At 37.5% G+C, this 72,089-nt stretch overlaps 1 protein-coding gene across 1 annotated transcript; it reads right to left on the minus strand.

Annotated features, from left to right (window-relative positions):
• Nucleotides 1-3,530: 3,530 nt before the first annotated feature.
• On the minus strand, nucleotides 3,531-52,219 carry GRB14 (growth factor receptor bound protein 14; the record flags this gene model as incomplete). Its single annotated transcript, XM_080621739.1, has 13 exons — nucleotides 52,154-52,219; nucleotides 31,706-31,862; nucleotides 25,292-25,413; nucleotides 23,301-23,375; nucleotides 16,212-16,349; nucleotides 15,071-15,181; nucleotides 14,785-14,880; nucleotides 14,123-14,203; nucleotides 11,864-11,980; nucleotides 11,701-11,758; nucleotides 11,521-11,608; nucleotides 7,698-7,791; nucleotides 3,531-3,677 (listed from the first exon to the last, which is right to left on the minus strand). The coding sequence occupies exons 1-13, from the start codon at nucleotides 52,214-52,216 to the stop codon at nucleotides 3,531-3,533; spliced, it is 1,347 nt and encodes a 448-aa protein (XP_080477865.1). The 5' UTR covers nucleotides 52,217-52,219.
• Between the last annotated feature and the right edge of the window lie 19,870 nt (nucleotides 52,220-72,089).

The raw sequence follows: 72,089 nt of genomic DNA on the forward strand, positions 1-72,089 counted from the left end.
AGCTGAGGTTCAGAGCAATCCCTGAACTGGCACACATCTTCAGAGCTTACTCCTGCAGGGCTAATTACCCCAGATAGAAAGCTGGGCTTGTACTGCTTCTGGCACCTCTGCATGGCAAGCTCAGTTCTCACTTCCTGGCACTACACTACACTACACAGATACACTCAAAGTATGAAATTTAAAACCTGAAGAAAGTATGTTGTGTTTTTAACATATCATGCTTCAAACCTAGGTGCTTTGACACTTCATTTTTCATCAAGAAGTTTAAGACTGTAGATTCTAACCTCCCCAAAGTAAAGATAAAAACAGATTACCTCCCTATGCATTAAAAAAACCTCTACAAACACGACCAAATGAAATTGTGGTTGTTTGGCTGGTTTTTTTTGGTTGTTTGGTCGTTTGTTTTTTTGATGGTTTTTTGTGGGTTTTTTTTGTTTTTTATTGTTGGGTTGGGGTTTTTTTTCTGGGTTTTTTTCTTTTTTTAAATCATTAAATTCTCTATGAGGTAAATATAAAATTTACCACAATTTTTAGAGAAGCAAACCATTGGAGATACAGAGACTGGCTTGCTCAAAATAGTTCTGCTTTCTCCTTGAGCTGTTAACAACTCCTGATTAGCCAATTATTTTTGTAACGGTGGGCACTTAAGTGTAGTATTCCTCATCAGAAGCCTCAGTTAACACACAGAAATTCTGTTTCAAACAGTATTGCCTACACCCTCAAAGAACTTTACACTCAGACATATCCTGGGTGGTATCATAAAAAATCTTGCCATTTTTCTGACAAGAAAACATTGGTTGCTAGCAAGGATCTTGCAAGTCATACATCAACCACCTGTACCATTTAGCCTGTTTTAAAGTAGTGTGGGATATCAAAGGGGTTTTTTTGTTTGTTTGTGTGTGTTTGTTTGTTGGTGGGTTTTTTTGTTTGTTTTTACACATTAAGACTACCTCCCTTCATGGTTCTTCCTTCAGTAATATTTAAACAAGGAGGTAGCCTGTTAAGGCATTTAAACACCAAACTAGATTTAGTCACTTTTATTGGTTTGGTGTTCATGAAGTAGTCACAACCAACCATACAGCTCAGGAAAACTATGCATATTTGTAAAAGATTTTGTACTCTCACCAAAATTTCAGTTTAGATTTCAATTGAGAGCTGTCAAAATGCAGGAGACAACCCTTTACAGAGTAAGAATGCTTTGAGTGCTTGCCAGTTTAAAACTTTAAAACATCTAAACTCCATGTTCATTAAGGAGTACTATGTTTTACTTGAGGTTTCCTTTTTGTGTTTTTTGTGAGGTTTTGTGTGTGTGTGTTGTTTTGTTTTTGTTGTTTGTTTGGGTTTTTTTGTGGGGTTTTTTGTTTGGGGTTTTGGGGTTTTTTTTGTTTGTTTTTTTAAAAAAGCTTAAAATAAGCAGGCAAAGAGTTTTGATGTCTCTCCACCACATAATCCCCACATTCTCTTTTCTTTTCTGATAGGTACAAAGGCCCTCACTCACTAAGCAGTTAAGCTTCTCTACCAAGCATGCTAACAAACACGTAAATAGAAATAAAAATTATGGCAAAGCTTTCACATGTCCAAGTAGAAATGCACTACTGTAGACAATTCATTTTATTTGTCAGATGATCAAAAAAACAGGGATGCAGAGAAGAATGTTTCTTCTTTTTCTATACCTGTCTCTGAAATAATACTAGGCCTGGGAAGTAATCACATTATTAAACTAAATCTGAAGAGGTTTTAATTAAAAGTATATTTTTGTAATTCAAATTGTAATTACATTCAAGGTTTAAGTGTTAAATTTATTAGACTGTGAAGAGGTTTACAAGGCATTCCTAATGTAATGAGCTTAGGCACCGCATATGCTGCATCTTTGGTACACTTTATGAAGAGTTGCTTTTTTAATGAGCTTTAAAAAACACATTTGCATACCAGAAGAAAAGGTCAGTGATGTGTGGATCAAGTCAGTAAATTAAGTATCACAGTATTATGTTATTATGATTGCCTTCCACAGACACACAATAACAAAACCATAGTTACCATACTATTCTAATGCTTCCATATACATAACCTTGTCAGCTAACGCACACTGTTACTCTGCACCTCTGGTCCATCTTACTTCGTCCCTCGCAGAGGCCTCCTTCACCTTCTCTCCTCATGAGCTCCAACAGCAGAACAGCTGGGTTGTCTGACAGTCAGAGAATCAAATCAAGCACAGGTAGGAGGGGCTGCATTCAGTGTGATGGTCCGTCTCCAAGCACTACTTTGCACTCCAGCCTTTACTGCAAGTAAAGATACCCAGGGCTAGGTCCTGAAGCCTCATAACAAGATCAAACCTATTGGGCAGCAAAGCATCATGACAAGGACGCCTCTTTCAATCCAAGCCCCGCTCCACTCAAGTCTTTGTTCAAGGATGCAGCAGCATCATCTCTCTTTCAAAACACAGATGCCCAAGGTATTTCTAACACTATGATCCAAAATTCAACTTACTCTACCAAAACAGTTCCCTTTAGTTCAGATGTTACATGTTTAGTAATCTCTAAAGACTGGTTGACTCGTAGCTATACTGAAATTATTACTCTGTGATAAATAATAAAACAAGCTAGAAACTGACTACAAATACACTCTCACCAGTTTTCAGCAAAGAGTAAAGGTCACTGGATTTACCTTTATTTGTAAGTATTGTAAGTATTGTAAATTCATAAATATTTGAACAGTACCTTTATTTTTTAAGGGCAATTAAGTTGATCCCCTCCCCAACTCTGCAACAATCTACAGAACAGATCTCTCTCCATGTTAGAGACTGTAGGTATATACTAAACCATGTTATGCACTACATGATACTTTCTGTATGTTTATATGTATCACAGCCAAGCAAGTGACACTTCAGCTCTGTATAACGATGTAGATTTCGTCATTAGATTACAGAAAAAAAAGTCCTTTACAATATTACAATAGTAATAGCACAACTCAATACAACTGATCAGCTAGAAGTGGTTTTAATGATTTTTCACTTTTTGGATATGATAATCCTCAAAGTAGCCTTCAAAAATATAATGCAAAATATTCATTTTATTTACAAATAAAATGTGCAGTTCAGCTTCTTATCCTCACCACAGTAAATACAATTTTTTATGTGATGTATAGAAACTGAGAGGCATTCAGAAACAAAAAGTTATTTTAAACCTAAAACCAAAGATCTTCCCTTCAGTTATATTTTTGTAGAAGTTACACAATATCATTTTTAATTGTTTTCAGTTGAAAAAGAAAACCCAAAAGAAATCCAAGACAACACCAAAGAATTACATAGGAAAGAAGGTTGGGGTTTTTTTAAACCATAAAGTTAAGTTTGTTGTGACAATCACAAAGCAAAGTTCTTACCTATATAGAATATAAATCCTTTTTTTGCAGCTTAAACATAGAATCTTTACAATGTAGTATTTTTTTCCCTTCTTACCATACAAATTGCCTCTAAGGGAAAAAAAAAATTCCAGTATCTTCCTTTCCCTTTGATGAAACAACAGGTGCTTTGGTTAAAAAGCAATTCGTGCACAATAGTGTTTTAACTTGCAAGGCAGTACTCCTTTATTAAGTTGGTAGAATTCCACGAGCTGGATGAGATCAGTAAATCTGGTATGACCATCATCAAGGGTATAGAATAGCTTCCCATCATCTTCCAACTGTAAAAATGGAAAAAAATAAAAATAGAGTAAAATTGTCCTTTGCTATGGTATTTCTTCATGCTTGACATACTTGAGAAGCCTTCTTTGTAGACCAAGATATTTTAATCTCATGACTACTGAGAGAAGGAAAAATACAGCGATCATTCACAGCAAGATCAAAAATGCACAACAGAAAGATAAAGCATTCTTCAACTTCCCCTTTAAGTTAGGTACATGCCTAAGATGAAAAAACAGTTAAATAAATATAATATAAATAATATTCTTTCTGCATTAACAATACTTCTTTATGCTTTTGCTTTGGAATGATAACTAGAGTTGCTATGAACACTGAGTTTTTACAGAATGACAAGAAACAGCCAAGTTTAACTAACTACTACATTTTATATAATTTATTTTATAAGGTGCACACTACTTCACTTGTGTACAAGATGACATGTGTTAGCAAAGAAACTGCCCATTGCAAAAGTCACATGCTTGATGTAGTAACATATTCTTTGTTGTAGGAGAAAGAACAGATGCAGCTCCAAATGCATGTATTAGCATAGACACAGGAAAGAAAGAAGAAACTGAGAAACATAGCTTGAAATGTTACCTTTGACTTTCAGATGCTTAAAAATTTACAATCAGTATTTCCCTATTCTAGGTTACTGAACATTAGCTCTTGGCCAGTTTGTATTGCACTGCTGACTTATTTCCTCTACTGCTGATACATCTAGTATCAAGAAGCTTCAGTCGAACAGTGACTAACTAGTAAATAGAGGATAAAAATCTCTACTTAAACTGTTTTAAAAAAGAAATGTGAAAAAGAGACTTTACAAGATTTAGACAGTAGTGAACTGAAGATCCTGAAGTAGGGCTAGTGTAGAGCAGCAGATGGTATGCAAGGGAAAGATGCAACTATCCTACTGGAGTACAGGGGAAAGGAGAAGATATAATTAGCTCTCTTACCTGTAATTAAGATTTCTCATCTGAAGCAGCTGTTGAACTGCTTACAACTTATGGCTATTCTACCCTTTTCTACCATGTCTGGAACTAGTTTGCAATTTCTCTATTCTCAGACTTGGTCAGTTGAGGTCAAACACTGCTAGTTAAGGAATTACCAATGTGTGCATGTGCAATTTCCTGTGCTCCAGCTAAGAACCTGAAAATGGATTATAATCCATTGGACTTTCTTATGCATCCAATTTTCCTGCCAACACACTGAAGACAAGGAAGAGTTGACAATTCAGATGTCTGTCGAACACAATTTAATTTTCAGCTTGTTTATCCCCTCTTCAAATTAATCTCAAACCTTGAACTGAATACCAGATTGCTAATTCTAAAGCAATCAGTATTTTGCAAAGGAAAAAATCGTATCAAAGTTATGCTTCTCAGGAACCTAACATTTTCTGCAAGCTAAGGCTGTTATGAAAAAACATTTAGTGGAAAAAGACAATCCCAGAAATGTATATCCATTCTTCTTTCACATGGACTACAGAACAAGTAATTTCTACACTGAAATTAACTTGTATCAGCTCAGAGTAGAAAGGCTGAAAAATACATTTAAGATATCAAGTTCTCCAATTTTCACAGTATGGGATCCTAAACGTATCCCAAAGGATTTCTTTTCAATTTTTTACAATCAATTCCCTGCTTCCCACCTGCAAAACCTGTTGCACATGTTACCAATGTTAACATGATGCCCTCGTTAATGTGCAGGAAGCTTGAATTAGTAGGCTTCATGCCCTATCTGAAAGGAGACATTTTTAAATGCAGTATTTTTAAATGAAGCAACCTAAAATGTAAGAGAAAAATAATTCATTTAGAGACTGAATTATTTTCAACTAGTAAAAAGACCTTCCAAATGTCATTTATTTGTTTACATTTAGTAGGAAAATTATTTTCTCTTCCCAATGACTGGAAAAAGGCAAGAGTTTAGAATAACAGCACAATTTGAAGTTCAAAAAGACAACCTTGATCTTCAACTAATAAGCTACCAACTTATTGCAGTAACACAAAATATCTTGTTTCTTAGAAAAACAATAACTTCATTTAGAAGATCAACAGCAGCCTTCCCCTCACCCCGCCCCTCAAAAAATGCTTTTCTGAACTCCTTAAAGAGTATTGATCTAGCAAAAGAGAACATGCGATAAGTCTGGGTATTGAGAATGGCATGAGGGTACTGAATGCAAAGGCAAATTAGATGACAGAAAGGAACTGAAATATGTCTGTGTTTGGTGAACTATCAGGATCCATTTACATTCTCTCTCCAGATTAAGTTGTTCTCATTACAGATATTTATTTTTCCCCCTGGTAAATAGCATAGGAGAATTCACTTTACTTTAAAGATAATAATAAAAAAAAAAAAAAGTCCTTCAAGTAAGACAGGCTTTGCACTGAAGTGGAACAGGTCATCTAGACTATCAGCATGGAAAATTTGACCCAAGTCTGTATGCCAAAACAAGGAATTCCTGGCTTCTCCAAAGACCCTGCAACAGGAGAGCAAGGTTTTAGCATGCATGTATATAATTAATTCCTCAAATGCACTGCTTACATCTGAAGAACATAAGAATTGACTGGGTAATTTTTCTGAAGAGAAGAGGAGAATTATCCAGCTCAGGGAAAACTGAAGATAACTGCAGCTTCTGGCTACCTCTGCTCTCACAGAAGAGAGGCTCTCTTTCCTGATAGGAAAAGAAAAAGTGGTCTGTTAAAATTGAGAGTTAAATGACATCCCAATGCAGTAGAATCATACAGTGTTTGTATGGAGTTCAGAAGGTTTTCTAAGCAACACAATACTTATCCCAAAGTAAATAATAGAAGCGACCACAGTCAGTAGCACACAGATCTTACACTTGGGATTCTAATCACAGAGCATACACTGATGCTCACAAGGAATCCAGGACATAGCTATCACTTTTGGATGAAGGTATCCTCCATTGTTTATCCCTAAACACAACAAAAATCCTGGGCAATTCTTGTAACTAACATTGTAACATTTCACTCCTTTCCTCCCCTGAAATACTGCTTCAGTTTTATTCTACAGGAACTTTTTTAGGGGAAAATATCAGCTACAAGCCCTAGGTATGGCATACAGAAATTTGGTGAGTGATTATAGTGGTTCACCAGATCAGAAACAAAACAAAAGCCACTACACTCATTTCTACTGAGAAACAGCAAAGTATCAGAGAAACTTCAGGAGGAAGAAATGTGGAGGCTAGAATATTATGTGATCTGGAAGAAAGTTTTTTGTGAAGAGAGAAGAAAAAGGTATAGGTCTGCTTAGTTATGTGGCTAAAACACGTAACATTGAAGTGTTTTTCATCTCAACAGAAGCATCCTGTACAAAAACCAGCATAAACCACCTCAGAAAAGAGTGGAAGAGATGGGGAAAGCTGGCCATACCAGTAGGATAACTGGATTACATCTTCAGTGAAAACTGATGGAAATACGTTTCAATTTAGGAAATTTTAGCTTACCTCTGAGTAGCTGGGCTAAATAAGGATATCAACTTTTGCTAAAATTGTCCCTCTGAAGAAGACTTGGGCATGAATATACCACAATAACACGAATGAAGAAGAGAGGTCAGAAAAAAATGTTTGAAAAATATTGATAGAAACTATCTTGAACAGATGAGTCAGATACACAAACACACACACGTCATAGGCAAGCCACCTAAACAGATGACTAAAACCAAATTGTGCACGTATCTAAAATTGAACAGGTAATATGACCTTTATTAATACAAGATTTTCTGCCATCAGAGTTGCTTCTGTTACAGTTCAAACGGATTTGTCTATTTCTTTAAAACACATTTTAGGATTTCACAATACTAGTCAAGCTTTGTAAACAGATCAAACATAAAAGCTCACAGATGTTCAGCTCTACTCAAGAATACTAATTATTTTTAATTACAGAGGTATTATGCTTACATCTTCCGTATAACAGCAAATGAAAAAAAAATCCATCAATATTCTATTACCATTATTCAATTGTTTTGTTTTACAACTGGATATATAAACTGAAATATTTACTTACAGGTACAATCTGAAAATGCTTTATTTTTAATCCATGACTCAATGACAATACAAATGTTTTGGGGTTACTTTGGCTATCACGTACCAGGAATACCCTAAAAGAGATTGAAAACATTCACAGTAAGGGCACTCTGGAAATCCTTTTGGAAACATCCAGTTAGAACTGTTGTAATTCATTATAGTAAGTATTAGTGAAAAGCAAAAATAACATTAATTAGGTACATCATGCTTTTAATCAGTGTTTCTTTGCAAATGTGTCACTGGAAATACTTTTTCTTAAATTCTTCTTCACCTTGTCTTATTATCTGAAAAATATGCATTCTCAGAATGAATGACACTGTAGGCGTTAGTTTTTACACTGCACAGAATTACAATGCATCTCTTCAGACAGAAAAGCACCCTCAAAGTTTGTGCTTTGAACAAAATTTTTATTTAGACTCTGACCCAAATATTGTGTGACTGTGTTACCGAAATCACAAATGTTATAAGGAAAATTCAAAAGGTGGCTTAACAGGAAGTTTACAGAAAGGGTAATGCAAGACTTGCAGAATGACTTTCACGTTTGGCCAATATTCATAAATGCACACTCACTTCTGCAAATCAGCGCAATTCCCACTGAAATATAGGTACACTCTGCTCACTTTATGGCATCATTATTCAAATCACAACACTCTCAATGGTTAACAGTTGTCCCTGAAAATAGTTCACTGAAAATGTATTCCAGCCAGGTTATAGACAGACATAATTTTGCCATAATTCTGGTAAAGGTTAAGGATGATTACCAATAAGATACAGCTTTCACTGAATCACTGGGTTTGGAATATTGGCTGAGAACAGTTTGGAGGACAGAAGGAAGTACCTGATTCACAGCTGTGTAGTGGACAGAGTGCAAACTGTATTGTGCAGATCTGGAACACATATGGCTAACGAATGTACCAAAGAAGGGAAATGGAGGGACTGTCATTGGAAAGCTTGTTGCTCTTTCAGGTCAGAAAAGAAACAAGTAAGATGGATTTGCAAGTATCAACCAGGTAAGCACTAGTGGCCACTTCCTTTTGTCCAACCACGTACCAGGAATGAGAGCATAACTGCTATATGAAAAGAAAGGATTTCAGGTGAAGAAAGCAGAAAAGGCTTACAGTGGATTTTCACTAACAGCATGGATGCAAACTACTAATTTCATCCTCAAAATTTTTAAGAGTTCTATTTTTACAAGGTAAGAAAATAATTGGAATTAAGAATTTTTGAGTCCATAATCATTATAACTTCCGTCAAAATCCCCATCCATTCTAATTCGGAGCTCTGATATTAATTTAGTTATTAAAGAGGGATAACTGCCAGCTCAGCATGCAGTAAGAGCACACAGCAAATATAAGGACAGACAAGACTTGTCAAGAGACTCAGGCTCTCTTAACAAGCTCTCTCTCACCACCTAGTGGCCTTCCACCCTCTCCAAGACATAAATAAAAATGTTCAGAGCACAGTCACACAGATCTTTCGCATAAACTTGACTCTTTTGCGTGTTTGTCATTAAGGACCAGCATTTTCTTTTTCTTCAGAAAAATGACACTGTAAGAATGTGCACTTCGCAGATATCCAAAACGGAGTTGCCAAATGTCAGTACTGGGATCCACATTAAACAGTACACAAAGTAATCACATTGGGTAGGAAAGAAAATTCAGGTTGATTAGGATTTATGTTCCCATTCATCAGTTCTTTTAAAGTTAATTTTCTTACTTTTTTAACAGCAAAGACAAGCAACATTTGTTCCCCTTCACATAAAAAGATCTTTACTCTTTTCTAACCTTATCACAATAGACCTACTTTAGCTGTCAATGTACCTTTAATAACTTTATTATGAAGAAAGGGTTGTAGTTCACAGAATCGTAGAAATGTTAGTTGGAAAGAAGCTTTTCAGACATGCTGGATGACTCAAAAAAACTACTCCTTCATAAACTTATAAGGAATTCTCTGAATCATCAGTTGCATTTTGTCATGGGCCTTTTGGTAATGCTATTATCCCATTCATCAATAAGATGCCAATCAGTTTGCAATCCTGTCGACCATTTATCACTGAAATGTCTTCAAATGCCCTTTAGGGGGTGAAGTATGAAATCTATAAAACTGTTACATAAACTTTGTGAAGAAATTTTGCTTTACACTTGAACAGTAGATCCAAAAACTTTATTCCTTCATAACACACCTTAAGACTATTGCTGTCCCTGCTATTGCGTCATTCAAATACTGATACTACTGCATATCTTTTCTATAATGGTCCCTTTGTCTTCTATAAGCCATTGTGAACAGACTATTTGTTGGTATACATGGTATTAAAGAGGTCCTATGGCCTCTGTCGTATATGCAGGATATCTCCCTGAATGAGATCACCTCAAAAGGCTCAACATGGATTATTTTCTCTGCCCCACCCTCTGCCCCCAGAAACTAAAATCTTATTATTTTCATTAAAAACTTTTGTATTTCTGGTGATAATTAATTCTTTCAGCTTGTCAAAAAGCACAGCATTTGTCATGTAATGTATTCATGACTTCATTGTAACTCCTGAATATGTATCTGACAGCACATGAGTGTTCATAGTACCATGATCTCATCAATTCTGGACAGTCCATACAAGAGTATCATCCTCACCAAAACCATGCACACCTATGAATAGATCCAAGAATATAACATAAAGAACATTGTACTAAACTAATGTTAACAAGGTATTTGCATGTTCATTTTGAACACCATTGCTCTTTACTTGTCAAATCTACCAGGTTTCATTTAACAGTGTATTTGTGTGTACCCACTGAAATACACTGGAAGATTCATCAGCCCTGAAATTATACACTGCTCGGAAATACGTGTTTGAGTCATCTCCATGTCCTGTCCCTCTCATGTAACAAATACAAAACTAATGCAGAGTACAGAAACAGCTTCAGGATCATTAGACAGACTTAAACATAGGAACCCTTACATGGAAAAAGAAGGAAAAATACAAAAGGGGAAGTCCAATTAGCCATCCTTACTGAGTAGGACTCACTTTCCATTACCTTTTTTTCCTATAGCCTTTTCTGCAGATGTAGAAAACAGTATCACCATGTACTTAATTTAAAATTGAAGGAATTTAACCAGTAACCTGATGTTACAGGTACCTAACTGGAAGCAGACTCAGAGACCCTTAAAGAGTTTTATGCAATTACTCATTGAATGAAGGAGGCCCAAATTTACATCTAATAGAGCAGTAAGGATAAAAACATAAAAATGAAAAATAGGGGGATTTGAACATAAAATACTTATTTACTTTGTAATTTTTAAAAATTAATATTTAAACGAGAGGAAAAAGGTCTTATCCTAACATTCATTATTTATCTTTAGGGGATAATATGATTTTTTTAGTCATTTTATGAGGAAAAGTATAAGTTTTTCGATGGCTGTCCCTGCACAGTTCATCTCAGAATAATGTTTTCAGGCTTTTTTTTCATTCTTTCATCACTAATAATGATACAAAAGACACTGGTGCCAAAGTTGACAGTTCTCAGAGAATATTGTGCAAATACAGAGCTCAAGTGCCTGGCTCTGAGAGGACATAAGTAATCGGTCAATGACAGAATCAAAGTGTTAGATCACCACTTTATTGCTTCCAGAAGATATAAAACAGAAACCAACTGATCCCCAGATAGCCCTATATAAAATAATTTTTACTTCTATCAGGTAAGTGCAAACTGTTTTTTCTTCCATTTCCCTCCTCCAATAAGAAGTATATTAAAATAGCAGCTTTTGACTAGAAATGTGTCTCAGAAAATTTATGTAAAGAATTAACTTACCCATCTACAAGTCCATGCTGCAAAATAAGTCTCTGAGCCTCTTCTCTAGATATTTTATGATGAAACCACGACTGAGATCTGTGTATAGCTGTATAAATAAAGATCTTTAAAAAAATGTTTTGCCTTTATTGAAAGAACCAACTATTGCATTTCTCTGGCAATTAATTAACTCACACATACCCATGTTAGACATGGCAATAGGACTACCATGTGAGTTGAGTCGTAGACAACCTCTCCTCTGTATGAGAGAGAAGTAAAAACATGATTTCAAAGCTTTTTTTGTTAGAAAAACAATCAAACCAACCTGGAAAATACTATTTTGATAAAACAAAGGTGTTGATACCCGCCACACTAATCCTTCTTCAACTGCAACTGAAAGGGCTTCTGTTGGATTTTCTATAATTCTGCTTCTGTGTCCTGAGAAATCCATTGCTACCAGAGAATTTTCTGAAATGCTTCTCTGCAACAAAGAAAACTAGATTTAGTTTGTTCATTTTTTAAAACATCCACCATTTAGAAGTCAGCTTCTGAAAAAACATTATGTTTTGTAAGTGGTGTTTCAAGTCTGCAGTGTTTTCCATCAGAGCCGAACTCATTTAATCTGAGGGAGCATTTGCAATTCCAGTGCTGCTGCAAACTGCAATTTTACAGTCTGACAGGAGAGATCATCTTTTTGCCTTACTGCAATGGACGATAAGTGCATCAATTTACCCGAAACTCTATTTATATATTTAACTATAACAAGCCCTTTGCATGTCAAAACAGGTCAGGAAACTGTTATTAAGCTGTCCAAGTAACAAAAAAAGGAGAAAATACAAAATTCTTATATATGACCATCAAATTAACAAAGATTTGGAATATTTCATTATACATTTCATAAATTAATATATTTTAATATAAATTTTCACTCAAAGTTTACTGGATTTTACAGACTTAACAACTGTAGGATCTGCTATACTTTTCATTTTCTTCTAGTAAAGATCAAGTTTGTAGCAATAGAATAAAAACACTGAAGTTTGACAAAACAGTCTTAAAACTCATCAAAATATTTTTCAGAAACCAAGGTTTACAAAATCAAGTTTAATACAGATTGCAATGGCTTGAATGTTGGCAAGCACTGGAATATCAAAAGATTAAAAGAACATTCTAGCATTGTGTAAATTAAAGTAAAATCTGGAACACAAGAGGCCCAGATTTCTGTAGGGCTAGCAAAGCTTCCCAGTCCAAAATCAAAGCATCTCTGTTTCGTTCTTGTTTGGTTACAAGCATGAATGTAACTAGAAATTACAGTTCACTGTAATTCTTGACACCGTAATTTAAGGTCTGCCTGAGTAACTGTAACCTGTAAAGAACTTTGCAAAAGTAAAAAACGGGTGAAATAAGAGAAAACATTTGTCTCTAGGAGAGCAGAGGGAACTCCTTGTAGCTGGCATGGTTGTGAGTTACTGAGGAATGTGAAACATGGAAGTGGTTCCCCTGTGAAGTATGTTCCTTAGCTTGTGAACTTAATTCCCAAGTTTATCCAACTTGGTGTTTAATTCATGAATTAAGTAGAAAAACAGTGCCATGCTTAATATTGGTTATAGATTCTGTCTGTGTTACAAGCTATGTGAGTTAAAAAGCACGCAATAGCGTAAGAGAAGAGAGAATCAGTAATGGCTCCCAGATCCATTACAAAAGCAGCAGCTAGCTATTGTAGCAGCTTCACATAACAGGAAGTGAAGACATGGTCCATGTATTAATTGCAATTTTGAAACCATGCTCAGTAGCAATATCACTGAAAACTAATTTTTTTAATACCTGTAATGGCAAATACATGTTTCAGGCATTTTAACAGCAAGAACTACAATAAAAGCTAAAAAAATCCACCATAAAATCACTGTCACGAGTCCTTGCAACAAGTAATTTTTACTCAATTCAGCCAACAAAAACCACATATCCATCATCCATGAAAAAGTCTGAAATCAAATGGTTCATAAAGAACTGGGATAACATAAGATATTAAAGAAAAGGGAAACCTGATCCAATCCCAACTATCTGACTGAGGAGATGGACACACCATCTGGTATAGGCTGCTGTCCTCCAAATTTCAGTTCTGCCAAATTACAGTATTTCTCTGAAGTCCAGTCAGTATTGCACCAACTGAAATTCACTTCAAGTACTTAACATTTCATATTTAAAAAAAAATAAAATGGAAGTATTACTGTATACCAAAAAGGATTTGTTACAGCTTTCTTATACAGCACTTAGAGCGTGTGTATCCTTAAACACTTTGCTTCTTTTTTAATGCATTTATAGTTCTACTGCTATTTCCAAAATCCTCTTTCCATTCTTTTTGACTGTGATAATAAGCTGATGAACTCTTAAAATACTCGTGATTTGACAAAGGGAAAAAGCCTCTTAATTGGTCTGAAGTACCTGACTTGCATTAAGTAATTAATTAGCTCTGTAGTCAACCCTGACAGCCCTGAATATTTCGGCAAGCATTTGCACATGCAAAGATTTGTAGGATCAGGTCAGTAGTGTAACTGACACAAGTTACTTAAAAATAGCATGACGGCAGAAACAATGTATTTATTCATGGAGCTACTGTAGGACATACCATAGGTGTTATATTCAAAGGGCTGCAGCCACTTCTACCTTGATATGGTTGCATGTAATTCTCATACAGCTGCATCCCATACTAAAACCAGAAAATAACACGGTTAGCATTTTAAATTATAAACCTAAGCCAAATAAATTGTTTTTCCCAGATGTAAATAATAACACAGGCTTTTCTTTATTATTAAAACTCAGGGACAAATGCTGTTAGGATAAGGAAATGCACATTATCATTGTTGCTGCTGCCTTTATAAACGTACACTCTGCATTAAATACTACCCATTTAATACAACAAATGACCTACTCCTATTTTGCCACACATAGACACATTTTAAAAGCATAGTAAAAACATTCTTGTGTATTCCTGTTGTTTTGTTCAACATTACTCAACAATCTCAATTACTTCAACACGGTTGCATACAAACATATGCTTACAGTCAAGTATCTGCAGGACTGAGGCTTCAAGACATCATCCCATGCCCTACAATGATTTCAGCAATTTGGTCTCCCATTTATTGGGATGAAATAAAATAAGCTTTCACATTTCAGAGTACAAAGCTGAAGTTGCTATTGCATGGGAACCTAGATAACTCCTCTACACACACTATCAAAATTTCACATAGTAAACTTAAGCAAGAAGCTAACTCCACACAGAAAAATTACCTTAAGCAACCTAATTGCTGTCATCCAACAGGTCCTACTTTGTTCATCATCTGCACAGAGCTGTTTCAGGTCTCTGGTTCCTCCTGATTTGTTAGGCTAGAAGGCCACAGCACATTTTTTTAGCATTAATGCATATCTTGAAGATAATACCTGTTGAAATAAAAGCCACTAATTCTCCTATTTTATAAGAGACAGCTGAATATTGTTTTCAGAAACCTTAAAGTATCTTCAGCTTACCTAAAAATTGTGGCTTACTTTAATATGTATCAGAATAATAAGCTTGTACCTTAAAGCAGAATCCATAGTTTGTTGGTGCTCCAGAAATCTTTTTGCCTGTCAAAGACATGTACATATCACTATTGCTGAATTCACAGAAAAACTGCAGATGCCTTGGCTCCTACAAGGAAGAGCAATGTACTATAGTTAGACTATTCTTAGCCAGCCTCTCCACATAATAAACTCAGGAGATACAGTAGTTATCCTGTTCCAAAATAGTCTTAACATACTGTAGTTTTATCTCTGATATCACGAAATCTAGAAGGAGACAACTCGGCATTAATTTCATAATGCAGAGGAAAAACACATCAAACTAGTCAAAGAATTCATTCTTCCAGAGAGGGAGAAAAACCAAAGTACAAGTGATGATACTTCTGGGAAAAAAAACCCACTAAATTCAAGCCACAATAATATTAGAGTAGCAGTTAAGTTTTGACAGCTGTATGCATTTCAAACATCAAAATAAAAGGTACTTTCATAATCTGAAAACTGTCCACTACTATTTCTAACCATTATCTCCATCCTCTAAGATGAACTAAGCTAAGGAAGAAAACAAAAGAAATTTGCTGAAGGATACAAAAACAACTTCCTCTGTCAGTTAACACAGAAAATTCAGAACAAGAAAAAAATTTGTTTTAAGTAGTTTATGTAAAAGGTGTCTCAACTCCACTGTATCCTGTTTAATATTATCAGGTTTAAAGAACTGCCACCAAAAAGTTGAAGTAGTAAAATGGAAAACTGTACAGTGACAAAATGTGAGAACTCTCAAAATCTCCCTGTAAAATCCCTTTTTACACAGGGTTTTGTTTATTTTACATAATGAAGTAAGACAACTTTTCAAAGCATCTACTTACACTTCAGCATTTTAACTACTAGTTGAAAATTCATTTTAAAAGGGTACTCTATTAACTGACTGGAAAAATATTGATCAGAATGAAGCAAAGTTAGGCAAAAAGAAACTACTGTTTCTAAGACAATACTTTCCCAATTTTATATCACTCTAGATTTTATCTGTAATAAATATTTTTTTCCTTTTTATCATTGTAAGTTGAAATTAAATTTAATTTTTTGTAATTAGAACAGATTTTAAATACATACATATTTGCTCTAACTTCATTACGTTCTCCCCTTTTTATTTTTTCTTCCCTTACCTTAGATGTACCTTTAGTGGAAAAATAAAGGCCAGATCTTCTCAAAAGAAAGTACAATTTTTTCCAGGATTTTTTCCCCTGCTCCTTTGCATGCAAATAACCATGAATCTCAGGATATGTGCTGGAGCTTAGGAACATCTGAAAGAAAACATCAGATACGCATTTTTCTTTCCATCTGAAACCAGCTTTCTATTTCACTAACATACTCAGACAGAACTAAGGGGAATAAACCCCTAAATCCAGTATCACACCACAGTAATTCAATTATGGTTGCATCTAATCCCATTAAGAGTACCTCTGACTTAAGACGTGTAGAGTGTTACACAACTCCAAGGTATGCTAAGCAAGTTACATATTTATGTGGAACATATGGTTTGAAATGAGAGCATTAGTTATGCAATATGTTGACTTCAGCAACAAAACCAGTGTTAAGAAGTTCTGATCCCATGCCTTAGACCCTATTTATATAAAACTGCAAATGAATGCTACCAACAGAATAAGAAGAAAAAAAAAAAGCCAACTCTCCTTCCCCCTGTGTTACAAACCAGATAAGGGAACCGATCTGAGTTAAAATTAATTCAGCAAAGAAATCACAAAAACTGAATCACAAACCCATGCAGGTCAGGTAGATGTTACCATTTTCAAAAGGAAGAGACAAAGGAGGGACCTGAAGTGGTGCCTGAGCAGAAGCTGTAGGAGCCAAAGCCAGATGCTGGGCCAAACACCAAGACAGCTCCTGCTCCAGATATTCAATGGCTTCGCTTTAGCCATTTCAACCAGACGTTGTCAGAGTGCAACACAATTGTTATCCAGCAAGATACTGTTATCTTAGCAAAGACCAAATACACAGTTTTACTCAGTCTGCACAATAAAACTGCAGAAGTACCTATTAAAAGCTGGCAACCATATTAACTTTATGCTAATTCAATGAAATGCATTCATTTTTATTACTCTTCTTCCAATAAAACTGCTCAGAACAATGACTCACATCTAAGCATACTAGCCTAGAATCCTTCAATTTCCATATATGCAAAGGAACCAATGTCATTACCAAGCTCTTCAGGGAAACTTGCCCCAGGCTGGTCTGTACTATCATAAATACTATCTACGCTTATATAGAGGTAGGGAACAAAGGGGTTTCTGCCTGGCATCTGCAGTTTTCATTGCTGCACTTTCCTCCTGTCCACTGCCACTTCCAGAATATCTGATTTGAGGACACAAAGCAACAGATCACCAGGCAAGAGACAGAATGGCCAGTACAGGATCGCAGCAAAATAATGAAATGAATGTGATTGTGGAAGCACACCAAGTTCTTTAGACACTAAATAATGCAGTTCAATCAAGGAGCACAAGGTTGCTTTCACTTTTATTGTTTTCCTATCTTGCAGACTAAATTCAGCTGGTGTGAATGCAGTAATATGGGCAGGCTTCACTTGACAGGGGAGTGCCCTAGCTCACAGCAAAGAATGCATTATGAATAGCTTCACCGCTATTCACCTGAATAGTTAAATTACAGTAAGAGTAGGTACATCTACCTACAGTGCTACTGCCACACAGCTGTGTACAAATGCAGTTTAAGCTATTTCAGCCACACTGAAGCAGATGGGTAGGTTCTGGTAGGTGTTCCAGCCTGTTTTCTCCCCATTTGCCACGAATGAACAGGTTCACTGCTGACAAATATAAAGGCTGAGTTGAAGAAGTATTTTAACTCCATAAAGAAAGTCAAATGGAAGCTTTAGGAAAATCTAAATGAGTCAATCTACATAAAAAAAGAACAGCATCTTTTTAGGCTTTAGTATCTCTGCTTAACATGAAAGGAGTGGTTGGCTCGCAGCCTGCACAAGTGTCTTTCCCAGGATTTCTGCCATAAGAGCTTCAAACCAGAAGTGCTGTCATGAAAAACACGTTTCTTACTCAGCAGACCAAAGTGGAATACAAAATACAAAGCTCAGCTTCAACAGTCATCATTGTGCCCATGCTATCAATTAAAATAAAGTAGCAATAATGCTAGGAAAAAGGCAATCCCAGATCCATCTTTTTCTTTCTAAGACAGCTGAGGACTGTGTGAGAAAATATGACATGAGCAATCTGAAGTTAAAACTAATAACTGTCAGAAGGAATAAGCAGTAAAAATATTTCAGAGTCAGAACTGAATGCAATAAATACCTAAAACTAAAGATAGTAGAAAAGACAACTTCATTGGGATTTTTGTTCTGGGTTGGTTTTGGTAGGGGTTTTTGTTGTTGTTTTGGTCATTTGTTTTTTTAATGGAGATACATGCAAATTTATTATTGGGGGAATGGATCCCTGTTCATACAGATAATCAATATATGACTAATATAAGAAAAATAAGAAAAATCCTTAATATAGTAAGATGAATTGTGGAGAGTTAAATGATGGTACACTGCAGGCAGGGATTACTGGTCACATGCTATGCAGAAATAAGCTTGCACCCTCTCTCCCATGCAGTGAAATATGTAACATGATTTGTAGGGTGGTGTCAAATGTCACCATGTCTTTCAGATAGTAGCATATGACAGCACCAAGGACTCAATTATTTTTAGCTTAGCTGTAAAACCAACCAATTTAAAACCAAGCTGAACAAAAACCAAAGCAAAATAAATGTCTTTTGTTGGTAAAAAACCAAATCAATCAACAGGTGAAAAAACAGAACAGGAAAAAACATTGCACTGTCTCAGATTAATATAATAATAAAAAAATCAGAAATTCTAGATGTCACTAAATGCAATGAAGTTCGAGAGCCATACTCATAACTATAAACCCTATTTGTATGCACCTTCAACGTTTTTAATTTAAAAATAAAGACTGGTTGCAGTGGCATAGAAAATATTTGCTAAGGTAGATGCTTCTCAAGCACTACACACTATTTTTGAGAGTCAAAGAAGCCGACATTTTCCTAAGACTCTGTAAATCAAGTTGAATTTGATGACTGATTTCTCCAAAGATGTGATGACAGTTGGCAATGATCTAGTCGAAGGCTACTGGGAACGAGCAGGATTCTCCCCTGAACCTGCTGATAAATTCTAGGGCACCACGCAGTTCCAGTGAAGAACTGTTACTGACTCTCAGTATTGTCTCCTATTGATTTCAGTCAGTCTGAGAGTTTTAGACTGGCAGAAAGGCCAGAAAAACCTAGAATGGAAAATGGGGAAAGGCAGACTGGAACATGCCTAGGAGACTGACAAGAGACTGAAATTCTGTGCATGGCTATTTCAGCCTGAAATCTGGAACAGAATCAGATGGGAAACTGGTCAGGGAAAGAGAGACTTTCTGTGGCAGAATGACTAGAGAAAGAAAGCTTGACTCTTAAATCTGTGAAGGCAGAGAATGAGAACAACTAAGAACATGGGGAGGGCGGGGCAAGAGATGGCAATGGGGAAGGCCAAAAGGAAAAGTCACTATCAGGAATTCTACCTTTCACAAAATGATGAGTATTTGTCTTGATAATCCTGCTGTGTCTTTAACTTAATTTTTTGCATATATAAAATTTCTTTTGTTACGCTTATTTAGGAAAGGCATATGTTTTCTTCTTTAATATACCCTACATCAGGTGCAAGGTTCTTTTTATTCCTCTGAAAGATAGGTTGGACATGTGCTGTCTACAATAGTTTTTTCTAATGTATTTAAGCTTCACGTAAAAAGCAATTAGAAAGAAGCAGCCAAATTGGTCAACAGAACTCTGAACTTCAAGTCTACAGACCAAATCTGAATATCAATTGCATCTATTAAACAGTGGGGAGTGGGAAGAGAAATAGGTCTACCCTTAAAAACAAAACCAGAAAAACCCTGCTATTTTGAAGTCGTCACTGTTAAATTTAAAACAGAGACATACTGCATAGTGAAAAAATCTGTTACAAATACAATTAAATATAAAAACCCTCAAAATTAAAAATTGGAGAAATGTTATTCAGAGACAGAAAAAAAAAACAAAAAAACCCAAAACAAAAAAAAAGGGGGGGGAAAGAAAAAAAAGAAAGAAATCTAGGATAAAATTTTGACCTTTCAAAGGAATTTTTAAAAAAACACCAACACCTTATTGACCTCAGTGAGGGTAGGATATCACCTATTAAGGACTCAGTTCTGTCAACACTCTATGCTGTGCAGTCTATTAATTGGAAATGCTGTCAAGAATAAGAGAGGCCTCAGATTAAGAGCTTCATTATTACCTTCCTTTTTGAAATGTTTTTAAGTATCCGATTTGCAAAAATAATCTACAGCAAGACTTCCAGATGATCCATACTGCCTACCACTAGACATGTATATACAGCATTGCCTCAGAGCAGTCATATCCTAATAAATACGGCTTCTAATTCTAATAGTGACACACTTTTTTAGGCTATAGGCCAAACCTCTCTTTGGCATACACAGACATTTGGTATACGTCAGACCTAGTAATTTTACTTACCACATGCTAAATGATAGGAGACAGGTAAAGTGGTTGTTGGGTTTTTTTTTTTGTTTTGAGGCTATTCAGATGTTCTGACTTGAAGTCATCAGCCAAAAAATTCACTTTCAATGAAAGTCAAGAAAAACATAGTTGAAAAATATTTTACTTGCTCACCGCTCAATCCACAAAAAACTATAGAAGTATCAGAAGTGATTTTTTAATCATTTGTAAGCATTGAGTTGTTAAAACTAATGTCTCTCTTGATACTTGACCAAGCACATCACAAATAATAACCAAGGCTATTAATTTGTCTTAATGAAAGTTTCCAAGGATATAGCAACTTGCTGTAAACAACTGACCCAAAAGCTTCTGTTGAAATGTGCATGACGACTGCACAATTCACAAAGGTATTCTCTACCTTATGCCTCCTAAGTTTTATTGAACAAAACACAATTAAACAGACAATACAACATAAAATAGCAGCAGAGGAGTGTTCACAACAGACTTTTCCATCTACCAAAATGGGATGTAACCATTACCTATTTAGAATTATTTTTAATTCTTTCTGCAAGAAGCAGATAATCATCACAGAAGTAGCCTAGCTGGTTGATAGGCAGTAAATTTCACCACATGTGTCGTCCATTGTCTTTCCTTCACTGAGTTTCAACTACAACTTTTGGGGTGATGTGAACACTTGGAAAAAATGAAAACCAATAATAATCATAGGATAAGCTAAGGCAAGTGAAGTTGAAGTGATGTCTAACTTCCAGTGGTGAGACTGGCAGTGGTGACCTGGAGGTTGGTCAGGGTTTGGTAAAGTTTTCAATGAACAGAGTGGCCATCATGTGAGTAGGACATATGTCAGTGCCCTTTCTGTGCTCAAAGTAGTTGAGAGGGAAACCCAACAGCAGTTTGCTTACTTGAAGAGTTTGTTTTCCTCTAGCCTAGAATACAGGCCAAGTTCCCTTATGGTAATTCCTGTTTTCTTCTTGCTGCACTCCATGTGATGGGAAATTCTTAGAAAAGTCTCAGGGGCAAGAGGTGTGTTTGGCTGCTACATGCTGGTGCTCAGAAGGAGCATTGAGGATCCTGGAAGCTATTTTTGCAGGTGGTCTTTTGAAAAATAGCCTTAACTTCTCATTCGGGAATGGTCATTTTAAATTGAAAATAGAAAATGTAAAATATTGGTTACATATGCAAGTACAAGAAATGTACATCTGTATACTAGCTCATTTTTCCTTCTAATGTGGCAAAAGAAGTAGTAGGTTTGCTCTTGAGGAAGTATGTATGAACCCATAAGTCTATGAGCTTGTGGAGAGAGCTTTATTCATGTAGAGGGTGACCAGGCATTGAAACAGGCTGCCCAGGGCAGTGGTGGAATCACCATCCCTGGAAGTGTTCAGAAACCATGTAGATGAGGCCCTCGGTGATATGGTTTGGAAGTCCTGGGGTAATGGTTGGACTTGATGATCTTAAAGGTCTTTTCTAACCTAGCTGATTCTATGATTCTATCTTACCCACAAGCTCTTCACATTCGCTATATATCATATATGGGCAAGAGTATCTAAATCAAATGTTTATGTTAGACTGCAAAATCTATTTTCTATCTGGGTAGTGAAAACGAACCAATTTTCATTAGATATGCAGCATCTGTAGAAATTAGTTTTTTTATTTAGGCTCGTAACAATTATTTACACAATCTAGTATGTGTCAATTATGTTGAATTTGAAACATTTTTAATCTATCTGGGGTTAGCTTAACCTCCTGACTAACATCCACTTTTATAAGGATATAACTTTTTAATACAGAGGAATGTTTTGAGAATTAGTTGTTCAATGTTTTTCATTTACTGGCGGATGCTAAGGTAGAATTTATTATAAAAAACCCCAACAACCTAGTTTTAATATTTCCTTTAGTTTTACCTTAAATATCTTGTGTTATTATGTTGCCTTTCCAATCAGTCTTTATCCCCAAACCTCATACATAGGCTTGCTGTCTTAAGACCAGTGAAAGTTCTTCTATTAATTAATTTTTCTAGTGACAAGCAAACAAGAGTGATGAGTATGTTTCCACCTTTATTACTCATTTTTCTCCTCTTTGGGAAGTAAGACGATGATCCCTGATATGGTCATTCTGTGAAATTATTCCCACTGTAAATTAAAATCTTGTGTCCACTTAAAAGATGACTAACACTGAGTGACCTACCACTTTTTTTCCCAAAGGCTACAGTAGCCTTCAAGCTAACAAATCATACTAGTCAGTCTAAATTTTCTACTCATTAAGTTTAACCATTTAAGCCTTTTTTTATATCCAGTTGTCTCACATTACCATTTCCTCATTATTCTACCAATGCCTGCTGTTAAGCATATGCCAAGTACTGCAGCACTACCACCTTTTTAAGGAAATAGGGTCTTTCACCTGAAATACCCAGTAAAGGCATTAACCGTTTTTACTTCATTTTCTGTTTTGACACTCCGTGACTCTGAAAGAATGTGTAAATTTCCAAGTGTGGTCATACAATAACTGTCTGGAAGGGACACACCACTTCATATCTCATGAGGAAAAAAAAAATTACCATATTGTGAGTTATTCAAAACCTAGGAATGAATTATGCTCACAACAAAACAGGCAATGGGAAATTCTAAGTTATGCTGGCTCATCTTCATTAAAAGATTACATACCTGTAATATCCCAGAGTGGCTTACAGCTGCATGGGTCTCACTTGGAAAAGATATCATATGATCCGGAAAAAAGCTCTGTAACAATAACAATTTGTATCAAAGTTCAATAAAAATAAACATAAAACTTCCTATCTCTTTTGGATGTAAAATTAAAGCTCTCCATGCGCTGACACTGCAGATTATCTGATCTAGTAATTCACATTTACCTTACTATCATTTCTAAATTTGTGGCATCTGATATATTATTTGCTGAAAACCTTAAAAATTTTGAGAAAACATCAGCAGTTTCTGGAAACAAGAGGGTTTCATACATCAGTACTTGGGCCTTAGTGCTGTTTTTCTAGTAGTAATTTCTATTGCTGTTGACGTATAAGAGTTGCCTGGGGGTTCAATGTGCTGCAAAGTAGGGGCACTATATGCCAACATTGTTTTCTATTGCTTTCCTTACACTAGAAACCCAGCAAAATATTTTGGAATAACTTCCATTAACGAGAATAAGTCCTCTCAGTTTTTATCTAACTGTCCACTTTGTGTATGAAGATCAGTTAAATCTGACTATATCAATATGGTATGGTTAAAAAGTCCACATTTAAAGTGTCGATTTCATTATCAAGGAAAGATCAAGGGGTAATTTATGGACAGACCTGCAGCTGGGGAGTTCAATACAGTCACGCAAATATGAACCAGCCAAGAATCTGATCATTACTTATGAAGTTTTCTCAAGGTCTGGACAAGTTTGAAGCTAATATTCCCTTGACCATCCAATGTCCAGTGACCTTCATTTTTAATAAAACTGAACTACTGGTAGGGTTGATTCATATCAACTCATTTCTGATAAAGCATCCCTGCTACACCTGGGTCCACAGTACCCAGAAGAATGACTCAATAGAAACAGTAGGGTCTCTGATCAACCAGAGTTGCTTAAGCTAGTCATAGCTGCATGTCTGCCACACTCCACAGCTGGTTCCATTCACTGGTTAACCAACACACTTCTTTGAAAGCCACTCAGCTAACCATAGACTGCCTCAAGCTTAGAATTCTTCACTGGTGCACTGATACCTCTATGCTGGGGAGTACATGATTTGCTCAGAGAAACACAAGTGGAGAAAGAAAAAAACCTCAGATCTCTTGGATCTTTTATTATCTTAATATTTACCTTTTCATCCTTTTCACAGGTAGATAATTTGAGTTCCCTTCCACTTTTCACCTTTCAAGTCCTCATACATTTCAGCTATTTCTCCCTTTGACATATGAAACAAGCTGGCTTTATATGAGACAGCATTAGGAGTGATCCAAATACACCATGCATTTGAGCAACCAGATGGTGAATTTCTCCAGCTGAGCCAGGACTGCTTCCATGGCCTTTGCCATCAGCCACAGTCTGAATTAGCAACATTAACCTTTGGTAACATCCTTGAGTTACGAGTTGTCTCTGCTCTCCTTCCATTCCTTACATACACTAACTCTGGCTTCACTTCCACTTACTTGTAATAGGATATGGCTGCTCACAGCCTTTTGTGTCAGCTGTCATTTAGCTGCAGCTGTGAGAAGCTGCCATTGGGCAGCATTGGCCCATAACATTCGATTTTCACTTTAACAATTAAATCCGTCTTTGCTACAGATGCCCCTTCTCACACTACTTCATTTTATGTTTTGTTGTCACTTGATGGCAACTTCACTCAATTTCAATAAATCTATTTCATTGCAGGTCTATGTGCAAACTTCAATAAAGTTAAGCCCATGTTTGCATGTCTGCCCCCTCACCCCCTAAAAACTAAATGTATGAACAGAGATGTTTTACAATTGCAACAAAGGGACTAGACAAAAGTTACATGGCCAACTCGTATGTTCCTGTATCTCATATGTTCTCTCCCAGTTACTCCTTTTGACTCACTAATAACTTTACACTCTGCCTATCCACATGTAACAGAAAAGACTTTCTTGCAACTACAGCAATTGCACCACTTCACAGATATAATGTCAGGACTTACCAGTGGATTTTTAAAAAATTCATACTTGGCATAATTTTTTCTAAAATACAGTTTATTTTCTTCTTCCATTACCCAATTTGACTGGACTTCCATTACTAATTCATGGTCCTCTATAGCTCTTCCTGTAAAAAAACACAAATTAAAATAAACCCAAAACCCACATAACCTGCACCTTAACAGCCTAAGAGTAGAATGTGAAAACACAAAGGTCAGGTAATAAAAATATTATTATATTCATTTAAACAAATACAAACAATGAAACAAGCAACCTGAACACAGTTCGCTACTTAGGTCCATGCTACATCAAACTACTGTTCCACCTCATTAGGGCCCAACTTCTGAGGTAGGTCACACATGGGTAATTTTTGTTGTGCTTTGTTTCTTTTACAGGGGCAGCTGAAGGCTTTATTCTATTGCATGGCCAAATCCACGTTCTCCCTGCACCAGCCAGGCAGCTCCTGCTGTGTGATGCATGGGGCAGCAGGCAGCAGACCACTTCAGCCATTCACTCAACCTGTCTGGGGTTTCTGTTGGAAATGTCTTCCTAGCAGCTGTAGGACTAGCATATGCAAAAGGAATGGTAAAAGTAAGCCATGAAAAAAATAAAAATCAAACCAAAAATAACCTACAAAGTGAATCCTAATGTGTAGTTTGTCTTTGCAGTGGGTTGAGGGGAAGAAAAGGCAAAGAATTCAGTTGTAGCACAGCACTGGCAAACAGAATCGGTATTCTCACTGTTTTAGTCTGCTTCTGCCATTTAGATTCTTGAGTGAGTTTTTCCCTTTTACAGCAATATGAAATGAACTTAAAGGAAAGACACAGAATTTAACAACTTTCCTGTAGACATGCGGTGCATGTTGACATGTTGCATACTTTGAGTAATGCAACGGGACTACTCATAGTGCAGGAAGTTAAGCATAAATCCTCAAGACTATGCATATATGCATAATTTGTGTACAACATTACTTATACTGCATATCCCCCCCTTTTTTTTTGATACATTTCATCAGCTTGTGAATTGATATTACAAAAAAAAAAAACAAAAAAAACCAAAAAAAACCACAATGGACATGCGTCCAAATGAGCACACAGTTTTTGTGTCCACTTGTATTTTGTTGTGGACTCAAACTAATGAGAATAAGATGGAATTGAACAAAGTTGTAGATTTTATTTGAACAATCATTGGCACCTCCAAATTTAAATTACACTCCAACAATGAATTACAGGTTAAGAACAAATTTGACTTCTAAACTGATGTCTCTCTGCCAGTTATGGGGTTTTAACATCCAATTCTGATCATGGTTTCAACAGAAAAAGGCAATTAAAAATTCATTATAAAAACCATGAAACTTACAATTTTATGATCCTAATTTTCTAATCCCATTTTCTCCACTTAGAGAAATTTTATTAGAAATTGTTTTTAAAAGTCCTAACAGAGAAAATAATAGTATTTAAAAAAAAAAAAATTAATTAAGCATAACATTAAATTAATATAAATGGTAAATTTTTTGCAAGTGGTCCTGGCTAAACAAATAGCCTAACTTTCATAAAGTGTAGTGTGGACAACATCCTAACAGCTAAAAATCAAACCTCATTTGAAATCATTAAAACCTCTTTAGAACCACAATATCTTTCTATTGATCTTCTCTTGCCACCTTAGTCACTGCTTCATGCTTCCACACTGTCCAGTCTGTTGGGTAACAACTTTACTGTAGCCCACAAACGTATAAGCTTCTTCAGGAAGTTTCCAGCTAGCAAATTTAGAGACAATACACTCATATAGGTAAATTTCACCTCAGTGGCAAAATATCAAGCTCATAACTGGCATAAGACAAAGCACTCTGATGATCAAGTAGGGCAAAGTTAAAACTTTAAAGTTAAAACACTGAATTTAACTCATTGCTGAGCCCATAAAGACAGAAATTAAGGACACTACATGAAACTCACATATTGTAAGTGGATTAAATGAAGCACACAAAACCAGAAAACAAAAAATAGCCCCAAAATAGAGACAGTGAACCTTTGAAAAATGTTGTACATGCTGCTCTACTGCAAAACACATTCTTCAGATGCAAGAGACACTAAAGAACTGAAGCTCTTACTCAAAACCAGCATTTTTTTTTTCTTTCAATTTTATAGAGAGAAAGTGCTCCTCTGGGATGACATTTAAAACTCTTGAATGTTTGGCATTGTGACATTTAAGAAAATATCATTTCCTCAAGACTTACTTCTTGGTACAAAAATAAGAAATTCTGCATCACCCCAATGGATGGGTAAGGCTGCTGGTATTTCTTTATTTTTAAGGTGACATATCACAGAATATTCTACAATTTATTCAACTTACTTTCTTGAAGGAACCAAAATACTAAGTTAGTGTCCTCCAAAACACAGCCCTCTAATCAAATCCCTAAACGTTGCCATGAAAAAGCCACACTTTGGTTTAGTTAGATCATTTTTTCTCTTCCAGCTAGATTGCAAAGTTTCTGCCTCCTTCTCTACCATCTCTTTATTACAACTACCTCTAACATGAGGACCACCTTCTCCAAAACCGAGTCTCCTTAACTATTGAAAATAATTAAAGCACATGAAACATTTAATATTGAAATCCATGACAGAATGCATTTCAAATGGTTTCTCTAGCCACCCAAATCGGGAGGGTATTAAACCAAATGAAAACCAGAAAAGCCATTGCTCAGTATTATTGCACAGACAATGCTTTGTGAGCCTTCCCACAGACTACCTAAAAGAATGCAGATAGTGAAATCAAAACAAGACAGTGAAATATAACAATGATGTGCCTGGCCAAGGCGTTACTTCCTACTCACAGAGGAATCCTAGAATGCAAGTCTATTGAGCTGCAGAAGCAAAATGAAAAATGTTTACAGTCAACACAAAAATTTCTCACTAGAGAAGGAAAAATTTCAGCATGAAGATAGTACTTTCTTTCAAAGGAGAACAGCTATGGAAAACTGTTTTCACAGCCTTGCTCTGTCTGTATAAGGGAATTATGTGACCTGAACACCAAGGTACATAGTGGTAGGGATGATATGGCATCATCCAATTCCAGGCATACCTCTGCAGCCTTTAATAATCTCAGACAAGGTGAAAAACATCCACAAATTTCTTTGAATTCAGTAGCCTGGGACAATGGGACAAAGAGGGAACATACCAGAAGCACACAGTTCTGAAATACATTGAGATTTATAGTGCTGTAATAGTTCTTGTACTTCGGATAGTTGAAATAGAGCCCAGGCTACTGCAAAACTTTGGAAGCAGGTAGGAAGACTGAGCATCCCAGGTGACTGGGCAAAGGCAGCGGGTTGTGATGAGTGCCAAAAGGCAGGCGATGGAGTACACCAGTCAGTGCCTCAGGGAGGTGGCGGAGGTGGAATTGTCCACTTGTCCACTTGCCCTGAGTCAACACCACCTGGTCAGTGCTTGCCACGTAGAGTAGTGAGGACGCGACAATGCTTAATGTACAACAATACAGCTCCACACTAAAAGGCATATAGGATTGTGAAAACAGGAATATACAGACTGTGGATTTATGTTTTGGTTTAGGTGGATTTTTTTTTTTTTTTAAACTTCTTTTTTAACTTTCACATGGAGGTACCTCCACACAGAAATGAGCAAACACTCCAGTGATGTAATTAATGTCTGTCTTGATTAAAAGCAGAACTCTGTGCTCAGCTCACTAAGATTCATGCAATTATATCTAATTCAGGAGTATTCAGACAGCTGTTAGATATTAAGGAAAATGTTCACTAATTGATGAATACATTATCAATTTCTGTAACACTGGAATTTACATAAATATACACACTCACAGTATTTCTCCTTTCTATATCCATTTGTTTAAGCTGGGAGCAGAAAAAGACTGTCCAAATTTCCATGGGTAAAATACACAACAAATTAATAAATAGCAAACAGTCCGAAACTAAATCCTCATCTGAAAAATATTTGTTCACACTATTCATCCAGTGCTTAAGAAAATACTTAAAGCAAGTCAAGATCAATATGTTAAGTCTTTCAAACAAAACCAATCTGTCATAAAAATAAATCTATTATTATTCAGTATCATTAAAAACATAGAAGAAATCTCACGTTGCTCTTAGTAATGTTGAATTGCCATTTGTAAGAGGAGGTTTAGACTCAATATTAGGAGAAATTTCTTCACCAAAAGGGTGATCAGGCACTGGAACAGGCTTCCCAAGGAAGTGGTCGAATCACCATCCCTGGATGTGTTCAAAAAACCAGCCTTTAGTGACACGGCTTAGTGGTGGACTTGGCAGTCCTGGAATAGAGGTTGGACTTGATGATCCTAAAGGTCTTTTCCAGCCTAGCTGATTCTATGATTCTAAGAAATTGTTTTATTTTAGAAATTATTAGTTCATCTCTTTCTAAAACTATGCCCTAAGCACACAAGCAATTTTTATGATTTCATAATCTTAGGAAAAGCAACTTCAGTAATGATTTTATATGGAAATCTTCCAAGAAATCTTTCAAACTGAAGAAAGCACTATCTGACAAAGAATGTATGAGCCACTATTGCTCTGGCATGGTTTGTCAAAAGTGTCTTCTTCAATAGTTACTACACTACTTGAACACTACACCACTTAAACACCAGCCACACATAAAATACAGAAAACACTACTACTATTTATATAGTAATGCTGTCTAAATCCATTTTTTATACCTCCTCTTCCGTAGCAGTGCTCAACCCAGATTTAACTCTGACCTTACTCTGAGCTGGAAGCATCTTACAACTGATACAGTCAGTGCAAAAGGTTATAAATATCTTTGAAATGTTACAAAGCAACAAAAAACCCTGAAAAATGTTTGTGACTGCCTTCATGGGATTAAGGACCAGAAAAGGACAGAAAACAGCTTTTGTATTCATCTTCAAAATATGGCTGTTCAACATAATACAGTCAGAGCTGCACAGTTAAGTTTATTTTAAACAAATGTGCAAGTCAAGACTCCCTAGACAAATACACAGAAAGAGAGTTTAACAATAGCTTTTAGCCATATATAAACCTTCACGGTGTGTGTGTGTGGGGGGAGGGGTGTTTGGTTTTTTGTTGATGGTGAGTGGTTTTTTTTTCAAAAAACTACAGTGCTGGAGTAGCCAGGTATCAGTGCAGTCTCTTCTGAGAATTAAGGACTCCAAGGAGTTTTCTATGTGTTTTAGGATGCAGGAAGGTCCCAACACATTCCCTTTCTTAAGCCATGCTTTGCATTGGCAGCTGGAACTGCTTTTGAGGTTGCAGGAGGACTATCTCTGGTAATTCTAGTACACTGGCAAAGTTAAAGAATAGTATGGAAGCTTTCAGTGACACAAAATTGAAAGCAGATTTATTTTTTTTATGGTATTTGTATTCTAGTAAAGTTTTCTGATATAGTTCCTTATCGAAACCAAACACAATACAGAAATGAAAAGTAGCGCTGTAAAAGTAAGATAGTCTGACTAGAGTATCAGTTCAATACCACATCCTAGCAGTGGACTTCTAAACCCATCTTTTGCTGAGTGAAGTTTTTCATGTGTTCTGTATTTCTTATATCTCTGCAAACATCCTCTTTGTCCTTATATTAATATCCTTATATTTATCTTAATGTGTTTTTATACTGCAAAATTATGTCTCTACACTTGAAAAAGGTACAGAGACCAGAAGGCAAAACCATAGTTGTGATGTGAAACCAAGGATTACACCTTTTAAATTGTGTAGCAGAAAAAGAAGGAATACTGATGATGTGGAAGGAGTTCAGAGTGTTTCATTTCCAGCAACTTAAAATACTAAGCATAACGTCACTTCAACATAGCTCATTGGTCCATAACTGGAAGTTTAGAATGGTTTTATTTTGCCTTTTAAATAGTCCTGTCCCAGAGTATACAATAGATCTAGCCAAACCGATCGCATTAAAAGAAAATACCAACAGCCTACTTTAATATTGTTTTTGAATACTGAGTCCTACTGTCCAGATATAATAGAAGTGTGTAACTGCTTTCTGTCTTTGATGTCAGAGATTTCACTCAGGTGTGCTGGAAACAGCAAAGCTTTTGTTGTCTTGCTAGACAAGCAGGAAATACCAGTAAAAGATTAAGAACTGACAAAGAAAAGCAAGGAAGAGTGAGGAAGAATTTGCATTGAGAACCTTAAATGGGCAGCATCTTCCAAATCGCTCTTACAGATGCAGAAAAAGTAGTGTGAGGAAAATGTACTATGACAAAATGTACTTTATAGCTATGCTTTCAATAAAAAGAGAAACAGAAGCAACAAGCCCCCAAAAGAATAGATTCACACAAGTCCTCCATCATTTAGCTTCCAAGCCTTTCTATAACAATTGTACTTCTATGTGAAAATGAAAACCAAACACCTTGTTTACTGCCATACAATTGTATGGTATTAATCTTACCTAAACCTGTGTGGGTAAGTTGTTCAAACAGAGTCCAGCTATGGTCATCAATGTAGTGGTTCTTCAGTATCAAGAGTTGACATACATCCCTGGCTGTTATATCACTTGGTACTTCCAAAGCTTTGCTAGTATTGTCTTCACTATACACTTTAATTACCTGCAATAAATAAAAAAGCTAAAATATCCATAAGTTTAACCTTTGATTCAGTTAGTCCAAATACATTCCTCTCTCATCTTCATGACTGAGAAAAGAACCTATACATACAGGATGCAATACTAAAGACAGCCATTTCTCTCTAGTGCAATGGTGTAATTGAGAACATAATAGCTGAGTAAAGCACATCCCACTTTGAAGTTTGGCTGCTGGTTATCTTTTGTCACAGGACACTGGAAAGATTGTTGCATTCACTTAAAAAAAAAAATAATAGAGAGGTAAATAACCTGGTGAAAACGTACATTCTTACATAAGCTAAAGAAGAAACCACAGAGGATAAACAGTGAAACTCAAGAATTCAGTGACTGCAGAACTGTAAGGTTTGATATAGAGTTAGTTCAGAGAACAATCAGATTCAAGAAGCTCATAATTCTATAGACAATAAAACAGGAAATGCTACAGACATGCTTCAAATTTTCACAAGCAAGAACTGAAGCTATGAGTTAATAAAAAGACACAAACATACATAAAGAATCAAAAATATCATACATGGGAAGGAATTACTATCATATGAGGACCAGAGAAGTAAACAAAATGTTGTAGAAGATGTAGATGCAAAAAATCTTATTACAAATATACAATTTTTGTTGTGTTCTATCAGTATTTTTTCCAAGTTTGTTTATTCTACTGGAGGGGGTGTGGAGCAGAGGAAGATGAGGGAATGCAAACTCTCATGAGTTATCCTGTCATCTTCACTTTTAAATGTCAGTTAAGAAGTTATTTTTCTCCACTGGTACATATTTTAAGAGTCCTTAAGAATGGGTGTCCATAATTTCCTGAAAAGGTGAAACTAACCTTGCTGATGCTTAGTTTCAAATGAAGAGGTTGAGGAAGTCTTATCGCATAGTGACTGTTTGAAAGAAGGCATGACAATTTAGGTATTTTTTCTGTATTTTCTTTATCTGAAGGAGAATTAACCAAATGAATCAGATGAATCTCTGAACTGTATGGAACTGATGCAAATCCCCACAGTGACTAAGCTCATTAAGGTCAACGCAGAAGGGATTTTTTTCTGGTATAGGAGTAGAAAATAATTTCATATTCCTCACAGAAGTCAGGAAACCCAATACTCTGTTAGATTTCTTCATTTTGCATTTTTTACAAGTAGACAAAATACAAACAGTGAAAAATATTGACGCTCCCCACACAAGGATCAACTCCTATCTGTGGTATTATATGTGGGAATAGTAACAGTTCCCAGAATAAAAGAAATGTTAGAGATTTTATTATAAATACAGGCAGATAAACAAGAACAGGAGGTATAGAAGATCTGATGCAACATTAAACATGCCATAAAAGTCTTCCAGGTACTCAGAAACACACTAAGTTATCAGGTCTGGTATGCAGTACCTTGTATTTTCAAGCAAGCATTTTCACTGGAAAGCCACTCAATGTCATGAGACTGGGAAGTAAACACAACAATTCATCCTCAAGAATCAGATTTATTCCGCAATATTTACATTTTCCAGTACTGTGAAGTAACAGTGTTATTCGTTCTCTACCAAAACAATGAGAGTCTGAATGTCCATTCCTAGTGCAGTGCTTGCTGTGTACTGTGCCAATGGAAACACTAAGCAGCTCACTTGCTAGTGACAGTGGCCACAGCAGCAAGGAATTCAGCACAGGTTAAACTACCCTGCCTACCCTGTCTGTGCCAAAGCACAGGCATCCTCAAGACAAAGAGCATCAAAGATGTTTTGAATTTATCCCCAAAATCCTCTCAGTTTATTCAATTCATCCATATTCATCAGAATACATCACACACCTCACCTGAACTTTATACAAAAAACCTAAACATCGTTGTAAGCCCTTCATTAGACAAGACTCAAATTCTTAAAGACAAACATGTTATTGTCAGTCAGTCCTTAATTTGCTCCCTTACTAAACACATGCTGATTTCAAGCATCTAATGAACAATCAGCAATGTATTGTTGCCCTAACCTGTTACAGGAGCTCCTGCTGTTTCGTGCTAAAGTTGGTAGGTAAGTGAGCAAAGAGCCGCAACTTTATCTCCTGCCATGTGCTTCTTTCCCACTAACTGCAAAAATTCTTCCTTGACCTCCACCCCAAATTCAGGTCAGCTCACCCATGCTTTCTAAACACCAGAACAAGGAAAAAGACTCCATTTGAAAACCACATAGTGATTAAAGCACTTTAATGGCCTTACTCCTCTTCATGGTTCTGCTTTTCACTATGGAACTACATATATGTGAGTTCTGTTACAAACTTTGGCCCTGTGTATTAGATCAGCATGAAGTTCATGATGATTTGCTTTAATATTTCAGCTAATAAGTGAAGACAACTCAAGAGCTCCACACAAGGTTCAGACACCCTTGCCACAACACCAGTCTCCAGGATACAGCCATCATTAAAAGTGGTGAAATCTGTTTCTACTCATGAATCGATCACCTCAGAGCAAGAGTCTTCTTGCAAAAACAGGCAGACCTGGAGAAAGTAGATCCAAAGTTTCAACAGGCCTAAGCTGCATCCCACTACTAACATTCAATACAAAAGGAAAAAAGAACACATAAATATTGAATTGAATTACTAATACCACCAAAGCAGCCATGGTTGACTTTCTAAGATGTTTATGCTTTGGCAGCATTCCCAAGTGGGACCAGTTAGCAATGCAGCATGCTTGCAGTATGGTCATGTTCCATACACACAGACACACCAAACTCCTGCTCCAGTCACACAGAAATGGTGTTTTGCAGCCCAGGATAAACCAGTATGAATTGTTTAAAATCCTGCAGTATTTACAGAGATTCAAATATGAAATTAAAAGAAATGTCTAGCATGCTGTGCTGTGAATGAGGTAGAGGGCTATAAAGGCGAGTGGACAAAACAGCACCCCATCACCTTAAAACATGTCCTACTCTGGGCAGCACTGAAGGTCAGGGACAGCTTCATTAGCCTCTTCAGTTAGTCTGTATGAGGCTTAATCTAAAAGATTTTACAGGCTAATGTGCCAGAAAGGAGAGAGACAGTATAGAAGGGGAAAGAAAAGGAGAGAATTAAAGTGACTTTTCTAGTATTGGACTAGACGATCATTGTAGGTCCCTTCCAACTGAAATACGGTATATCTCAATCATTTCTCCATAATGCCAGGGTGAGAATCCATGCCAGTGCCCTGGCTAAGGACCCTGCCAGCACGTACTAACCACTATAGTTTTCTCCAGGTGCTCATCAAGTTAGGTGGTGTGCTTGTTTCACAGCAAGAGCACGTACAGCCCATGCTGAGGCCCTTGACGGATGATTTTTACAGAAATTCTTTTTAAAAGGGTTAAGAGTCGCAGTGGAGATGACTACACTCTTATTGCTGAGGAAATAGAAAAAGGCTTTTTAAAATGCTGAAGACAGCAGCACAAGTCATAATAATGAGCTGCCTGCGGCCATTCAACTCGGGGAGTGGGAAGCCTTGGAGGTGGCCTTGGACTACAGGAGCACAGCTAAAACAAAACAACATAACAAAAAAACAATGAGAAAAAAGAAACCACCCAGAGTTTATATTCTCTGTGAGTATTTTCACTTGGCTTTCTCAGCATAGTGAAATAAATCCTGCACAAGTCTAGGACAAAGGATCATCCCCACTCACAGCTATGGCACATTATCTTATAAAACACAAATGCTGTGCCCTTTTTCCTTTCCTTGCAAGGGAGTCAAATACAGCTGAAGACAACAGTCATCTAATAGACCCTTGTGGACTTCTGCTACAATCTTATTTTAATGAATTGAACATGATAGTGTAAATCTCATGAGCTAGAGTGACCTCTGACAGGTTTTTAATTTGCAAAATTTGCTCATTCTGTGCTTTCTGCTGTGTTTGAAGCAAAGTCCTCAGTAGGATTTGCTGGGAATGTATTTGTCCCATGGGGATTGGTTCAGATAAACAAGGATAAATTCAAAATCCCATATTTTCTTGGAAATATGTTGCAATAAATACTTCTTTTGCCAGAAATAGGGCATGCTGCAAGAATTAAAGGGTGGCAGGATTATGCTAAAGATGGAGTTACACTCACCTCCCACAGAGATGAGGAAACCTGAGTGACCACCTCTTTATTTTTATTAGCAGTTACCATCATGCACTGGGCTGTCCTCATCCCCACTCTCTTCTATTCTTTCCCTGAAAATCTGACCGAGAAGTAGCACACAACAAAAAAAATTGTTAATTGAGGAGAAGCTGTCATCACCATTTTCATTAATGCACACTCTTGAGCTTTGTTCAAGCTATTTAAGTTCCCTTGATTATATCTTTAAGTAGAAAGTTTGAAAAAGTTGCCTCAATAGTGTTCAAATTTTCCCTTTCCTGCCTACTTTATAAATCTAAGGAGATTTTAGTTGTTCCCAGAGCCAGAAAAAGAAACATCTCAATAGTTTCCATTTAAGCCACTGGAAGTAAGAAATTAGCAACTCCAAGATCTTCTTATAAGAGGAAAGTACCAAGCTGAGCATGGCAAGTATTAATCATTTTCATTGCCTATGGGATCAGGCAAGGAATTACAGCCTTTCCATTTTTTCAGTATATTAAAAATCAGCCAAGATCAAAGAAGTATGTGCAATGCATCTTTATCCCTCCAAAAAATTATTTTGTGAAGAAATGTTGCTTCAAACTAAAATATATTGTGTTTCACTAATCGTCTGAACTCAGAATGTAAAATCAATGTTGACAAATATAATATAGTATTTAACACAGAAAAGGAAAAAGGAGACTCTAGCTTTTATACTAGAAAATAATCAGAGGGGGGAAAAAACCAGAAACTGTTTAAAAGAATAAGTAAAAGAGCACATAAGGCAATCAGTGTGGGAGGAAGGAGAAGCAATAGAAGGCTGGACTCTGCCAAGTCTTCTTTCACACTCAATCATCATCTCCACTACAATAATTAAATAATATGTTTCATACACTTTTAAGAGAGGGTGTCCAAGTCAGATTCTTCAGAATTTTCAAGCCATCTGTTTTTGAAAGTTCCAATCTGCAGAAACAGCACAAACATATGGAAAGACCATACCCTGCACTGAGGAATTTCAGGTTTCAAACTAATTCCTAACATGTGAAAGAAGCCAGGTAGATCCAACAAAAAAAGAACCACTCAGCACATGGAGTCCATATTTAAGTGCCTACATCAAAATGGCCTGACATTTACATGATTCTTAATGCTCCCTTACAGCCATTAAGACAATATGGATAATCAACAATCAGACCCTTTAAAAAAACCCAAAAAATAACAATCAGGCCACTTTTATTTATAAAGACACAAGCTCCTAAGTTTAGCTTATCACTTCCACAATTATTTTTCCCCCAGGCATAAAACATTGCACATTTTGTACTTACATTACAATTCCAGTCACATTTATGTTAAATGTAGAGTTATTGTATGCAAAACCAGGCCTTGAAAAAGTCTTAACACTCCAGGGTGCCATACTTCCCCTGAGATCCTGCCTGATAGTATGCTAACTTCTTTCTTTAGTGCCAACTAACAGGCTATTTGCCTGAAGCATTTGTTCTCCAACTTCCAACCTTGCCCCCTGCTAGATAAAGTTTTTTGCTTATTGATATTGGCAGAGGGTAGGGGAATTTGGCGTGTATTTGAACTACAATGGAAGTACTTGGAAATTTCCAGCATTTTGAACTATTTTATGTCTTCTAGCAATAGTCTGTCTTGATTTTAGAGTGAATCAGCAAAATTCTGCATTCATAAAAACATTTAAGGGCAGTATAACTAACAACTAGTTAAAAAAAAATAAGCGTGTCAATAAAGTTATAAAGTTTGCTGTCTTCATTACCAGGTGTGAATGAAAGACTTCCCCTTTAAGTATCCCTGTCTATAGTTCAAAGGCCAGGTTCCAATATTTCTGTCCAAGGGGAGGATTTCCAGGCCAAAAAGACCCCAACCCAAACCAAATCAAACACACGGTGCATATAATGGTAAACTGCAGCTGCTCATTGTAAAGCAACTATTTTTTCAATCAACACAACAGGAGCTTTCTAAAATTTGTCCTGTACATGTCTCTGTGAGCCTTTATTCACATAAGACCACTGACAAGCTCAAATTCTCTAACAATTCATTGATTTCTTGACTCAAAACAGGATGCTTTTTTTTAGGCATAAATATTCTGTGAAAAGGTATTCAAATAAATGATTAATTTTGTGGTAACAGTATGTGCACATTATCAATTAAAACAATTTTTATTTATTTTTTGGGCACTAGAGCAGCTGTCAATAGCTCACACAGTTACTCCCCTCCCCCAGATGCTTAGTACTGTCTCTGTGCCCTACCTAATCCAGGACAAGACTTACCATCCCATGAAAAAGGAACTAAACAGCAATGTGAAGAAGTAACATAAAAATATTTGAGACAAGCTATAGGGAAAAAGGTCCAATCCTCTATTTGCCGTCTGACTTTGGGCAAGTCAATATTAGTCCCTCAGTTTCCTTTTTGTAAAATGGGGCAGGGGAACTGAAATGTGTTGCTGTACAGCAAGGTAACAGATTGAACTCATTAGGATTTTTAAAGCACTTAGACTTACTCACAGGACTACTGCTTTAGATGTGTAAATATGCTGTATTATAAAAAGGGAGGTTAAATTATGCAGATCTCCAAATTATAATGAGCTATGTGCAAAAATATACCACCAAATTCCTTTCAAATGAAGGCTATGACAATCACATTATGATGTTAGAAAAAAATGGCAGAATGAGGACAAAGCTGACATGTAATCTCAAAGACAATGTCAGTAAAACTGAAAAGAAACAAGGTTTGAAAGACAACAGGAAAGTTAAAATATAAATATTATTTAATCATGAATTTGATACATTCGCATTTGCAATAGTGGCCAGCAGAAGCAAAATATAGTTATAAATAGTAATCAAACAGTTATAGATTTCATTTCTCTGTATAAAACTGAACAAAAGGCAAGATATAGAGAAAGCGATTTCCACACTTTGGACAATTAACTCATAGTACAACTACTTCTACAGCAGAAAGCGCGATTATTGTTAGCTACACAATAACTATACTATAATTGGAGAATTAAATAACAGGTATGTTGTGAAGTTCAACATCCTGAAAGAAAGAACTGCAGTAATAAACATGCAGATTAAACATAGAAACTGAAAGTTTTATCATTATCAACAACCATTACCACAACAAAGGACCAAATCAGGAGTAAGAAATGCAAAGGGATCTATAAAAGTAAAAAACACAATACATTCCTTAAAAAGAATGCACATTATTTATAAGAAATGCAAAGGGATCTATAAAAGTAAAAAACACCATACATTCCTTAAAAAGAATGCACATTATTTATAAGAAAAGGTGAGGGTGCAACAATTTATTTAAATAGAGTCTCAAATTATTTTGCCTTACAAGAGATTTTTTTCAGACTATAGAGATTTCAAACAAAAGCAGCTAAAGAGGTATTTCAAGTACAACTGGTAAGATGTGCATGAAAGCTGTGAGGAAATTTAAGCATCATTAGCAAAAATTTTAAATAATGCAATTCCATGCAATAGCAGAAATGAAAGGAAATTAGCAGGTTTGCCAAATGATTAAGCAGTCAAAGAATCGCTAACACAAGATAAACACATTGCAGAGCAGCTAAATGACTTATCTGCATTAATTATTCACAACAGATATAGATGAACATGTTCTCCCAGATCTACTCTTTACAGGTGAAATAAAATTGCCAGTTTAAATAGAAGGGACGTTGGAAATGAAAAAGAAAAAAACAAACAGTTATCAGAAGGTCAGTGCAGTCTAAAATGTAAAGAAATGTAAGTGGCAAACCTGGGTCTACGCTAACCTCAACAGAAATGGAGGCCTAGGCTCCATCTATTACGTCATCTGATGTGCATAGTGTATAAACTTCTGTTGAGTCCTGAGAAAGAGGAAAAGCCCAAGGGCTACTGCAGCAGATTTTGGGGTGTTGCATTATGAATTCGTGAGACACCATTGCCAGGAAGATAGGTAACAACCTACTAACATTACCTGAACCTCTCTCTGTGAAAATCCACTCTTGAATTTATGAGAATTTTTCCCCATCTTGTTCATAGCAGTTACTAGACTGGTTTAGATTAATCATCATACTTCTTAAAAATCTCAGTGGGGTAATGCAGTTCACATTGATTAGTATCAGTAACTTTTCCCAAGTCCTTCAAAAGAAGAGTTATTATGAAAATAGACAGTTATGGAGTGAAAGACTGCAAAATAAAGACAAACAGAATGAACAGTTCATACTTAGAACAGCTGGCTATAGTCAAGTAATTTCAGGCTTATACTCATACTAACCTTTAAGTCAGAGTAGAGAACCTATGTCTTACGAGCCATGATAAAAATAAGCCTTAGTTATTTTTGATTACATTATTGAGTAATGCTGAGAGTATACACTAACATCTCACACAAACCTCTTGGCCGTGGAAAGGGTAAAAGGATCTCTATTCCTGTTTTCTATGTACCTCTCACTTACGGACAGCTAATCAAATATAGGTCACTTCTCAACTTCAGTGCACAGTATGCATATTAATCTAAACCCAGCACACAGACAGGTGGATCTCATTTAGGAAGGCAAGACAGTTTTACATTGTCCTGTCCACTAAAAATAAATAAATACAAAAATTATGACAACAAACTAGTGAAACATGGGTAAAATTCTTGAACCAAGGGAAATTAATGTAAAACCACTAGAGAACATAACATAACCCGACTTATGAACAAGTACAGTTAACAAGCTATTCTCCCCTCTATCTATGCATCACCATGCCTTGGTGTCAGAGTCACCACTCGTTTTCATATAGCTCAGTATGTCCAACCAATACAGCTTACAGTACAAAGCTTACATAATTTAAGCTAAGCGTACATGCTGCACGACCCATAATCTTTACTTGGAGCTACCTTTTCTCATGAAATTCATAGAAAATTGCTAAAATAACTAGCAAGGTACAAAACTCATTTTGGTAGTCGCTAAGAGTTTCGTATTTTGCCACCAAACAAAGTCCTTTAAGATAAAGTTGAAAAGCTTTATTGTTGAATTAAAGAGATCAATATTCAGACTGGGCTTGATTATTGCATTAAGGTTAATAAGAGTACTTTCACATGAACTTTTCTTTGTGAAAAATTAATTTAGTGGAGATGAACAGCTTATTAGCCTTATTAGTAAATTTATGGTATTAGTAACTTCAGTCCTTTGCTTCCAGACTGCCTGCTAAGCCTTAATTTTACACAGCTTTTACATATTTAACAGTAATACACAACTTTAAGTTTATTATACTGATCTTTACTATATTTTATTATGTTTTATTTTTTATTACATTTTAAGATAATATATTACATCACATTATATGATATGATATGTTATTATATTTAGTATATTTAGTATATTTATTGGGACCCCACTTGGAGTATTGTGTGCAGTTCTGGTGTCCTCTGGTGTCCTGTTCGGCCTGGAGAAGAGAAGGCTGCGTGGAGACCTCATAGCAGCCTTCCAGTATCTGAAGGGGGCCTACAGGGATGCTGGGGAGGGACTATTCATCAGGGACTGCAGTGACAGGACAAGGGGTAACGGGTTTAAACTTAAACAGGGGAAGTTCAGGTTAGATATAAGGAAGGAGTTCTGTACTGTGAGGGTGGTGAGGCACTGGAACAGGTTGCCCAAAGAAGTGGTAAATGCGTTATCCCTGGCAGTGTTCAAGGCCAGGCTGAAGAGAGTGTTGGGCGACATGGCCTAGTGAGGTGTCCCTGCCCATGTCAGGGCGGTTGGAACTAGGTGATCTTAAAGTCCTTTCCAACCCAAACCATTCTATGATTCTATATTATCATAAACATAATTATATATATTATATATATTATCTATATTTATATCTATAATATATATTCTATCTAATTCTATATACAATAGCAACATTTAGAATGTGCTTACCATGTACTGATGAAAAAATATCCAGTTAGACTAACTGGACTTAAAAAGAGGAAGGGTACGGAAAATCATGTAAGAGGATTCAAAGAATCTGACTTGAAGAAGGAACTTCAGCATTCACTAAAAAAAAAATACAAAAATTGTAAAATAGAAAAGGAACAGAAAATGAAAAAAGTTCATAGTGTACCAGTGCGATTTACCCCCAAACTAGAAATATGATAGATATTGTTCATATACTACTCTACTTTCCAAAGAAGTCATGCACGAAGATTGGGGGAGAAATTTAATGCAAAGACACTAAAATATACTTCTCGGGTTTTGGGTTTTGTGTACAACAAAGTTAAGGGCAGGATGTTATCAGCCGCCCCATGTTTGAATAGCTTGTCCTTATTTATGTCAAAGCACAAACATTATTTAAATGAGGCTTTCTGTATTTAATAGTGCAGTTTGTCCAACATATCCTTTGCTTGTCAGAGATAAATAGAATGCTGTGTTCCAGCACAAGAGAAAGCAAATCTGTTACTGCCATGTCCTAGCTGCACTCTATGTTTCCAAAGAGATACCAGCTACAAAAAGAAGTACTTATTGTTTCTACTGGGTTTTCACACTGTGTTGCTGGTTTCTCCATAGATCTCTTGCTAAACTAAGACCAAGTCTCTGAATAATACCATTAAGAGACCAATTGGTTTCTCATTTCTTTTACAGTGGCCTAAAATATTTTTTTTAAGTTAAAAAAAAAAATAATTTTGTTTCTTAAAACCTTCTTTCAGTTTTATAATCTTATGCAAACTTCTGGCTTGAACTACAACACAGCTTCAAAGCAAAGAGTGCCTTTGTCACCACCTTTATCACTGATGTATTCCCATGGACATCATTAGAGGAGGAAAAGAATGTACATTTCGTAAGACCAAACAAATTTTAGATTTAGAGCTAAAAGATGCAGTTTGGAAATTTCCCAGAAAGGAACTTCCAGAGCAAGTATGACAAAGGCTATGTACGTTAACCCACTGTAATAGCTGTTTTAGAATGCTGAAGCACTTTGCAGGAAAAAAACCAAAACAAACCCACTTTGCAGAGTCAGACTACAACATCCTTCCAGCTCAGTGCTGTCTTTGGGTATCTGTTTCTAGTCACTGGTGGTACATAACAGCAAGGTTTAACTGCTTCTGACAGAACATTTTATCCCTCAGCACTTTTCAACTTGGCTTTCATTTTGTTCACACAGCATTGTTCCCTCCAGCCTAAGCACAAAATCCAAATAAAGAGTAAATCCTGCAATAAAGCTAGTAAGTCTACTCAAACCATGTAAAAACGTCAACTATACACTGTCACATTATTACAGGTTTGTCAGCAAATTTTGCTGACAAATCCAAAACACTACAGGAACAGAGAATTGCCCTGAAATTGTTGGAAAAAAAATGTAATAGTCATCTAATGCAGGAGATACTCACTAAAACAAATGAACAAAGTGGAACAGAAAAATATTGTGAAGTGGATTACATAGTAGTAAGGTGTCCTGGGTTCAGCAGTAGCAGTCATTTTTCTCAGTCTTACTAGCTGGTGCACTGCTGTGTTTTTGACTTTCAGACTGGGAACAGCGCTGATAACACCGATGTTTTCAGTTGCTGCTCAGTAATGTTTACTCTGACCAAAGACTTTCTGAGTCTCATGCTCTGCCAGGGAGCAGGGAAGCCTGGAGGAAGCAGAGACAGGACACCTGACCCAAACTGACCACAGACGTATTCCATACCACAGCACATCATGCCCAGCATATAAACTGGGGGCAGTTACCCGGAAGGGCTAGATCACTGCTCAGGTCAGGCTGGGTGTCGGTCAGCAGGTGGTGAGCAGTTGTATTCTCTTCCTTTGTTATTTCCCTTATCATTATTATTATTGGTGGTAGCAATAGTGGTTTGTGTTATACCTTAGTTACTGGACTGCTCTTATCTCAATCCATGGGAATTGCATTCTTTTGATTCTCCTCCCCATCCCTCCGGAAGCCAGGGGGGAGGACGGGGCGAGGGGAGTGAGCAAGCGGCTGCATGGTTCTGGGTTGCCAGCTGGGCTTAAATCACAACATAAGGAGAGGGTAGTCACTTTAGAAATTCAGTGTATTTTGACAGTATTTACCTCAATTTGTTCTGAAATGAAAATGAGGCAAGTAAACTGAACATCCTTCAGTCATCCAGGAACACTGAGAAGTCAGTAGCACATTTTTCAGCTATACATATGCTGTTATACCCTAAATTCAGAGGCCTTCTGAGCTGTCTGGCTTCTGTTTCTCTTCCCCACATATAAGCCATGTCCACATCATCATAAATGTATGTATTTTATTTGTGTTATGGTCATCCTGAAAGTCTTGTCAAGCCTTGAAAGTCTTGACAAACATCAATCCAATAAGTTACAATTAACAGGATCAAAGGAAAAATAACAACATTGAGGGCTTGCATATGCAGCTGATGAACAATTTGATGAGCTAGTTAAGTCTGGTTGTCAAGCTAATATAAGACAAGCAGAGAGCTGCAATTGCTATTCAGTCTAAATACCATTTAATTGCTAACCTCTTGGAGAATGGAATTAACTGGTTCAGAAAAGCAGTCTAAATAGTCTAAGAAAAAGGCACAATGTTAAGTTAGGGCAAAGGTCAGAGATGGAAATTATACAATGTACAAAAGTAATGAGAGACTGTGAAGAAATCAGACTACACTGAGGAATAGTGAAAAAAGAGGATTCTAGTTAAGAAGTAAAGGAAAAGCATTAATGGTGTCAAGTGAACACTTCCTCCCAGGTCTCAGTCCCTCATAAGAATTTTAGTGGTGCCAGCCAGAAAAGGTATCAGCAAGGACAAATAGCAGGAAGTTGTAACAGCAGGGATCTGGAAGGCATGGGTAAGAAAGGAACCAAAGATGTCTCTGCAAGTTAACATTTTTGATGCCCAAGCATCTGCATTGGTAGATATAGGTCAGCAGTACAAGACCACCATTAGGATCTGACAGAAAGAGGAGATGAAATATGGTATGAGAAATATGATGAAATATTATAAATATGATGAAAGCCTATCAACTCCAGCTCAAGAAGCTGGATATGTATTCTTGGAACGTTTGACTTGGAAAGTTTGACTTGCCATGCTTTGTACTGTTTCCTAGGCACTCTACATTGTATTATGCACTGTACTGTGCCAGAATAAATCTGTTCTCATTTAACTACTTTAAACTATGAAAACAGGTTGCCTTGAAATAACGTAAACACAAATAAAGGCTTGAATAAGGAAGAAAACTTCAAAACAGAAACTTCAGGAAGTAACTACCCAGTGTAAGAGACTAAGATGGACTGGAACCAGGGTAAAATTTTCAACATTAGAATAGAATTATATTGGTTCAGAAGTTTTGATCTGTGGTGGGCTGACCCTGGCTGGATGCCAGGTGCCCACCAAGGCTGCTCTATCACTTCCCTCCTCATCTGAACAGGGGAGAGAAAATGTAACAAAAGGCTCGTGGGTCAAATTAAGGATAGAATGATCACTCAACAATTGCCATCACATGCAAACCAGACTTGACTTGAGGAAATTAGTTTAACTATATTACCAATCAAAATCATAGTAGGATAATGAGAAAAAAAAACCCAAATCTTCAAATCCCTTCCCACCACTACTCCCTTCTTCTCAGGCTTAACTTTACTCCAGATTTCCTCTACCTTCTCCCTGTTCAGTGGTGCAGGGGATCAAGGAATGGGGGTTGTGGTCAGTTCATCACATGCTGTCTCTGGTGCCCCCTTCTCCCCAGAGGAAGGACTCTTCACACTCTTTCCCTGCTCCAGAGTAGGGTCCTTCCAATGGGAGACAGTTCTCCATGAACCTCACCAATATCAGTCCTTCTGACTGCCTGCATTTTTTCCACAAACTGCTCCAGTGTGGATCCCTTCCATGGGGTGCAGTCCTTCAGGAACAGTCTGCTCCACAATGGATCCCCCATGAGGTCACAAGTCCTGCCAGCAAACCTGCTCCATCACGGGCTCCTCTCTCCACAGAGCCATAGGTCCTGCCAGGAGCCTGCTCCAGCATGGGCTTCCCACAGGGTCACAGCCTCCTTCAGGCATCCCCCTGCTCCAGTGTGAGGTCCTCCTCAGTCTGCAGGTGAATATCTGCTCTACTGTGGACCTCCATGGGCTGCAGGGGCACAGCCTGCCTCACCATGATCTGTACCACAGGCTGATGGGGAATCTCTGCTCTTACACCTGGACCACCACTTCCTCCCCTCCTCCTTCATTTTCCTTTTGGTGTTTGCAGGGCTGCTTCTCTCACATATTATCAATCTTCCCTCCAGCTGCTGTTGCACAGCACACAGCAAGTTTTTTCCCCTCCTTAAATACGTTATCCCAGAAGTGCTACATTACTGATGGGCTCAGCCTTGGGCAGTGGCGAGTCCATCTTGGAGCTGCTGGTATTGGCTCTATTAGACACAGGGCAAGCTTCTGTCAGCTTCTCACAGAAGCCACTCCAGTAGCCCCCCTGCTACCAAAACCTTGTCATGCAAACACAATGTATGATAATACAGTCAGAACTTCATTTTTAGGTCATTAAGGCAGCTGGCTTTTTGTTGGGTTGGTCCTGCCTCTGTTCCTGACCCACAGGCACAAAAAACAAGGAGCAGGGAAGACACAGGACATGGCCAGTACCCATAGCAACAGCATGAAAATGAGGAAGAAAGCAAGCTTAAATATGAAGCATTGCTTGATGCAAGGTAATGAATTTAACTGGTATTTATTAATGCATCTTCAATTTATCAAAAACAAAATCTCATTTTTCAGATACTTCCTTAAGTATTGTAGCATGTTGAAAGTAACACAAAGAAGACGTGTTAAGGAAAGTAAGGAAAATTTGATTTTTCACACAGGACTGACACCAACACCTTGTGTACAGTTTTTTGAGTTTCTCCCTTCATATACAGCAATGTAGCATAATCAGTATGGGATTTACAATCAGCAGAGATAACTATTTAGCAATAGCTCCTGGTATACTTCAAGGCTAGATAACACAGTCTGAATGTCAAGTTCTGACTTCTTGAAGCCTAATTTATTCAAGAGGAGACTAAAGTACTAGAGCTAGAAAATGGGCAAGCACTTTCTTCAGTTGATGAAAAAGCTGTTGTTTGGGGTTTTTTTTTCCAAAGGATTTCTGCCAACAGAAAAGGATTATGAGCAGAACAGGGCACTAAACACTGCCAATTTCCTTGGTTACTGTATGAAGAATGTTAGATGTTCAAAGAAAGCAAGAAGAAACTGAAAAAAAAAAACAATATCAAAGATTTGTTCAAGAACTGAAGACAGAGAGGAGACAGAGTGCAACGTTAATTGTGCAACTAAACCTCGTCAAACTATACAAGGGACAAGTAATGACCAAGTGTATTAAACCACTGAGATTTTAAAAGACTGTTTAAAATGCTCCGTGCACTTATTACTCACCTTCTCTCACACACACATGCATCCCTATCTACCTTCATGGCAACTATGAAGCATAGTGCTATACATTTTAAACTCCAAGCATATTGACCATTTTCTGTACAATATATTATGTAAAATTGGATTGCTTGTAGAGACTGGAATGTTGCAGGATAGAAAAATCCTCCCTCTCCACCCCAGCAGCTGAACCATAAGGACTCCTACAGTTAGTGCCATTTTGATTTCATTTATATAAAATGTGGGATCATTTTTATACATGATAAAAATGGTAGTAGGTTCTACCGGTTTCATGTTATTCAAAGCAGGAAATGACTGGCGAATGGCATATGACTGCTATACCCCCTGAAGAGGCCCCATCAATAGCACTCTCCTGAACAGTCCCTGGACCTAACCAGACCTCTTCCACAATGACAGAAAATTTCAGTCTACCACCCTCCTTCTTCCCTAGCATCCAGAAACTGAACTTCAAGCATCACTTCAGCCTCTAACATGAGTAGGTAACAATATCTGCAAGTACAGTATAACAGACGACTGAATTCTAGGCAGTTCATGAATCCTTTCACAGCTAACAGGAAAGCTGTATGCTTCCTTGAACAAGTATGTAAGGTAGATACTTCTAAAACTAGTTTTGTGAAGCTTTCATGTATTATTAAGAGGAAGCAAGAATTACACATATCCCCAAACCAAATGCAGCTATCTCAGCACATGTTAGATACAACAACAGTGAGAAGACTTTTCTTTGAGCCTACATAGCAGCTTGGCCTTCTAGCAATTTTAAACACAAACTTATTTCAAAAACACACTACCAGTCTCCTGAATTCAACCTGGGTCTCTTCCTATTCCCATATATATTCCTCCTCCACAACCTTCCTCAACTCTTGTTCTGGCTTCACATACCTTTACTGTATGTATCCAACTGCAGATCCAGCAGCAGCATATCCTGATGCTTTATCCTAGTAATCTATCTCTAAGATTTAATTCTATACTGAATTTCCAGTTAGGCCCATCTTACTGCTTTATCTGTGGTTATCCCCATTGTCTTCTCTCAGACCTCCCAGTAAGTCACAAAACAAAACATTCCATTAAGAATAAGCCACTACAGTGATTAAAATACTTCACCTTGACAGCTACAGGTTTTCTGAACACTGTTCCTAAAGTCTTTAAAGCACACTCAAGTCTATCTCCCACTTAAACCTCTCATTTGTGTTCAAATCATTGCAGGATGTTACCCTTTCTTTTATTATTGTATTATATTATTTATTATTGTATTTCTCTTATTTTTATTCTGTAAAAAAAGACAAAAAGGGCACAAATCTTGTTTACACATCTTTAAATGACTGTTTTTAAAACCGTCCTTACAAAGAGATGTTTCATACATGAATGCTTTTCTGCCTCCAGTTATTTTATAAAAGGTATCCACTTAATGACACCATTACCATGTCACTTACAGTGCCTTATTTAAAATTCCTGGATTAGCACATTGGCCTTTCATCTCAGGGAACCCAAATGCAAAACTGAAAAATTACTTTCACACTCTTAGCCTTGCAGACACAGACATCACTAACTCTCAGTTCAATTTGGCTTAAGTGACCATTTTTTTCCTTGGGGGAGGGGCAAGCGTTTAGCAGCGTGTGATTTCAGGCCAGAAAAATAAATGAAATAAAGATGCAAGAGAATCTTGAAATTTGCATGCTTATAACATTCCTAGGCTTGAGCAACCTAAATCACATCCTCATTTTCTAATCAATATTTCTTCCATTTAAAAGACACTATGCAATCTCTTAAAGAATCACTGGAAATTATTCAGCTGCAATACCTACCACCTATGTACACAAAGCTTTTTAACACCATGTAACCTAGTATGCTATAAAGTTCCCAGCTGCTGTGGAAAAAACTACAACCCTCATTGTTTATACACCTTGTGTCCAACATCAGGTGTGTAAGTACTCTTCTATACTTAACATTTAAACACCCACAAGTCTGCCAGACTTGTTATCTTGAATAAATGATTGGTTTTTAACTGACTGTAAAACACTGTTCTGAATCCATTATGACCTTTAGAATCTAATTAAAAAAACCAAACCAAAAACAAACAAACAAAAAAAACCAGCAAAAAACCCCACCACATTTTAGACAAATACACAAAATTATTCACACAAAACATGAAGAAGACATTTACTCTAACTGTGCTGGATTAATTATATGTCTAGTCTAAACACACTATAAATCTGGTTGAAATAGTACTCAATATGCATAATTCCCCATGTTTATTAAGCAAGCAATTTTTCTGCCTGTGCTAAAAACACCCTTGGAAACTAAATGAGGCCCTATAGCTTCAGTTAAAAATATATTACTTAAGAATAAAACACATCAACTGTGGTAAGTACCTATTTTAAACCAGAAAGAAGAATGAAAAAACTTTGGACAAGACACATTACATATGTGGAATGATAATGAGAAAAACACATAGATTCAAGAAACTGGCAGAACAGCCAGATGAGCACATTGGTAATGCAAACTTTTACCTTTTGTGAGGGAGGAGAAATACCACAATAAAATGAGATTTCTTATACAATTACTCATCCCATGAATTTAAGAAATAATCATTGGGGATGTTCGATAGCCTAAATTAGTACTTTCTAAGCTAAAGCTTAAGTTTTTCTTGACCATGCAGTGCTAACACAACATTTTTCCATTTCCAGATTCTTCTTGCATTACAAAAAATTGATGTTGCACTACTTTAAATTAAAGGGGATGTCTAAGGTTCTAATGGCCACGAGAAACAACCCCAAATTTACACATGCACATGTATGCCCAACTGTTACCCCTTAAAAGCAAGGCTCTTTTTTGCCTGCCTTCCAACCTTCCCTCCCTGCAGTATTCCAGTTTCAGAAATTAGGTTATTGCTACAGAAATAACAAAAGCACTTTCTGAGAGAAAAGGAGGAATTCTTCTGAGAGACAGGAGGAATTCTACATGTGTAGATAAAAACATTGCAAGCATAAACAGGAGTATTAAATTTGGCAGTGAGATCTCAGTGAGGACACATGCCTTTGAGAATTTTTGCAACTGTGTGTAACCCAATACCTACCTAAGGCAACATCCTGTGCTGCTTCCTCCTGCTACTGCCATTGGCTTACAAAGTGTACAGAGAATGAGAAGTAAAGCCAGTAACTGTTGACAGCTAATTTGATAGTAGTGTGAAAATATTTGTTTTAAAAGAGGAGAGAATGCACAGTAGATGGTCTTACTCACCATGCATTTGTCAAAAGAGAAAAACTCATTAAGTTTCCGTGGAGAATGATGCCCATCTCTCAACAGCAAAAAAAAGAAAATTAATGCATTAAAATATACAGTTCAGTTAAAACTGGGTTTTCCAGCCTTAGGAATGCTAGATTCAGCAAAGTTATACAGCTCTCCCCTTCCACATGGCACCAAGTACCGCTGTATGCATACGGGAGGACTCCAGCACAACTACGCACTGCAAGAACAAAGACCTTCATTTCCTAACATACAAATAATCAAAGAACAGCCAAAAATAAAATAACCATGACAACTGAAGATTTGAGACCAGGTGGGGTGTTAGGGGGAGGAAGAGAGGAAGGGGAGGGAACCACAGCATTGAAAGGATGAGAGCTGAGAAAAAAAACCCCATAAACCACAATTTTTAGAATTGTGAGGAGTGCAACACAGGCCAAATTATTAGGATAAAACTATGTAAAAGCATATCATGCACACATCTAAGTCTGAAAGAGAAGCTACTATACCAGAAAAATAGTATATGATGTTATTAAGTTAGTAGTATAATCTAAGCTGTACCAATCAATCACACTAAAATTGCACGTTCACAGGCTTCCCCTCCAACTCAAACAATAAAGTAATCTAAAAGAATAACTGATATCCCAAATCAATAAGAGCTACATGTTTATACTACTTTAGAGCTGCTGGACTTATGCCAATACCATAAAAAGTATATGCTGTGTCCCGTGAAAGTTGTTCGTGAGAACCACTTAATACAGTGAAATTTCATTTTTCACATTGGTGGTATATTAAAAGCCTCTGAGTAACAGAAAAATTTATTAACAGTGATTAAGGCAGATTAGGCAGCACTGAATTTTTGAAAAATATCTACACATTTACAAAATAAATTGAACTAATGAATTGCTTAGTTGTTACAACTAACTTCTTAGAAGTTAATATATCTGCCTTAATCGAGAGTCATATTTCCGTACTTCACTTCCATGTGTATTTTTAACTTCACAGATACTCCCAATGCATACAGTTACACTAGGCAAGCCTAGTGCACATAGGTGTAATGATTTTGTACTGCTTCCACCTTTTAGTGAGTTAATAAAAAAAGGGAAGCTACAGTGGCTATGGAGAAATGCTGTGCAGTATTACCCTGATTCTCAAAATACATAACGGGCTATCTACTACTAATGGGCTAGCCAGCAGGGGTAAGAAAAAAGTATTTTGTGTTTAAGGCTGATGTAAAGCCTGTGGAACCAGGCTCCAATAATCCTCTATTAGAAACAGTACCAAGGCCTTCTACAGAGGCATATATTAATATTCCAAAATGCCACTATGACACTTCATATTTAAAACCTACATTAATCTGTAAGCAAAATCAACTTGCACAAGGTACAGAATTATAGCAACAAAAAAGCACAGTAACAAATATTCATTTATGTACACATATATATTTATGTATGTTGTGTAAATATGTACTTCACATAATTTATTACAGTAGAAAAATAAAAAAATAAGTAAATATTAAATGCATTTATTTAAAACTTTATTTACGCTAAGCAAATGTATTACCAACCCATACTAAAATCAGCATTATAAGACTGACGTAAATGCTGTACCCCTTTCTGCGAAGCTATTGGCATAACTGCAGCAAGTGTTACTCTTCTTGAAGACAAACTCATGTCTGCTCTTCACAAAAATCACTATCCTTCAAAGTGATAACATGAAACAGAACAAAGTAGTTAGCAATATTTCTTGAAGCCAAACTTCTTAAAAACCAAATATTGGACAGTCAGTGCAAAGAAAAGACTAAGAATGGAGTAAATGACACCCACTCAAAGCCAATTGGTGTCACAGAAGACACCAGGGTACAACTAACTGCAAATCAACCAATCAAAGAGCTTGAAAACTCATCTTCTCTCCTTGGAAAGACCAATGCTGATATGTCTGGCTATAAAAATAAGCAGAACAATATGCATTTCTATCACTCAGAACCTTGTCTTCACTGTCAAAACAAAAACAAAACCCAAATGATTAAAGACTGTATTTTAGCACTTGATACTGAGTGGTTACAGTGTTGGGGTTTTTTTCCTGTCTTTTCCCAGCAAACAAAATACTCTTCAGCGCTTCTGATCTTCAGGTTTAAAGAAAGTAGCTGAGCATAAGAACAGATGTATCCATGAAGTTTCTTTCTGATTCTTACCTACCTTTATTCAGAGCAGCAGCAAACCCCATCTTTTACTTAAAGCAATACAATTTCTACTGTTACAGTGCAACAAAGGCCTGAAAATGTGGCACATAAAATGTTACAAGTGAATGAAATTTAAGACTGTTTTATGAACTCAAATTGTTGATCACCCCAATCACATTATTTACTTTATGCATCAAATACCTGCATAACAAGCCTGGTTTCATTAATGTGGTTCTAAGGAAGTAATGTTTTTTTAATTCTTCATGAAAAAGGGTAGTATTTTGCATTCCTTATATGATAAAGAAAGTTATAATCTTTTTTAAAGGTCTCATAATGTGCTTTATAGCAGAAAAAGTTTTTTGCTTTTGTGCAGCATGACTAAGCAATAATCCTCTTGTAAATCAAATTGTTAAATAGATGCTGGAACTGTGATATTTAATATTTCTTTTATAACTCTTGAACAAGCAGTTCGCATCAGAAACATTGAAGCAGAAGAACCAGTGAAGATTGCAGACATTCTGCTAAAATTATTTATGTTAGGTATTCATAACATCTCAAGCAATAATGTATCAGATATGCAGACTATTGTAGTTTCATAAGAAGTTACTTTATCATGTAGCACACATCTAATGTATATGTCCTAGAACCATTCATTACTGACTTAGCAAATAGTACAACAATCCACAATAAAATTCACTAGATCATATTGATAGCATTTTCCCTCTCAGTCATTAGAGATGAGCACACTCTGTAGTAATCCCAAAACTTTTTTCTAGGGAAAAAAGTGTTATCTCCAAGACACAAGAAATGTCAATACACTGGCAAGTAAAAGATAAACAATGTGATTCCATGTAATTTTTCAAGTGCCAAAAACTATATAACAAGTCACTGGCACCAGTAAGACGCTTCAGAATCCATGGATTCAAAGCATCTATTTTCATGCTAAATCACTTTCCTGAAATCCTAAATTCAGTAGGGCATAGGTAAATTCTGTTAATCACAAGAACACCAAACACCATAAATAAAAAAAGAAAATAGCTCCCTCCCAAAAACCTAAAATTTTACCTGCAGCTCCCAAACAGTAATAAAATACTCCTAATAAATAGGAAGTAAATACTTTGCTAAACTTTCAAAACCTTCTGTCCTTAATTGAAACACATGGGATGGAAAAAAACTGGTAAGGAACTGATGTCAAGTCACAAAGAGAACTTGTTTGCAGACAGACATTTGATCTATGTTCAGTCAGTTTTAAAAAAAGAGCTTTTAATAAAACCATAAAACCAGTTAAAATACAGCAGATATTATCCATTTCCTTGGCTCAATAAAGGTTCAGTTTTAACTTGACTCATTTTACATTGAGTATATAGCAGCAAGAGATCCATATCAAATGATCTTCCAGGTTTAAGGTATATTTATTTACTTCTATCTTTCTCTCTTAAGCTCCAGTCCAAAACTCTAATGACTAATTTGAGAAATCAGAAGAATCAAAAGCTATTCTAGAGATCGAGTTTAAAGTGTTCATTCCAAATCTTACAGAATTAACATCCTTTTCTACTAGAGATAGTTATAATAAATGTCAAGTGTTTGCAATTAGCTTTTTACCTTTCAGGCACACAGTTTTTATTTCCTGTGGGAACATGTTCTCAAAATTCTGTAATATAGCTTCAAAATTTTGCTGTAAGAAAACAACTTGTGGTAACAGAGCCTGATGCTGTAGGAATTGTACTCACAGGAATATTAGACATGCATATATTGCAGCACATATAAAAGCATTTAATAGAAATTTAATAATAAGGCTAACACACCATAAAGAAGAACCAGCACAATTCATAATTTCAGTTCTTCCCCTTCTAGCCTTCCCATGGGTGAGCCAGGTATTCCAAACAACACAGCATATTGGTGCAGTTTAAGGGCAAAGCAAGATAACCCAAAACAAGATCCCAAATCCTGCACTGAAAAGTTATTTCCATATATGTCATTTCATAGTTCTCAGAAGATTGTTGTCCTTTTGCTGGCCAAGAAACATGTACCACATGAACTCTGAACTCCTTTTGAATGTTATCCTTCAGTTACCCATCTGTCAGGTTCCTTCTTCTCCCTGGTTATAGCTATGATATAATTGGGTCAAACTGACCCTTAAACATACTTAAAACAAGATTGTCAGATTCAGTGGCTGTATTTGGAAGGGCTTTGAGCAACTTGGTCTAATGGAAGGTGTCTCTGCCCACGGCAGGGGGATTGGAACTGGATGACCTTTAAGGTCCTTCCAACCTAAACCATTATTTGATTCTGTGATGAATTCATCATTCAGCTGCTCCAAAGACCTGTTAGTTTCAAATATCTTAAGTCTTCTGTATGGCTTGGTTGACACAGCAAGCACATATTCTAATTTTCCATTAAGTCTATTCCTTATGTAAGCTTTCACCAGCTATCTCCAAATTGTTAACAACAACATTACAAGACTGACATTATCTTTCATACCTATGAGTATTCTACGTGTTTGCCCAATATCTGCTAAAAAACAAAGTTACAAACCTCCTACCGGATACTTAACTTAAAAAAAAAAAAAAAAAGTATTAATGCTTAACCTTTAGTGTTACTTCATAAGGTCATTGTCTCATGGGCAGAAGTACAAGGTACAAAAAGTTATAAGAAATAACTCAAGAGGTATCCTTTTCAAAAATCTTTTCAACTGGCTTCTCATCTTACATGAAGGGGAAAAAAAACCACAAACAAACCAACAACAACAACCAAACAAACAAAACGCACAGCATAGCCTTTTCATGGCTGATCTTCAGGTCCATGAATGACAAGGATATTATCCAAAGATCATAGTAAGGAGTAGTTATGAAGACACTGAGGAAAAATGAATCTTATTGCTCAGTGAGTTTACCAGATGAGATGACACACAAATGTACTTTCAAAGCTCCATGTTCTGAAGTTACCTGAATACAATAAACTGAAATTAGTTTATTATTAAAGTCAGTAATCATGGACTAGAGCCTATCATCTACATGACTACATCAGAAGCAAAACAGCTTTCCAGGACAATCTGAAATTGGACAGCTGTTACCTCCTGAACAAGTCAGACACATAAATACCCTACACTTTGAGGAAAAAAAAAAGAAGAAGAAAATCACTTTAAAATATAACTTCATGAGAATAATCAGATATAAATATGAAGGCAACCAGTCAAAAATTACAGATATGTGAACTAAGTTAAAGTATGAAAATCATGATAAGGATAATTTTCTTCTAGCCCTAATAAATAATTATTGTACTAGACAGAAACCAGGCAGATGCTGCCTGCTTACCAAAATGGAAGAGATTATTCCTAATGCTACAACACACTAATCAGAGGGACTGATGTTAGAGAAAAGCCTAATAATGAAAATCACATAAGCCTGGACAAAATCTTCTGTCTCACCGGATTATTCATCTCCCCTCCAATGATAAGGGAAGGGTTCACATTGCAGGAACAATGGCAAAAAGCTGAGCACTACTCTTTAATGCAGGTCTATATTTTGCAGTACCAAAGAGCATGATGCAGGTTTCCATCCTTTTCCTTTCAATTCTCCTCACAAACCTGTGGGATCTTAAAGTCTTGTTATGCACACTCCTTGCAAAGCTTTTCAGCTGCCTGTTTTCACCATCAGTAGGTTCAAGCCTGTTTGAAAAGCACTCTGATAACAAAGTTCTGTCAATTGAGTTGTAAGAAAACCCTCATATTGAGGGCTTTTCCCTCACTACATAGCAGTAAATTCTTGCAAACTTTCAGCCTGTTGCTCAACAGTTGATACCATTTCTGTGCCATTATCAAGTGCCTGCAGCTGTTCATAAACTCCAAAACTTAATGTAATCAGTAACAGGAGTTATCATAACATAACTAAAATAAAAAGGCTATTTATAGCCGAAGAATGCAGTCATTGAAAAATCCAATTCTGCTCACAAGGCAATCTACTGTATCTTGGTTTATTGTGCATATAATATCCAGTTAAGAAGCAAAGAGACAGACGCATTGGTAAGCAGTATTCATATGCATACCAGAAACAGGCAGGAACAATCCATCTGTATCCTAATTAGAAGCACAGGCACACCTCTAAGATAACCAATATACATTTATCCCTTGAGACTTCAGTACTAAATATCAAGTACACCATTGGGCTAAAATATTAGCTGATTGGCTGCAAATGAATGCTCTATGACTGAAACAGGAGAAAAGAAATTTCACACTCTTACTAGAGCAGAGGTCTAATTTCTTTTCCCTCCCACAACTGCCTTGTTGAAAAAATTTCTTTGGCCTGATTAGCCTTTTTTTCTTTTTTATCTTCCATTTGAGGTGACTCCCATAAGGACTCTAACATGTGAGACATGCTTAAGTACGCCATCTTGAAGGTTTCTCTTTATCTTCATTCCCAAATTAAAGGCAGTCATACAGAGACATGTGAATTCCCTCAGAAGTAACAGCTTTAAACATGTTGAAGACAAACAAGAACATGGCCAGTGATCTCCCACTTACCGTTGCAGGATTTCACCACTTGCTAGAGATGTATCCCATCACAGAAATAATCAGCTGCTAGAAAAGTTTAGAAATCCCCAACTGGAAGCTGTATCAGTGATAACGTCAATCTCAAATTAATGATACAAATTATGAATGTTGCTCAACACTATTCTGATTAACCTAGATGTGCCCCTGGAGGTCAGGTGGGAAAGTTTATCTATTTTGATCAAAAGACAGTTCAGACAGTGGTCAGTAAAAGGAAGATGACAATAGTGTTCTGTTGTTACAATACTGATGTCTTGCATCCCACACTTACCACAGTACCACTTACTGACAATGCCACCAACGAGAAGCCACCTGAGAAAAGATCTGTCAATAGAGTATTTATTTAATCATGCATCTGTCTATGGCAGATATGGAGCTGCTACAAATGACCTTAAATTCTCAGTTATCCAGTCTAATCCTAAAGAAATGCACCCACTCCTGGGAAAAACTAGAAATAAAACCAGTGCTAGAATCTATCACGTCTAATTCCCTTCTGAAAATCATAAGGATTCAAGCTCCATTCATCAGAATTTAATCCTTTAAAGCCAAGCTCAATATAAGTGAATTATCAAAAGTGACTCAGCAACATTAGAGCAGAAGTTCCCTGCAGTTTCAGCTGGCTTTAACTGTAAAACCTCTTTATATTCAAAGAAATTGAGACTGATTTTACCATTGTTTGCTCTAGCCACCTCATAATTACAATACTAGAGAGGTGTCACAGGACCAAAATACTAAGTAGTCAACTCAGAATTCAAGAGATGAATGTTAAAGAATTGCTTTTGGGAGAATCAAAGTTTCCAAATTTACAAACATTTTCTACACAAAGAATTAAAGCTACTGCAATGTACCAGAGGTTTCTTGTTCAAAATATAACTTCCAAACGGCACAGAAGAGGCAGTTTCCTGTTTTGAGAAAACAGTCCTAACAAAAAAGATAAGAAACTTCAGCTTTGATTTTCAGGCTGCTGAAGCCAAAACCAATCAAAATCAAAAGCATGATTAAAAACATCCCAATTTTTAAAACATTGGCAAAATGTCTACCAGAATCTTTGACAGTTCTGATGATTTTTTTTTAATCTTTCATAGCTAGAAATTGTAAAAATTTAAGCCTAACATTTTCCTGATGTGAATTAAACAACAAGCTTGCAGAGGCAATATCTTAGTAACCAGAAAAGTTAAAGTAAAATTGGTTTTGTGCTAATTTGAAAGGAAAAAAAAAATACATGCTATTTTTGTTAAATTAGAATGTTTAGAGTCATTGCTTGAGTTGTTTTAGGACAGTAACAAAGTACAAGGTTAATTTGTAATAACATTGAGGGTTGATGTGAAGTTTGACAGAAAGCAATTTCTTGTCTCAGTAAGAAAGATACACTAATGAATGAAACAATATAAGGAAGATAAAGTAAAATACAGAAAGAAAAACAAAAGTCACAAACAAATGATTAATCTGAAATATCCCCAGGCTGATGTATTAGATAGTTTGTGCTAGGCCACTTAGAATCATAGAATCATAGAATAGTTAAGGTTGGAAAGGACCTTAAGATCATCTAGTTCCAACCCCCCTGCCATGGGCAGGGACAACCCACACTAAACCATGCCACCCAAGGCCTCATCCAAACTGGCCTTGAACACCGCCAAGGATGGAGCATCCACAACCTCCATGGGCAACCCATTCCAGTGCCTCACCACCCTCACAGTAAAGAATTTCTTTCTTATATCCAATCTAAACTTCCCCTGTTTAAGTTTGAACCCATTACCCCTTGTCCTATCACTACAGTCCCTGATGAATAGTCCCTCCTCAGCATCCTTGTAGGCCCCCTTCAGATACTGGAAGGCTGCTATGAGGTCTCCAGGCAGCCTTCTCTTCTCCAGGCTGAGCAGCCCCAACTTTCTCAGCCTGTCTTCATACAGGAGGTGCTCCAGCCCCCTGATCATCCTCGTGGCCCTCCTCTGGACTTGTTCCAACAGTTCCATGTCCTTTTTATGTTGAGGACACCAGAACTGCACACAATACTCCAAGTGAGGTCTCACGAGAGCAGAATAGAGGGGCAGGATCACCTCCTTCGACCTGCTGGTCACGCTCCTTTTGATGCAGCCCAGGATACAGTTGGCTTTCTGGGCTGCGAGCGCACACTGCCAGCTCATGTTCATTTTTTCATCGACCAACACCCCCAAGTCCTTCTCTGCAGGGCTGCTCTGAATCTCTTCTCTGCCCAACCTGTAGCCGTGCCTGGGATTGCTCCGACCCAGGTGTAGGACCTTGCACTTGGCATGGTTAAAATTCATAAGGTTGGCATCAGCCCACCTCACAAGTGTGTCGAGGTCCCTCTGGATGGCATCCCTTCCCTCCAGCGTATCAACGGAACAGCACAGCTTGGTGTCATCGGCAAACTTGCTGAGGGCGCACTCAATCCCACTGTCCATGTCACCAACAAAGATGTTGAAGAAGACTGGTCCCAACACCGATCCCTGAGGGACACCACTCGCTACCGGTCTCCAGCTGGACATCGAGCCATTGACCGCAACTCTTTGCATGCAGCCATCCAGCCAGTTCTTTATCCACCGAGTGGTCCACCCATCAAATTGATGTCTCTCCAATTTAGAGACAAGGATGTCGTGTGGGACAGTGTCGAACGCTTTGCACAAGTCCAGGTAGATGACATCAACTGCTCTGTCCCTGTCCATCAGTTCTGTAGCCTCATCGTAGAAGGCCACCAAATTGGTGAGGCAGGATTTTCCCTTAGTGAAGCCATGCTGGCTGTCACCAACCACCTCCTTGTTTTTCATGTGCCTTAGCATGCCTTCCAGGAGAATGTGCTCCAAGATTTTGCCAGGCACAGAGGTGAGACTGACTGGTCTGTAATTCCCCAGGTCATCCATTTTCCCCTTCTTGAAAATGGGGGTTGTATTTCCCTTTTTCCAGTCATCGGGAACTTCACCTGACTGCCATGATTTTTCAAATATGATGGCCAGTGGCGTAGCAACTTCATTCGCCAGCTCCTTCAGGACCCGCGGATGGATGTTGTCAGGTCCCATGGACTTGTGTACGTTTAGGTTTTTAAGATGGTCTTGAACCAAAAGATCTCAAACCACTTCAGAATAAACAAGGTGATATTCCTTATTGCTAAACTGAAAAACTGTTCAACTGCTTCCAGATTTTTACCTATATAGACCTGTGACTTTCTGCCACAGTGTTAAGGCAATTGGACAAAGCACAAAGATATATGCATTCAAACAGCAACTTTTAATAGGGTCTAATTATTTATAATCTGCTGTAATAGCAATAAATCTTTCCTGGGAGGGAGGCACAGCCATTTAAATGAAGAACAAGGGACAGAAACTGGAGCAGAAGACTACCAGGTGAGACACCACAAAAAGGAGTCCAACTGAATCAAGTCTTCATATTAGAGATTCCATGTAAAAACCTTGAGTTCGTTAAGTTGGTTCTGTACAGGATATTTTTTCTGTTCATCTGGAAACTGGTTGGAAAGACCTTTTCCTTTCCCTTCCTCCTTTCAAACTCTAAGGGGGTTTTTTTGTGTAATTTAGGGAAAGACATGGGAGAAACATATATATGCTTAGAAACTGGAAGGAAGAAATACTAAGAACTGACAAAAGAGGATATGTGCAATGCTGTCCAACCTGGAAAGGATCTGTCAAGAAACTGACAGACTGGAATTACAGACTAAATTTAATTAATGCATCTTTGATGAGAAAATATATTTCAGCCCATGGAAAATGCTTGAAAATTCATGAATTATTACATTTGAATAAAAAATCTTTTTGCATTAAAATTCAAGAGAAAACTGGTATTTCAAAAAAAACCAAACCCTGTCATAAAAACATCTAAGTACCAGATACTTAACCATTTATGTCTGCTAATAGAATTATACAAAAAATGTGTAAGAATGAGGTTTCAAGTGGGTACACTAGAAGACCCTGAACTATAGCTGTAGAAGAAAATGAATGGCACTCCAACCGCAACAGTCAATGCTCAATATTATTCATACACTTAGAATAGCACACATTTAAGGAAACATCTGTTCTTTGTCATAAAGTTGCTTTCAGTTCTTCTTTGCCAAAGAGCTTTAGATGAAAATCTTTGTTAATGCAAAAAAGTGAAGTGACGTTCCACTACAATCAAATATGTATTTGAGATCTCTTTATACAAAAGATTTCCTGAAAATAACATTGTGGGAGTATATTTGGATCCTAAATGATAAAAATATCTACCTATTTAGAACATCAAGAAAGACAAAAGAGGAAAGATAAAATTCCTAAGATTTGAGTGTTCTTCACCTTGAGATTTACTTGAGTTTTATTTTTGCACTTCTAATTTAATTTAAAGACACAAGGCACTAATTACCTTGAACTACTTTTGTGATGAAACACTTTCTGGCTTATCCTTGATCAGGGCAAGAGCTATCACTCCAGTGCAAATGATTCAGGTTTTGATTTCAGAAAGACTTCAAAACTAAGCCTTCATAAAAGTATAGTAACCTCTTTTTAGGTCATTTGACCAAAGAAAACCAGAAGCATACTAAAGAACAGAACATGTTTACTTACAGTTATTATTTTTCCCTACCAATATCCATTTTGATCATAATTAGAGACAAAAGTACAAAGTGTTTCATATTTTAAGTGTTTTGTCACTTCTGGGAGAACACAGACTCTGAGACACAATTAGATATTCCACATGAGTTCACAAACTCCACCTAGTAATAGCAAACGATCAATTCCTCCATAGCCAACATTTCCTACCATGCGCCTAGTTGATCATGCTGTGCCAAACATGAGCAAAAAGCTGGGATTTTGGTCTTTTCAAAGAAAAGTCTTGTACCCTGAAGCACAAAATGCAGTTTACCTGGACATATACAAACATAACATAATTCATGCCCAAAGCACCCAAGTCCCTCCTACATTTCTTCCAAGGATACCAAACTTGATATCTTACAGAATGGATTACACAATCCACAAAGTAATCTTGCCATCCATACGTTCAGTTTCAGGTTTCATCTCTACATCATTCCCTTGAGGATGAGGACATTAAATTCATAATCCTACTCCAACTTGTGAAATGTCTCAAAGTTCCACCTTCCCAAACATGGGTGTGATATCATAACATCAGTTCCATACAGTCAACTCCAGGAAATGCTCCACTGAGAACAGCTTATCTGATGCAGAAGCCTGTAGTTCTCTACCGAGCTGCTGCTCAGTGTGGGCCTGTTCTTTTTATTCTCCCAGCTTCTAAACCTTCCTCTAGGATAATAAAATTTGTCACTATACTGACTCTATACTTTTACTCCTTATTTTGATCTCCACCATTCCCCCTCTGTTTTTTAAATTAAAAGAGAATAAAAGTCAAGATTGCCTCTCAAAGTTTGTTCTAATTACTCTCACCATGTCACGATTATGAGTCTGTGGGGATATAACACAAAACTCTTTCAAAACTGCAGGGAGGAAGAGAAGATGGACAGCTGTGTTGATGAGGCAGACCAAATAATGTTCAGACACACAGATGTCCTCTTTCCCAAGCACAGAGGCAACTACATGGCTTTTACCAATTTGCTTTTATAAACTTATTTCCAGTAAGTCGACCCCACAGACAAACATGCTGTTCAAGCAGCATGTTCAATGTTTTGAGAGGCTTATGATAAAAGATCATCAGAATACAGAAAGAACTTCAGCTTAGAAAAAGAAAAATTCAAAATAATGCTAATTATCTGTTCAGAAGAGAAAAGATTTCAGATGTCATAGGTGTTATGAATAAGAGAATAGATACTTGTGACAACTTTTTTTCTGGGAAGTAGAAAATCTTTTCTGGAGAGAAAAACAAGACAGAAGAGGCATAACTTCTTTTTTTCTTTTAGAAACACCTATTTTGATAATAGTTACCTATTAGACATAAGTAGAAATTCACTCTGTAATTTTTCTTTATTATGCCTGAAAATAAAGACACGGCAGAAAAAGAAACTCAATCAGAAAGAAAGCAATCTAAAAGAAGAATCACTGAAAAACATGTAGATCATCAGAAAGGCTACAGAAAAAATTCTGGCAGCTGTCAACAATATTAAGATTTTTAAAAAGTGCTTAAATGTAGCTGGTTTCTCTTAGGAGTTCAGAAATTATCAAACTGTAACAGTAATATTTATGACCTTGGGGGCTGTATACAATGAAATTTTTGTATATGGATTAAGTATTTGCAGACAGAGCTATTACAAAGTTGGCAAAATAAAAACATGGGGTTGAAACCTGATATTCCAAGCACAACCTCCACAACTGTGGGAAGTCAAAGCCACAGCCAGTTCACTTCTCCTCTTTGCACACCTCTCTCCTTTTCAAACCTAAGTAATTTTACAAATATATTAGAGGACTTCAACCTGAATCAAAGATAGAAGTTTAACTCAACAGTTGCCATTTGGCCTCAGCCTTTAATAACTTTAAATGAAGAACTTAAGAACAGTCATGCCGAGTCTGACAAAAGGTCTGCTTAGCCCAGTATCATTTATCCTGCAGTGGCCATAAACAGATACCTTGGTGAAAGGCTTTTTGACAGCAACCATGGTCCTGTTAAAATGCCTCCTTTAAATAAAAGGAAGACTCCTCTCAATTCTTCTGGTAACTGGAAAATGTAGCAGGCCTCTCATATTATTTTAGCTCCATTATTATTTTAGCTCACTTCTGTCAGTAAACGAGCTGTTCTTGATCCTACTTTTACTAGAGAGAACACTACATTCTTAAACGGAAAACCAACAGAAATGGAAGGACTATGAGCAGAAATTGTCACAAAATGTATGACAAGAACCTTTATGAAGAAACAGATGTGAAATCAGCAAAGCTATGTACTCCAGCTTCTGAGAGATTGAAGCTAACACTTAGATGGCTTAACTGATCAAGCCAGTCAGTAATATTAACCATGACAGGCCACAAAAGCAGATAGTTGACCTTTGTGTGTTAAACCTTGCTTGGGAAATCTACTAACCAGTTGCAAGCACAAAAGTTTCTACAGTAAATGCAACTTAAGCCAGCAACATGCGCAATTTAAACTAATTCTTTAATGTGGCTTCTAGTCCTTAAGTTCAGAAAGATGTTGCCAGTACAGTGTTTTTCCTGCCTCTGCAGACAGTCAGTGCCTCTACCTTGCCCAAGCACAAAACTATCACAATTTTAGCCACTGCCTCAGCAACGCTTAGATACACACTGACCAGAAATGCTTCAGATTAGTATTACTCTTGTAAGAAGTAACTAACAGCAATAAAAGTACTCCAGAAGGACACTACAGCTATTTTTAGAGAACATACAAAATATGGCAAGATAGAATCAGTACAGTTTCCCAGGCACATACATGTTTTTCTCTGGAGAAGCAGGGATAAGGTTCCACCTTAAGGTGCCAGCCGGGACTTTGCTAATAAAGTTCTCTGGCAGGCACACAGAAATAGCCATGACTGGTCAGCTTCAGAAAAGTTAATACAATTACAAGAAACTTCAACTTCCAGACAATTTCTTCACGCAAATCTAAAAACTGAATAACCAACAGCAGTGTAAGTTCGTACACCTCTAATATCACCCCTAAAACTTTTAAGACAGGGTCTTGCAGACCACTGAAAATGTGAAGGAGCACCCTTAATCCTATAGTTGTTCCTTGTCAGAACTCCTTCCAGGCTCAAGAAAAGAGAATGTAAGCTTTTAAAGAGTGAAAGAGATCTTCAATACCAGTAATTTCTATTAATTGGAAATTTCCTCTTTAATCTCTACCCCTGCTCAGTATAACATTTAAATTGTGTGCGAACAAAACTAAGACAAAGCACTGCCAGGTCCGTCTGCCCACTCAGAACTTCCCTTGGTTTACACTTTAAGGTATTTATGGAAATACAGTAACATCAGCTGTAGACAAATAAACACACATGCACATAAAATACATGCCATGTACACAGCATTTGCTCCTTCCCCATCAATTTTGGTTTTATTCAATTATCCTACCAAAATTAGACCTTCAGACAAAAGAAGCTGCTCAATGACTGTTAAATTTCTCTATGCTATAGCACTGATGACAGTAATTGGAGGTTGGGAGGAAGGGAAGAAAGACATTAACTTCTCATTTAAGGACATAAAGTACTGCCTGCCTGCCCCTGCTTCCGCTTTACCCAAAATTTTCACAGTCACATGTAGGCTCTGTGAAAGAACAGTCACATCTAGAGTCACAGGTTCCAAAACCTCATTTTCTACAATCATCAGTGACCTACAGAGAAAATTTCACCAAATTACAGAAATATGGAACACCTTTATTAGAAAAATAACTTACTAGGTAACTGAGCTTTTTCCTCAAGCTTTCATGAAACCAATCTATAATTTGTCAAATAATAATTTAGAAATCTTACCTGCTTTTTTCTTGAAGTTTCCTTGGACAACAGGCTGGCTGACAAAACTGATGCAAACGGAGAGCAGCAGAGCTCAGGAAAAGGGTTTGGAATTGATGAGATCTCCAAAATATTGTCATCTTTCTGTTTTCTCCTATTTCAGCAAAATACATAATATCAAAGATAACAAACTGTTACAATTTGATACAAATGTATCAAATTGTAGCAACTGCTGCTAAAATTGCAGTATCCACCACAATGCATGAAATACTAAGGCATTACCACAGTATCACAGCATTAATACCACAATGCTTCCTGGTTGCAGCAATTAGCTTCTGTATGCAGTTATTTTTTTTTAATCAGTAGGCTGAATCTATTAACGTACAGTGCTTAACACTACTTGAAAGCAATCCAAGTATACAGCTCTGAATATAAAGTTGTTTGAATATGTTTAAGTCTTTGCAGAGCAGGAGCACAGTTATATTTATATTGGCTCCTAAGGCCATTAGTAAATATTTTGTTGTCCCTGTGTTCATGCCATTCCCTATGTACACATATTACAACAGTGGATGCATGTAACTTCTCAGTAATACTTCTTGAGTACATTACAACTGTATTTTAAACAGATGGAAACTTTTTTATCACCAGGAGTCAAAGTGACTGACAAGGCAAAATACTGCAAAGCAATACACTCCTTTCTGTTTTCAATTACTTTTGTATTTGTATCTCCATAGCTCCATCATAAAATAAATGTCTCAGCAGTTGCTGACTCCTTAAATCTGATTGTGTCTGAAGCACCACCAAGCAGCATTTGTAAGAGTAGTGAAGATAATCACTCCTGTACTTGCTGAAGAGCTCAGTTATGCACTGATTTAAAGTACCACCCTAATAACATGGCTGTTTAGATGGCTGTGTACATTACAGTGCATGGTTTTTGTCACAGAAAATACTCAACAGCACTTTGTCTACTTGCTTTCATTTGGACAGCAGCACCCAGTCTGCCTACATATTTTCTATATGTGTGAGTTGATGACTCCAAGTATTTAGCTTTATTACCTTATTATTATCATTCCAGATTTCACATACTAATTGGTACAATGTGGGAAAAACCATGAGAGTAAGGTAATGATGCAGAATGAAGACACTTTACTTTCTGGAAATCCTCACTGAATATTCACTTAAAAGTGCTATCTAGCATTAAGGAGTGAAAAATCCCATATGCAGTATTTTAAGATTCTGCAAACTTCAGTCTACCAAAACTGATCAGACACTTCATGAAAAGCCTAGCTCACAGTTTCCCTTACTAAGAATAGAGACCAGTGCCTTTAAGAACAGCCTCAGAGGTAGCAAACGGTGCACTTCGCTGACAGCAATTACAGCGGCATCACTAACGGTGAAGCCGTTTATCCCACGAACATTGTAAGACAAAACACTGCAAAGAGAAAGTAGAGGCTCGGTTCGGTGTGACAAGGCAGGCTCGCCAACGTCGTCTCTTTCACATCAAACTGGGAAACCTCTAAAAAGAAGACTTGGGGGGGGGGGGGGGGGGGGGGGAAGTGCGGACGCCACGCATCTGCAGCGCAGGGAAGTGTCTGCAGGGCCAGGAAACAACTTTGGAGTTCCAGGGAGGCGCGGGCCGGTCCCGGGCCAGGCCGCCCCGCTCCTACGCTTGGCCCCCTCCCCACGCCGTCGCTACCAAGCCGCGGGCCACTCGCACCCTCAGGCCCCGCCGGCCCCGCTCCCGCCCGCTGGACGCCGGCCAGCCCCTAGACGGCGGCAGGCAGGCACTCCAGGGAGCGGGCAGGGCCGGCGGTGCCCGCCCGGGGTCCGGCCTTACCTGTCGGGGGACGAGGGCGGCGGGTCCCCCCCGGGGGATCGGGGGAGCGGGCAGGGGGAGCCCGCTGAGCCGCGGGGGCCGCCGCCCTCGGGTTCCGCCGCCGTCCCTGAGGCGCGCGGCACACCGGGCAGCGGGGCGGCCATCGGCTGCGGCGACGTCCTGGCTGGGCGGCCGCCCCCGCGGGAGGCACGTCGGCGAGCGGCCCCGGCGCTGCCGGGCGTGTCGGGCGGAGGCTGCTCTCCGCTCCCGCTGCGAAGGGAGGAGGTGGCGGGGAGCGAGGGGAAGCGCCGCCCGGGCGGAGAACGGCACCGAACGCCTTCCCCGGCACACGTGCGCGGGCGGCGGCGGGGGTGGGAGGCAGCCGGCTCCACGTTGTGGCGGGCGGGGGCCGAGCCGTACCCTTTCGGCTGCCGCCGCGCCGGGAGGTGCCCTGCGCTCCGCTCCCTGGCGGCACAGCGCAGCGGGCCTCGGCAGGTGCGCGGCTCCCCCTCCATCATCCCGGGACTCGAGGCCGCGGTGTCACCCGACCCGTCCGGAGCGTCGAGCCGGGCCTGACAGAGCGCCAGGGCGGCCGAGGTCGGGGAACGCTGCCCCTTGACTCCTCAGGAGTTGGCTCGGGCCTGGCCGGTAACCTTCTCCCCGGCTGGGCCTTCCCCTGGCGCACGGGTGCGCAGCGGGGCCCGGACGCGCACTGCCTGAGGGGCCTAGCGCTTGTTTAAGCGGCTGACAAAGCGTTAACGAAGCTACCCCATCCCTCTGTGAGGTCGGGGATTTATGGTTATGCCTTAGAGAAATAAGGAATGAACAAGGCTGGAGGACAGACCTGTACTTTTGTGCCAAACAAGCAGCTCTCGGGGGGAGGCTGGGTTCCCAGCCGGGCCCAGGGATCGCATTCAGCTGCAGCTCTAATGAGAGAGGAAAGTGGTTTATCGTTGTGCTTTGGGCTCCTTCACAGCAGCCTGCACCCCTGAAGAAGCCAGTTCCTGTCCTTCTTTATGTACACAGAATCCTACGTGGCAATTCCACAGCCACCCTTATCAGTGTTCTTGCCATTGAAAAATAAAATTACCCCCTCACTGTATGAAGAACAGTTTGATAGCACCAAACAGAGTGGGTAAAAGTGTGTAAATCAGTCAATTTGTTAGAAAGTCAAATAGTTAAAAGTCCAGCCTCTGGCAAAAAAAGCTGAAGCCTTCTGACTGTACTTGGCGTGCTCAGGGCCAATAGCTGCAAAGTCAGACTGATGAAAATACGTGGGACATGTGCTTTGATGTTTTCCTGAAGCCACCAAAGAAATAGTGACACACAAGCCAAAATTTCAATTCTGAAAAAATATTTTTCTGATTCAGAAACAATACAGTTTTCATTTTGGCTGAGTCACAGAGGATTTTGCAGGATGCTTAATTTCAATGAAATGAAGGATTCCTTCTCTGAACAGCTCATTCTCTGTTACACTGGCAGCAGCAGTGCAAGCTCAAGTTGATTAACAATTCTTACATACAGATACTGGCAAACATCTGGGATATTACATTGTCAGATGATCGACTGGATTTGCTCACTGTTTGTGAACAGCTATGTTTTTACAGAACTGCACAGATCAGACCCCTGTTTTTTGATTCACTGTCATAAATGTGGCATGTTAAACCTCACTGTCTTCAAAAGAACAGAAGGAAGGAGAGCTGGTCTGGGTGCTCTAGGTAGAAAACTGAGGTCAGGAAGAGATAAAAACCTTCAAGTGGCAATTGTATACTGATATTAATCAGCATCATAAAAGTTCAGCCATGAAAAGAAAATATGCTTTGACTTTTCACCCAGTCTGTGCAACTTGTTACATAGCTGCAACCTGACACACATGGTACGTTTTTCTGTCTCTGGCTTAGTCATTTAATTGTTTTAAAATGCCAGGCAAATAAAATACACAATTAGAAAGCATATTAGCAAATAAATTAAATACTTCTATGTTTCAAAATAACTTTGCTAGGATTCTAATGAGTCATGACAGGAAAAATGCCACTTGTAAGAAAGATCAATAAGAAATGTAATACTATTATAATTTCACTTGAATGTAGTAATTTAAGAAACAGGTTGTCTTACAAACATTTTTTTTTTCTTCTCAGCATCTGTCCTGATGCTTGTTGCTTTAAGTACTTTCTGTGGGAATAGCATTGTAGGAGAAAAATACAGTCACTGGGAAACTGAGGCAGGGAAAGACCTACACTGGCTGTTCCAATGTAGCATTGGAAACGTTGCATAGGTGAGAATGCAGAGCTAAATTTTCTCCTGACTTACTGTCTCTCTTTGCAAGCAACTGCAAGGATGAAAAGAATTGCCGGAGCTTGGCTAAAGATACCTGAGAGCGCTTGACCTAGACTCAATTCAGGTGTAACCTTTTTTAACTCTTCCTTTGAGCAAGTACAAACCCTGTAATCTCTGGACGATTAATAGCGTTGATACTAAAAGGCTAGCAGCTTTCTTCTAAGCCCTGACACCAAAGTATTTGTTGAGTTGTGTCATTTGGCTTCCCTTTTGTCTTAAGTACATCTAAGCTGCCTAGTCTGGTTTTTGATACTTGCTATGCTTCTGCAGTACAGTGTTCCTTGTTCTAAGGCTTAACATTTCCCCGAAACTGATTTTCTGAGCATTCTTCAGTCGTTGACTGAGTAGTTTTGTTTTCTATTTAATAATGTTTGTTAGCCCTAATCATGTCCAGGTGTTTATCAGGTAAAATTAAAAATATATATTGTGGAAAACCCCAGTGGATTCAAGGTGTTCAGTATGCACCCCACTTCCAGGAAATCAAGCTCTTCAGGTCTCAAAAGCCTGTGCGCTATTTAGAACCGTGGCACTTGATTAATGTGGCAAAATTATGCTTTTAATTAGAGTAAACTTTCACAGTTATTACTGACAAAATGAAGGTTTAAAAAATTCAAACTCTCTGTGATTATCTATGAAAACTGTAGGGGGGGGTTGTTTGGTTTTTTTTTTATTTCACCCTTCCAACACATCTCCCCTTGCTTTTATCAAGATGTATTCAATATGGTTTTACATGTATAATGGCTTCATAAAAAGCTTCACTGTAATTGCTCGATGTTTTCACTAAGAGAACTAGTATCATACCTTTACATCATCTTCTGTCATAGCTGTGAGAAGTTGTCTCTACTGAAGTACTAGACTGAAGCTACAGAAGTAGCTGTTTTTCCAGTGCAAGGCTATAACCAAACCAAAGTCTTGTCTCCCAATACATTCTCTACCAGCAGCCCAAAATAAATTGCATCAAATGTAATGATAAAAAGAATAACCTTAAGGGAAAAAAATAAACCCCCAAACTTATTTGTCCAGTAAAAAAGGCATGACCAAGACATAAGCCTGAATTTGTAATTCAGATCTTATTTATCTTAATGTACATAGAACATGTTGAACACATATATATGGTCCTGTTACGATGAGCTGTGCATCCTTGCTTCTTCTTGAGCATTTCAAATGCCCATTTTTAACTTCAAAACCTGACCCATCTCTTGGACAGTACCTAACGGAGGGGCCAAATTTCTCTAATAAACATTAGTAGAGGCATCACTAGCTAGCTTGTTTGCAATAGTGCATAACTCTTTGAAAATTACCTATGGTTGAATGTTTTGTGAGGATTCTTGCCTATTTTTATAGCTCACAGTTTAAATTACTGTTAAAATGTGTATCTTTTGTTGCAGATAAGGAAAAGGTTCCAAAGGATTAAATCAATAACACCAGTCTCAGTCATTTCCAGAAGCTGCTTTTCAACCTAATCTGAAACTCCCTCTCTGTGCACTTACCCAAACCACAGCACAGTAATATTCTGCTGTTTCCCCCAACTTAATTTTCCTTTTATGCACTTAGTATCAAGAAGCGTATTTGCACTGTTTTCTCCTGTTGTTTGGTTTGGGATTAGGAATTTTTACTTGACAAAAAGCGTGAAAACTTTAGCATACTTTGGTAAGAAAACTGAGTAGAGGGATGGATTTTATTGCTAGCTTTGACAAGTGTTTGCTATTTCAATAGCAAGTTCTGCCATTCCCTGTGTCAGCTTTGTCCTCTGCCCAGAATATCTCCCTGCTGGAATTTTGCCTTGAACTGTAACACAAGAACAGAAATTCTGTGCAGGGTTTTAGAATAAGAATGATACCTTAAAATCAATCAAATCAAATCAAGAGCTTATGATTTCTGAAAGGTCACTGTAGCTAAAACCAAATAATTAGGTTCAGCATAGGGTTGACTGAATAGCATGAAGGGCTTGTGAGATGCAGGTCAGACAATGTGACATACTGGCTTCTGCTCCCTTGCACTAAGGCTGCATGAAATCAGTCATTCAGCAGCATCTGTAATAAACTGTGCATCAGGTGAGGCGATCTGCACTGGCCAACCTTGAATTTCTATAAGGCACAAAGTTCCTTCCTAGAGAGAACTGTAATAGTCCAGGGTGAATATTACATATGCATGGATTACAGTGGCTAGTCTTCATCTAATGGGTCTAAATCTACTGGACTAGATGTAATCTGCTCTGTAGATATGGATGAATGAACTGCAAAATATACAGCTGCAGGTATTTATGGAAATGAATTGACAAGTCTCAGGGAACTGATTTGGCAGTGCCA

This window comes from Psittacula echo, assembly GCF_963264785.1.
Source record: "Psittacula echo genome assembly, chromosome: 6".
NCBI classification, from domain to species: domain Eukaryota; kingdom Metazoa; phylum Chordata; class Aves; order Psittaciformes; family Psittacidae; genus Psittacula; species Psittacula echo.